Source organism: Dermacentor variabilis, chromosome 8 (assembly GCF_050947875.1).
Source record: "Dermacentor variabilis isolate Ectoservices chromosome 8, ASM5094787v1, whole genome shotgun sequence".
Lineage (NCBI taxonomy): Eukaryota > Metazoa > Arthropoda > Arachnida > Ixodida > Ixodidae > Dermacentor > Dermacentor variabilis.
Genome location: NC_134575.1, coordinates 78068786 through 78140874, shown reverse-complemented (window position 1 = coordinate 78140874; position 72089 = coordinate 78068786). Strand labels below are relative to the sequence as shown.

The window sequence follows — 72089 nt, the reverse complement described above, 5'->3', positions numbered from 1 at the left end:
TACGGCTTGAGACGGCACACACGCACGATGTCGGTGGACGAAAATGAAAATGACGACTGACCATTAACGGAGAGTCTTAGTATGTGAACTCTGGCGTAGCTGGCGCGGTACCTGTTAGGGCCTGGTGTAGGGGGAAAGTTTCGAAGATGGGTAGACGTTCAGCACAATGCGTTGGCGGGCTAGTTGGTGCGAATCCATGAATACTTTGTTAAGCGCAAAAAGACAGACAAATGATGTCAGTTGAGAGTAGCGCCTTGTCCTGTCGTCTTTCTTGTGTCTGTCTTTTTGCGCTTAACAAAGTATTCATGGGTAGACGTGGTGGCGAGGCGTCCAAAAAGAATCAAGGAGCCTGGCTTCAAGTGAGGGTTTCTGTGATTGCTATCGTAACGTGCCTTTTCAGTCATCTACGAGGAAGAGAGACGGTGCTGCGCAATGTGACGAGCTTGAGTTTGAGTTTGTGTACGAGCAATGGCGTCGCGGGAATGTTCTGCAGAAGCGTGCGTAGATGATGGAAGTAGTGTCTCAAAATACAACGGGGATAGCGGCCAAATAACATTCTGCAGGTGGTAGGCAGTGGTTAGTTTGTAACGTGTGGAACGCGAGCGAAGAATATCATCGAAAACTTGTGAGCGCGATCTGTCAGCAGCTGCCGTGGAGAGCCGTTGTCGGGGATTACGTCATGAAGCAGCAAATATTCAACCTCAGGGGCGCAACTAATCGGCAGTACCCGTGTGATGGCCCACAGTATCGCGTAGCCAGTGATGCACTTGTTCCCAGAAATGCTCGCCGGAAATTGTCCAACGAGGACATGGCCGGTGCTGTAGAACGAACTAGCTGGAATGCGTATAGGCTGAAGTGGGCCGGCAGGCTGCAAGGGCGAACGCTTGCGGCATTGGAAGGACTCGCAACTAGCAACGTATCGGTGCACAGAACGGTAAAGGCCTGGGCAGAAGAACCATCGCCGCGTGCGGGCGTATTTACGGGATACTGCGATGTGGCAAGCTTTTGCGGCATCGTGGAGCTGGTGTAGAATAGCACTGAGGGGCGTAGCTCCTATGAGCAGAAGCTCGGGACCGTCGGAGTTGGCACTGCGACCGTAGAGAACATTGTCGCGGAGCACGAACAGCTGAGGGACAGGTCGAAGTGATTAGAGCGTGGACGATCGACGATGGAGCACAAGTTTGCATCGATGAGCTGTTGACTGCGTATATCACCCAAGCCGGAGATGGTAATGACGCAGAGGCCGGAATAGTTGGCAGTGAAGTCTGGAGGGTCCGCGGGATGACGTGATAGGCAATCGGCGTCTTGGTGCCTGGCGCCGGACTTGAATAGGACATCAGTGCTGTATTCTTGAAGCTTTTAGGACCTAGTGACCAAGTCGTCCTGTCGGGCTTGTTTCTCGGAATTTTGAGAATCACAGCCCACAAGCAAATGTCATGAAACAGAACACCGATAGCGCATGCCTTTAATATTTGAGAATATTTAAATATTAAAAGTGCGAAACATTAACCGAAACGCGAAAACGATGCAATTGTTTAATGCGGCTGGTGGACAACCTCCAGCATCGACCAACCCAAGAGGCCGCGTTTCTACCAATAAGCTCGCCGTCGGGCATAGCGTCTGCCGCCACCGTTTGCCATTAAACAATTCGGTAACATAAGGTGCAGTTACTGGCAAGAGCGAGAAGCAGTCAGGGGTCTTTGAATGCTGTCGCGTTCCACTCTTCAGATGAAGCTTTAGCTCGGGCCCATTTCTGGCGCGGCCTATTCAAGTAAACGTGAAACGCAAGAAAGTTTTACTCAGATAACCCCTCGATCGATATTAATAAAATTTGTTGGATGGGAAGGAGAAAGTTAAGCTCTAGTGCCTTTCGGAAGCAGCATTTCGATTTAGGGCCTGAATTTTGTTAAAAAGATTTTTAAGAATTCGGGACCTTGAGAAATATAGAAGGACAAAGTTTACAAATTAATAACTCTGCATCAAGAACAGATATCGCGGTTCTGTAAACGGCATGCATTAGATCATTGAAAGCGGACAAATTATGTATGTCATTTTGTATCTTACGTAAATTTGTCACGTTGTGTTAAAGGGCACTGCAATAGCTATATTCCCATATTACTACATTTTTTTAGAATCATGTGTAACATATAAATTTTTCCGATTTAGATGTACTATGAGATGCAATTCAGGGAATTGTGATATCATTTATCATTGCGAAGGTAGAGGTGTAAGCTTGATAGTTCTCGTTCTCTGAAAATTTGCGATTTTTTTTCTAATTTTGAATAAGCAGCTGATATTAATCAAACATTTGAAACCGTAAGTCACTAGATTTTAAGTTTTCCTTTTATATCCAAGAAATATCATCAAATTTGGCCCCGTGATTGCCGAGAAAAACGAATTATCCATTCACATGTATTTAGATAGGAGCACCCGAGCTAAAGCTTCCTTAAAGGCAGCTTAAAGACAAAGTAAGCGCATTTCCAGTTTTTTTGATGTTGCTGCTCGTGGAATATCTTAACGTTTTAGATTTCGAGTTTTTCCGCCACCTACCCAGATAATTTTGACAGGCGTGTTTTCGAAGCTAAGCTGTTGTATATGAGAAGCTTGTTGTATATGAGAGCGTCGTGAAGTAGTAGCTCATAGTGCTTTCGCGATATCAACCGTGTTGTACGCGAAAGGAGGACGAATTCCTACGTCCTATAAAAACATTGCCCAACATACATACTACGGTGTTATTCAGCGTAGCCGCCACCGAGTTGGCCTTTTTCTTGGGAAAAAACACCATCCATTAAGGTACTATTTCTTTCTGTGTTCAGATAATTGCACCATCTTAACCTCGCTCCTATATAACGTGGTAGTTCAAGAAGGTGTCACAAAATTGAAGAAAATATACTTAGTGGTTTTTTATATGAAATCCTGATTCAGTGAGATCTTCCACTGGCAGAGGAACAACTAGTGATTCCGAATGCCTCCTCCTAAAATATGGTCGTCTTGCGTAAAATTTGAAACAACTTTCTGGAGATGAACACATTGCGCGGAAAAACAGTTGCTACAGGTCAGCATTTCTTGCGCTTCTGCATTTCTTGCACATTAAATGATGCAGTGGAAATCGTAGCGTTTGGCATCCCAAGGCAACGTGCGGCGAAGAGAGGAAAAAATGTGTTTTCACATATGGTAAAGCCATAATCTTATTATGAAATACCCCCGTTGTGCGGGCTACGGAAAAAAAATAATTCGGACCACCTGGTTTTCTCTACGTGCACCTAAAGCACGAAAGAAGAGCGCTTTTAAATTCTTTAAATACATTACGTTAGCTAAATACGTCTTGCCACTCTGAAGTAGACCGAAGGAATTAACTGATGTGAATGCCCGACCTAAACGTTTGCCTCGCTAGCAGGTGATCCTAAAGCACCACCTGGATAATTGGAAGTTAATGGTGATGACTCTTGGAAGCCTCCGCCAGGAGGATGAGTGGCAGCGCTGAAAAGGCCAAGCGTGGCTTCCATGACGACGTGGAGCAGTTCTTCAGAGACCTCGCTCTACAGGTGAGTAGCTGCTACAGACGCTGCATAGATTTTCCTAACACCTACCTGATGCGTGACACATTCTCTAAGCGCATTAACCTGTATAAAGTTAGTGCTTTTGCGACGGGTGGTCCTTACATACAACGCATAATACTGAATGTTTGAAACCAGCCCCGCCTCCGTGGTGCTGATTGGGCGGCACGCCCAGCGTGCTACAAATCTCGGGGGGGCCATGTTTGGAATTTGCGTCATATCCTCCAACCACATGAATGTGTCGTTTGCATAAGCGCTCTTTAATGGCCCATATTATAAAGGAAAGAGGAAATTAAAGTCCCGCAGTTCCATTATTTCTTCAATCGCATACGCCACTAAAATAAAACCAATTAAGCTTTTGGGAAATGTTGCTGCTGGTGACCTTTAACAATGGCGCCAGGAATCTAGTTACAACAACGTGATGCCAGGCCGCAACGTCGTTCTTGCCCATGTAGTGTTTATAATACAACGCCCGTCTTCGGAGCTAAATAAAAAGGATCAGAAGGTCAGAGCCTCTTCGGCTGTAACCATCATAAATGATAAAAGTTTGGCGATTATCTATAAAATGTGAAAATGTGTATACCTTAATAAAAGGCCCCATGTTTTAGCGTACTTGTAAGCATGGTGCTACCAAATCGGGTTCGTTCTCGGTTAAATGCTACATATGCGGGAGTAAATTGCATATATGAACTATCATGCACCAAGATTTAAGTAATGATATTGCCACGTAATTTAGGTAATTAGGTAGTTTACGTAAGTGGCAAGGCAACTTAGTTTGCCTTCGCTTGGAGATACTCAAATTATTTTTTGCGTTCTACCTAATTACATAATAAGTCTTAATCAATTAGTAGTCAGCTTCTTAAACACTATAATTAGATGAAAAGTGCCAAAGAGAAAGTTGTAGAGCAACTTGAAATACTCCCGATACAGCTTTCTGTTGATCATTACGTGGTGCTAAACAATGTTTTTTCCGAGCATGAAAGAAGCCCTCGAATACACGCAAAATTGCCGCGCTCCAGGACGCTCGACGTTTATATATATATATATATATATATATATATATATATATATATATATATATATATATATATATATATATATATATATATATATATATATGTATATATATATATATATATATATATATATATATATATATATATATATATATATATATAATCTCTTAATAAAACGGCATTTTATGCATTCAAGCGCAAGTGTAACTGGACACCGCCAATGCATTTCTCCGCAAAGTTCTGGAATTATCTCAAAACGGGTGTAATCTTGAGTATTCATTCCAAGTGGATCCGCTACTTGGCTAGAATTTGCAAATCGTAGGGTGGGCCATGAGGTAATTAGTTTAAACGTTAGTTACCGAATCTTTGTTAATTTGTCGATTATTCATTTTAATTTAAGTGCAAGTAGATTCCGCCGTTTCGAGTAGACTGCCTCGTGAAATACAGTTGTACTATCTGCCACAGGCAACCCTTAACAATTTTTGAAAGTATTCGGTGAACTACCCTGTGTATATGAACGAAGTGCAGGTGCACATTGATAAGCAGAAACAAACATTTAATTTTTAGGGTTCCGTAGTGGTCCGGCCTTCATTGAGAGTGTGATTGCAAGCACCCAGAGCTCAGTTTATTCAGTTTCCATGTAAGAGTGAACTATAAGAAAGAAGCAAAAAAGAAAACTGAGGGCGTCATGCAACCCCCAACACGCGCATGTTCACTCAGAAAAAAAAAAAAAAAACGCAGGTAGTTTATGAGCACAAACAAGCGTACATTCAGTAGCGTCCACAAGGAAGGGACTTGAGGAATATAAGATGGAAAGACGCATCCACAGGAATCCAGTGGAGAGCGGTCACATTTTGGCATAGAGCATGCGAGAGGTCGCAGCTGCCAGAAGAGTGCTCCTCTTGTTCTTTGTTTGAATTTAACTGCAACTTTTGTGACACCACGAAGATCGTCAATACAACCCCACTTGTTCCTAGCATACCCGCACTGTGACGTTCACTAACCTCTGCATTCCTTTGCATAGGTGTATTACTGGATGTGACGGTGAGAGCGGTGCCGAAGTGCAGTGAAGGAAAACGCCGATATCGGTGAGGCCGGTATTATTGGAATATCAAATTAATCTGAGAAGAATGAGAGTTAATGCACGTTTAATGAATACCGTTCTGACAAGCAATAAGTATGTGCATATTCTGTATGCGGCACGTATCTCTGTGTGTGCACGCTGCTACATACCATTATATGCTAAGCAATGCTGCCATAGCTTACAAGATATCAAGCCAATAATGATTCCATAAGTCAGTTGCTTTGATTACGCTGAAACGTGTTATGGGACTACCCATCCTGCTTTACAATGCTGTAGTTCCACATTTTGTACGTAGTAGCAGAGTTGTCAGGAAATAAACGACCTACAGCCAGGCTACTAAAGCCATATGGCAAGGTGGCTATGGGGGAATGAAGACAATAAACTTGATATCCAGGCAAAGAGTACGAGAAATTATGTCATATTGTGCGATACAGAGCTCTGTGTAACGAAAAGAAAAAGCGACCAGCCCACGTTACCAGCAGCGAGCTTGCACCAAAGCGATAACACAGCGAGTGGCAATGACTCGGCCGACTTCTGTACGCGGCCCCTGCCTTAATAACGTTGTGGTTGCAACGTCGTGCATAACCGATGGAAAGGAGAACAGACTAGACCTATCTTGTGCGCAGAAGTTGAGAATGACACGACGAACAAAAGAGCGAGATGCGATATGCGCGACCTTGAGGGACCGGTAAAGAGTTGAGGAAATTATAGACCTAATGAGCGTAACTCGTATATTATAGCTGCCATTGAGCGGGAAAAATTCAGTTGCGCACCACATGTAATGTGTCGCGCACATAACGAGTATCAAAGAATGAATGCCGGAAGAGAAACAAGTGTAGTGGGGTACTGCAGAGAACTACGTGTTGGGATAAGATATTGTGAGCTGCTACAAGGCAGGGAAAGCGGGAAATTGCTAGGAGAGGCCGACGTCCTGTAGTGGACATAAATATGTTGACTATAGTAAATAATTTATATCCTTTGACTATAGTAAATAATTTATATCGGCACAGATATTTGGGCTTGCTGGTGTGAAAATTTTTTGGCCTTGACATTTCCCCGTCTCTCGCGTCGAGGCTCATGTGGGCTTGCAGTTGCAAGCCGATCTTATTTTAACTCTTCCTCAATTTAGCTTTCACTTACTCGTATGTGTTAAAACCATACTCGCGGAAAGTGTGCTGTGGGTATTCTTTTTTGTTTGGTTGAAATGGCAACTGCTGTAGTTTGCGCGCATTAAAAAAAAATAAAGCCAATAAAAGCCAATAAAACTGATCCCTCACGCTCTCCGTTACAATTTTACTAGCTTTATAAGTACATTTATTGGTATCAGTTCCGTTTATTACTTTCGCCGTGCTTTTCAAAGAAAAAGCTGAGAATGCGGCAAAATGTCTCGTCGGCACCACGTAGCGTGGTAGCGTGGCGAGGTGCAAAAACACAAAGCAAAGGCAGCGTTCCTTCTACTTCCACGGCTACCATGAGTGTTCTTCGTTATCTTGATCTTCCTGGTAGCACACCCGGGAAAAATATGAGCATCATTTGAGTTTGATGCGCATTCGCGGCAGCTATCGCAGCTCCGCATGTAGTAGGAGTGAAGAGTGAGTGAGCAGTAGCATGACAAGCCTATCAGATTTTTTCACCATTTCTCTGCTTGAGAACACTACCGACGCCAAATAAAATAACGAGGAAATGTACAGGGAGTGGGCAGACAGTAGAAGGCACGCTCTCAGCTTTCTTTTCTCGTTTTTTTCTGTAACTCGCCGACGCGGTATGTACTTGCCACGAGCTTGAGTTTTCCATTTCACGAATGTTGGCGACAGTTGCGGGTATTTCGTTCCATGCCTGCGCTTGCTCCATTAGGGCGCTTTAATTAACCTTGACAAAAATGGTTCGCTCGTTAGCTCCTTTATTGCGGCAGGAAACATTTTGAAGCTGAGTTTACGCTGCGGTGCTGTCTCCGAAATTATCTGGGTAGCCCATCTCACCCACAGCTATGCTACATATATATATATATAGATATATATATATAATGGACTGGGGAGCTGGGCGCGCTCAACACTGCTGCTTCGTGAAGCATCGGGGCATTGTAATTTCCGCAGTGTTTTGAGCTCCACACACGCTCTGAGTGTAGTTGCTTCTGTAGATATACATTGGAGACCCCGCCGGAAGTCTGTAACGGACGCGCACGACAGTGTGTACGTAGTAAGGAATGTTGTTTTTGTAGAAATGAACAGCTCAGAGCAGGAAGGATCAATAGAAGCTTGCGGAATATTGCCTCTGTCGACAGGTTTTCGCGAAACGAAGGATGTTCACTTGCACCTCCAGGGGCCGTGCCACTGGCTCATGAAGGCACTGCCACTAATACCTTGCAACAAGCCTTCATCAGTGTCCAGCGGTGCTTGGGCGCCTTGTTGGTGCCAAACAATGACGTACTGCTGCAAGGTATGCGTAGCTAACGCTGATGTCCCATAGTTTGGCCTTTATTCTAATACAACATGCATGTACGCACAGAGCAGAGACCGAAAACACAAACGGAGTGGAATGTATAGCGCGGTGTTTGCTGTACCTTGTCATTCTTCGATGCAGCAGCTCTGGCCTAATTCACTACGATATGCATTTGCAGATAAACGTAGGTTCTATAAACTTTCTCGCCTTTTTTTATTACAAGATTTTGGTCTTGCTAATATCAACTGCCTCTTTCATCTTGTTTTTATACAATGTGCCTCTGAATGGCATTTTCTCGACCTGGAAAGGTCCATGTGCATTATATGCTTCCATATCTACAACATGAATATTTCATGGTTGAAAATAACGGCGCGCAGTTACCGTAGGTGTTAGTTGCGCCTCTAGAAGTTTTCCCGTTGAGAATTCACTTTCCTTTAGTTCTTTTATTCTGCGCAATTTGTGTCGAGTTGTGTGTGAATTTGTGCAGCTTACAAGAAGCTTTAGTTGCAAATATACATGAAACCAACAGTTGCCATTGTAGTAGACTGTTTCTTCTCTCGCTGTAATGCCTTCTTTGTCGTGGGTAATAAATAAAAATGAAATTTGTCTACATTGATTAACGTGCTTTCTTTGACAACTAATACTAGTAATAACTAGTAACTAAACTATTAATGTTTCCCGGGGTCATAGTTATGGCTCTATTTCCCAGAACTCGCCGCACGCATCGTGCGTATCTCATACACTTATTCTTTTGTGCCTCTCCAATGCGGCGTAGTCCACAGTAATCCACAAATGATTGTGCCAGCATTAGCCCTTCTCTTCCTCCCAGGCAAGTGGAGAGGAGGAGGGAGCGTGCATTGGTTTCAGGTTTAACAGGAGAGGGCGTGAATGAGGAGGGTTTGGAGGGAACACACGTTTTCATGGTTCATGTGCCGCGAGCCAAGGGAGAAGTAGGAGGGCTAGGTTTGGCGCACGCTGGTGCTGCGACCCCGACAAGACGGATTTACAACGAATACGTGAAACAGGCCTGACGAGCGTAGCAACCAACTGTCGAAGTACAGCCGCCCTGATTTTTAATAATATAGCGCGAGCGTCGACTGAACTGCTGGTGAGCGCCTTATAACGGCGATAAGCGTGCAACAAGGCGAGAGTTCGCGCACGAGCCTTGTTGCCTTGTTGCACTCGCCTTGTTGCACGCTCTTGTTGCACGCTTATCGCCGTTATAAGGCGCTCACCAGCAGTTCAGTCGACGCTCGCGCTATATTATTAAAAATCAGGGCGGCTGTACGCAATTCGTATTTGCCATGTCATGCCTGAACGCTTGCCGGAAAGCAAATTTCGCGCCCGGAGGCGGTCCCGCGAGCTTTTAATGCGAAAGCCTTATATTCCCCATGAAGCCGAAGGGCGTCCTTCGGGCGTTAACAACCGATGGTACAAAAAACCCCCGTGATCCAGGGACGAAGTCACGCACCTGGCGCTGGACCTGGTGCGGGTGGCACTGCGAAATCCCACGATGAACACTCACGGCGTCGGACGCACGCCGGGTCCCACACCCAAAAAATTCACTTTCCCCAATTTGCGAATTGAGTTGACCCACGTTCCAAACCGACCTGGCCCTAACCCAAAATTGACTTGGCCCCCATAAACAATGACTTGGCCCAATTCGAAAATAGAGTTGACCCAATTAAGTTCCAAACCAGCCTGGCCAAGTCTAAAATTTGGATGACCCACCCCCAAAATTCACTTCGACCAATACAAAAATTGAGTTGACCCACGTTTTAAAGCTGACCTGGCTCACTCCTAAAACTGACTTGGCCCACCCTCAAAAGCTCAGTCTTCCACTGCCAAGATTGAGTTTGGCCAATTCGAAAACTCAGTTCGAAACCGACCTGGCCCCCTCCTGTAATTGACTTGGCTCACACCCAAAAAATGGGCCACTCATCCTCGAAATTTTTTCCCGATTCGAGCACATGACCAAGTAAAAATATCGCGCCGAAGAATCAGAATTATTTCGCGTTGACCGCACCTAAGGAGACTAAAGTGCCTCTGGCGACTTTACAAGTTACGCCTATGAACTTGCGAAACGTTTGGTGTATAACCCTCAGAGATGTGTGTCCTTGGCGTTTGCAAGGTCGTTCGCAGCCCTAGCTCGTGGTGTCGGTGACAGTTCTGTGTAAAAATCCTCCGGTAAATGCCCTGTGGCCGGTGCAAGGGCCCTGTGGAAATTGTTTACTCTGCTGTGCTTTCTGGAAGATTTGGTTTGTTAACTGAACATTCTTTTAAACAAAAGAAGTTAGCCAGTTCTTGCTCTACTATATCGTCGTCTATATGCTTACACTTGGGTACTAAATACTGACATTTGTCTACAAAAATCCACAATAGGAGATTAAGTCCACCAGTTTAAGTCCATCATTAAGTACGCAGTTTATGACTAAAGTCTTTGTGGAACAGCGAGTGAGAGGCAGCAATAATAATTTTTGTGTTTAGAGCAGGCACAAATGGTGAGGAAGCTTGGCAAGCGCGTATAGCTTTTTTCTTAAAATGATGGTTAGATCAATCAGCCATTCTCCCGCTGCAGTGTAAACAATGAGAAATGTGCACACATTGTTTAGAAAAGACAAGAGCTGTCTGTGGAAATTCCAAACAAAGCTATACCAAACGTTGGGTTGAGGACATTCCAGCTTTCTGCCTGGTGATTTTTCTATATTGCGGAAAATTTCCCGCAAATTTTTTTCTTTGTGTACGCTTATCGTGTCTGTTTTTTACGCAGAGAGATAGAAAGTGAACAATTCTTTGTGGGTATTTATAAGTGACGTTCCTAAACGCCTGCCTAACTATGGATGACCCTGACATGTCGAGTGCACCAATGACGTAGTTGGACATACAGTTGCCGAACATGTCATAATAATTTTCGTCCATTGGCGAGACAAGGCTAATTTCTATTTTGCATATTAGTATATTCCGCTTGGATGTTTACCCACTTACATAGTTTAAACATTGGTTATTTTAAGACCATAATGGCAGTAGAGTAGAGATTACGAGTCCATCTTTCTTGCTATGGAATAGAAGCGAGGACGAAGACTATATCAATCCTTAGTAATCAGCACTTTAGTTAAGCATTCGATAAATAAATGTTCTATGGCAAGAGCGTCGTAGATATGTTGTACTTGTCTGTTTTCCTAATTCGCAAGTGCGCTTCTATTCATTGCATACTTGGCAAGAATCGGATGTATGCGTTAAGATACAAAGCCGGCAATATCATTACTAATATGGATGAGACAGTTCAAGTGGCTGAGGAGTTCTATACAAATTTATACAGTACCAGTGGCATCTACGACGATAATGGAAGAGAAAATAGTCTAGAGGAATTCGAAATCCCGAAGGTAACGCCGGAAGAAGTAAAGAAAGCCTTAGGAGATATGCAAAGGGGGAAGGCAGCTGGGGAGGATCAGGTAACAGCAGATTTGTTGAAGGATGGTGGACAGATTGTTCTAGAGAAACTGGCCACCCTGTATACGCAATACCTCATGACCTCGAGCGTACCGGAATCTTGGAAGAACGCTAACATAATCCTAATCCATAAGAAAGGGGACGCCAAAGACTTGAAAAATTATAGACCGATCTGCTTACTGTCCGTTGCCCACAAAGTATTTACTAAGGTAATTGCAAATAGAATCAGGAACACCTTAGACTTCTGTCAACCAAAGGACCAGGCAGGATTCCGTAAAGGCTACTCAACAATAGATCATCATCACACTATCAATCAAGTGATAGAGAAATGTGCAGAATATAACCAACCCTTATATATAGGTTTCATTGATTACGAGAAAGGGTTTCTGTCGAAACCTCAGCAGTCATGGAGGCATTACGGAATCAGGGTGTAGATGAGCCATATGTAAAAATACTGGAAGATATCTATAGCGGCTCCACAGCCACCGTAGTCCTCCATAAAGCAAGCAACAAAATCTCAATAAAGAAAGGCGCCAGGCAGGGAGATACGATATCTCCAAGGCTATTCACAGCGTGTTTACAGGAGGTATTCAGACACCTGGATTGGGAATAATTGGGGATAAAAGTTGATGGAGAATACCTTAGTAACTTGCGATTCGCTGATGATATTGCCTTGCTTAGTAACTCAGGGGACCAATTGCAATGCATGCTCACTGACCTGGAGAGGCAAAGCAGAAGAGTTGGTCTAAAAATTAATCTGCAGAAAACTAAAGTAATGCTTAACAGTCTCGGAATAGAACAGCAATTTACAATAGGCAGCGAGGCACTGGAAGTCGTAAAGGAGTACATCTACTTAGGGCAGGTAGTGACGGCGGATCCGGATCATGAGACGGAAACAATCAGAAGAATAAGAATGGGCTGGGGTGCGTTTGGCAGGCATTCTCAGATCATGAACAGTAGGTTGCCATTATCCCTCAAGAGAAAAGTATATAACAGCTGTGTCTTACCAGTACTCACCTACGGGGCCGAAACCTGGAGGCTTACTAAAAGGGTTCTACTCAAATTGAGGACGACACAACGAGCTATGGAAAGAAGAATGATAGGTGTAACGTTAAGGGATAAGAAAAGAGCACATTGGGTGAGGGAACAAACGCGAGTTAATGACATCTTAGTTGAAATCAAGAAAAAGAAATGGGCATGGGCAGGACATGTAATGAGGAGGGAAGATAACCGATGGTCATTAAGGATTACGGACTGGATCCCAAGGGAAGGGAAGCGTAGCAGGGGGCGGCAGAAAGTTAGGTGCGCGGATGAGATTAAGAAGTTTGCAGGGACGGCATGGCCACAACTAGTACATGACCAGGATTGTTGGAGAAGTATGGGAGAGGCGTTTGCCCTGCAGTGGGCGTAAGCAGGCTGATGATGATGATGATGATACTTGCCCTGCTAATGGCGGCGCCTGTCGTGGTTCAAACGAAATATAAGTACTAGCTGCACATGCTGGTCTCCCTTGAATGGGCTCGTTTCATAACGACACCTACAACCGCACTTTACACGTCATCAGAGAAGCAAACCGAACTCGCACACGGTGTTTGAAAAAAGAAAGCGACCATGCCGCCATTGGCCTGGCCAAAATGCATCGCGGGAAAACGACCTTTACTATTACGAAAATAGTTTAATGTTGAATTTTCATCGATCGGTGCTCTAGCGGCGTCCGCTTAGTGGCAATCCTGAGGCCATTCCCTGAACTACGTTGACGAAATAGGTTTCCGATAAATTTGGAAATCACGATTCATTGAGACTTCGCGGGAAAATAATACAAAGCAAGGCACGAAGCCCCCCAAATTGGTGTAGGAATATGTAGACATACGCGCTATAGCATCGGGATGTCTCCTGCGTGGGTGTGTCCTTGGTGCTGGCAGGCTTGAATGATGCAGTTGAAATTATCAGGTTTCACGTCCGAGAGCAACACAACGCTACGAGAAACGCCGCAGTTGGCGACTCCTGAACAATTTGTACCGCCAGGTGTTCTTAACGTGCATTTACACGCAAGTACACGAGCGTTTCTTTAGCACTCTTGTAGCCGTAGAAATGCGGGCGCCCAGGCCATAACCTGAATATGCAGTCTTGTTCTCAAGAAGAAAAGGCTATATAGCCCCTGTGCCACTGCGGTCGGTGATCCTTCAATAGCAACAATTTCCCGAAAGCAAATGCTTCAGGATGATTGCCGACTAAAGCGTTTAGTGTTTATATTGCAGGCACTGATTTCTGCCAGCGGCAATCACGTGCAGTCGGAAATGTTCTTGCCTGCCTCGGCGTTATTAGGCGTTTCTTGAAGTCGTTCTTTGGTACAAAGATGCGAGATACGCCTTGGTAAATCTATGGCTGTAGCATTTTCCTGAGAAATAATTGGTCGCAGATATGGCTATTGCTGGCAGTAAGGACGGTATTCGTGCGGGTAGCAAATGGAGAAAAGCTCTTGTTTTGCAGATATTTAAAGCAAATTAGATCTTAGGCATAAGGTGTAAATTATTCCGTGTGCTCGCGCCAAGCTTTTGCTTTACGCCGACCTAGTTCAACGCCGTCATCACCGCGAGAAATTCGGAACATTGTTCACTGTTCTCACAAGCACAACTCGTCCTTCTCTCAACCAGGAGCCGCCGGCCGGAATGAAGGCAATATCCGGTGGATTGCTAATCGTGATGGCTGGATTACAGGGAACCGCCGACGGTGAGTCACTTTGATAACACTGCCTTTTTTCGACACAAAGGAGTTGTGAATCATTTTTAAACAATACTCGGCTATATATATATTTCCACCACCGTTCAAATGCCTTCCGAACCATGTTGCAAGAATGTTGTCCAAATGTCCTATATTGTGACACAAAGGGTGGGCGAAATTTACAAATATATGCGGAAAATTGAAATCCAAGATAGCAGAATAACAAACACGAACGTGCTTCTCCGAATATCATCGTCGTCCTTACGAGCGCTTTCTTCAGAATGCGGGAATGGCCTGTAGGATATTACCGCCGGCGGTTGAAGTGCCGTATAAGCACTTAGAAGGAAAGGGTTTTAGGCTGAAACGTACGGCTTGAGACGGCACGCACGCACAATGTCTGTGGACGAAAATGAACATGACGACTAACCATTAACGGAGTGTTTTAGTATGTGAACTCTGGCGTAGCTGGCGCGGTACCTGTTAGGGCCTGGAGTAGCGGGAAAGTTTCGAAGATGGGTAGACGTGGTGGCGAGGCGTCCAAAAAGAATCAAGGAGCCTGGCTTCAAGTGAGGGTTTCTGTGATTGCTATCGTAACGTGCCTTTTCAGTCGTCTACGAGGAAGAGAGACGGTGCTGCGCAATGTGACGAGCTTGAGTTTGAGTTTGTGTACGAGCAATGGCGTCGCGGGAATGTTCTGCAGAAGCGTGCGTAGTGTCTCAAAATACAACGGGGATAGCGGCCAAATAACATTCTACAGGTGGTAGGCAGTGGTTTGTTTGTAACGTGTGGAACGCGAGCGAAGAATATAATCGAAAACTTTGAGCGCGATCTGTCAGCAGCTGCCGTGGAGCGCCGTTGTCGGGGATTACGTCGTGAAGCAGCAAATATTCAACCTCAGGGGCGCAACTAATCGGCAGTACCCGTGTGATGGCCCACAGTATCGCGTAGCCAGTGATGCACTTGTTCCCAGAAATGCTCGCCGGAAATTGTCCAACGAGGACATGGCCGGTGCTGTAGAACGGACTAGCTGGAATGCGTATAGGCTGAAGTGGGCCGGCAGGCTGCAAGGGCGAACGCTTGCGGCGTTGGAAGGACTCGCAACTAGCAACGTATCGGTGCACAGAACGGTAAAGGCCTTGGCTGAAGAACCATCGCCGCACGCGGCCGTATTTACGGGATACTGCGATGTGGCAAGCTTTTGCGGCATCGTGGAGATGGTGTAGAATAGCACTGAGGGGCGTAGCTCCTATGAGCAGAAGCTCGGGACCGTCGGAGTTGGCACTGCGACCGTAGAGAACATTGTCGCGGAGCACGAACAGCCGAGGGACAGGTCGGAGCGATTAGAGCGTGGACGATCGACGATGGAGCACAAGTTTGCATCGATGAGCTGTTGACTGTGTATATCACCCAAGCCGGAGATGGTAATGACGCAGAGGCCGGAATAGTTGGCAGTGAAGTCTGGAGGGTCCGCGGGATGACGTGATAGGCAATCGGCGTCTTGGTGCATGGCGCCGGACTTGTATAGGACATCAGTGCTGTATTCTCGAAGCTTTTAGGACCTAGTGACCAAGTCGTCCTGTCGGGCTTGTTTCTCGGAATTTTGAGAATGACAGCCCACAAGCAAATGTCATGAAACAGAACACCGATAGCGCATGCATTTAATATTTGAGAATATTTGAATATTAAAAGTGCGAAACATTAACAGAAACGCGAAAACTATGCAATTGTTTGGTGCGGCTGGTGGACGACCTCCAGCATCGACCAACCCAAGAGGCCGCGTTTCTACCAATAAGCTCGCCGTCGGGCATAGTGTCTGCCGCCACCGTTTGCCAGTAAACAATTCGTCAACACAAGGTGCAGTTACTGGCAAGAGCGAGAACCAGTCAGGGGTCTTTGAATGCTGTCGCGTTCCACTCTTGAGAGGAAGCTTTAGCTCGGGCCCATTTCGGGCGCGGCCTATTCAAATAAACGTGGAACGCAAGAAAGTTTTACTCAGATAACCCCTCGATCGATATTAATAAAATTTGTTGGATGTGAAGGAGAAAGTTAAGCTCTAGTGACTTTCGGAAGCAGAATTTCGATTTAGGGCCTGAATTTTGTTAAAAAGATTTTTAAGAATTCGGGACCTTGAGAAATACAGGAGGACAAAGTTTACAAATGAATAACTCTGCATCAAGAACAGATACCGCGGTTCTGTAAACGGCATGCATTAGATCATTGAAAGCGGACAAATTATGTATGTCATTTTGTATCTTACGTAAATTTGTCACGTTGTGTTAAAGGGCACTGCAATAGCTGTATTCCCATATTACTACATTTTTTTAGAATCATGTGTAACATATAATTTTTTCCGATTTAGATGTACTATGAGATGCAATTCAGGGAATTGTGATATCATTTATCATTGCGGAGGTAGAGGTGTAAGCTTGATAGTTTTCGTTCTCTGAAAATTTGCGATTTCTTTTTTCTAATTTTGAATGAAAAGCTGATATAAATCAAACATTTGAAACCTTAAGTCACGAGATTTTAAGTTTTTCTTTTATATGCAAGAACTATCATCAAATTTGGCGCCGTGATTGCCGAGAAAAACGAATTATCCATTCACATGTATTTAGATAGGAGCACCCGAGCTAAAGCTTCCTTAAAGGCAACTTAAAGACAAAGTAAGCGCATTTTCAGTTTTTTCGATGTTGCTGCTCGTGGAATAGCTTAACGTTTTAGATTTAGTTTTTGCGCCACCTACCCAGATAATTTTGACAGGCGTGTTCTCGAAGCTAAGCTGTTGTATATGAGAGCGTCGTGAAGTAGTAGCTCATAGTGCTTTCGCGATATCAACCGTGTTGTACGTGAAAGGAGGACCAATTCCTACGTCCTGTAAAAACGTTGGCCAACATAAATACTACGGTGTTATTCAGCGTAGCCGCCACCGAGTTGGCCTTTTTCTTGGGAAAAAAACACCATCCATGTAGGTACTATTTCTTTCTGTGTTCAGATAATTAAATCATCTTCACCTCGCTCCTATATAACGTGGTAGTTCAAGAAGGTGTCACGAAATTGAAGAAAATATACTTAGTGGTTTTTTATTTGAAATCCTGATTCAGTGAGATCTTCCACTGGCAGAGGAACAACTAGGGATTCCGAATGCCTCCTCCTAAAATATGGTCGTCTTGCGTAAAATTTGAAACAACTTTCTGGAGATGAACACATTGCGCGGAAAAACAGTTGCTACAAGTCAGCATTTCTTACGCTTCTGCATTTTTTGCACATTAAATGATGCAGTGGAAATCGTAGCGTTTGGCATTCCAAGGCAACGTGCGGCGAAGAGCGGAAAAAATGTGGTTTCACATATGGTAAAGCCATAATCTTATTATGAAATACCCCCGTTGTGGGGGCTGCGGAAAAAAATAATTCGGACCACCTGGTTTTCTCTACGTGCACCTAAATCACGAAAGAGCGCTTTTAAATTCGTTAAATACATTACATTAGCTAAATACGTCTGGACACTCTGAAGGTGCCCGAAGGAATTAACTGATGTGAATGCCCGACCTAAACGTTTGCCTCGCTAGCAGGTGATCCTAAAGCACCACCTGGATAATTGGACATTAATAGAGATGGCTCTTGGAAGCCTCCGCCAGGATGATGAGTTGCAGCGCTGAAAAGGCCAAGCGTGGCTTCCATGACGACGTGGAGCAGTTCTTCAGAGACCTCGCTCTACAGGTGAGTAGCTGCTACAGACGCTGCATAGATTTTCCTAACACCTACCTGATGCGTGACACATTCTCTAAGCGCATTAACCTGTATAAAGATAGTGCTTTCGCGACGGGTGGTCCTTACATACAACGCATAATGCTGAATGTTTGAAACCACCGCGCCTCCGTGGTGCTCATTGGGCGGCAGGCGCAGCGTGCTCCAAATCTCGGGGGGGCCATGTTTGGAATTTGCGTCATATCCGCCAACCACATGAACGTGTCGTTTGCTTGAGCGCTCTTTAATGGCCCATATTCTAAAGAAAAGAGGAAATTACCAGTCGTGCAGTTGTTCCATTATTTCTTCAATCGCATACGCCACTAAAATAAAACCAATTAAGCTTTTGGGAAATGTTGCTGCTGGTGACCTTTAACAATGGTGCCAGGCATCTAGTGACAACAACGTGAGGCCAGACCGGAACGTCGTTCTTGCCCATGTAGTGTTTATATTACAACGCCCGTCTTCGGAGCTAAATAAAAGGGATCAGAACGTCAGAGCCTCTTCGGCTGTAACCATCATAAATGATAAAAGTTTGTCGATTATCTATAAAATGTGAAAATGTGTATACCTTAATAAAAGGCCTATGTTTTAGCGTACTTGTAAGCTTAGTGCTACCAAATCGGGTTCGTTCTCGGTTAAATGCTACATATGCGGGAGTAAATTGCATATATTGCCACGTAATTTAGGTAATTAGGTAATTTACGTAAATGGCAAGGCAACTTAGTTTGCCTTCGCTTGGAGATACTCAAATCATTTTTTGCGTTCTACCTAATTACATAATGAGTCTTAATCAATTAGTAGTCAGCTTCTTAAACACTATAATTAGATGAAAGGTGCCAAAGAGAAAGTTGTAGAGCAACTTGAAATACTCCCGATACAGCTTTCTGTTGATCATTACGTGGTGCTACACAATGTTTTTTCCGAGCATGAAAGAAGCCCTCGAAGACACGCAAAATTGCCGTGCTCCAGGACGCTCGACGTCTATATATATATATATATATATATATATATATATATATATATATATATATATCTATATATATATATATATATAACGATCTACAGCTAGGCTACTAAAGCCATGTGGCGAGGTGGCTATGGGGGAATGAAGACAATAAACTTGATATCCAGGCAAAGAGTACGAGAAATTATTTGTCATATTGTGCGATACAGAGCTCCGTGTAACGAAAATAAAAAGCGACCAGCCCACGTTACCAGCAGCGAGCTTGCACCAAAGCGATAACACAGCGAGTGGCAATTACTCGGCCGACTTCTGTACGCGGCCCCTGCCTTAATAACGTTGTGGTTGCAACGTCGTGCATAACCGATGGAAAGGAGAACAGACTAGACCAGTCTTGTGCGCAGAAGTTGAGAATGACACGACGAACAAAAAAGCGAGATGCGATATGCGTGACGTTGAGGGACCGGTAAACAGTTGTGGAAATTATAGACCTAATGAGCGTAACTCGTATATTATAGCTGCCATTGAGCGGAACAAATTCAGTTGCGCACCACATGTAATGTGTCGCGCACATAACGAGTATCAAAGAATGAATGCCGGAAGAGAAACAAGCGTAGTGGGGTACTGCAGAGAACTACGTGGTGGGATAAGATGTGAGCTGCTACAAGGCAGGGAAAGAGGGAAATTGCTAGGAGAGGCCGCCGTCCTTTAGTGGACATAAATATGTTGACTATAGTAAATAATTTGTATCGTTTGACTATGGTAAATAATTTATATCGGCATAGATATTTGGGCTTGCTGGTGTGAAAATTTTTTGGCCTTGACACTTCCCCGTCTCTCGCGTCGAGGCTCATGTGGGCTCGCAGTTGCAAACCGATCTTACTTTAACTCTTCCTCAATTTAGCTTTCACTTACTCGTATGTGTTAAAACCATACTCGCGGAAAGTGTGCTGTGGGCATTCTTTTTTGTTTGGTTGAAATCGCAACTGCTGTAGTTTGCGCACAATAAAAAAACAATAAAGCCAATAAAAGCCAATAAAACTGATCCCTCACGCTCTCCGTTACAATTTTACTAGCTTTATATAAGTACATTTATTAGTATCAGTTCCCGTTTATTACTTTCGCCGTGCTTTTGAAAGAAAAAGCCGGGAATGCGGCAAGATGTCTCGTCGGCACCACGTAGCGTGGTAGCTTGGCGAGGTGCAAAAACACGAAGCAAAGGCAGCGTTCTTTCTACTTCCACGGCTACCATGAGTGTTGTTCTTTATCTTGATCTTCCTGGTAGCACACCCGCGAAAAATATGAGCTTCATTTGAGTTTGACGCGCATTCGCGGCAGCTATCGCAGCTCCGCATGTAGTAGGAGTGAAGAGTGAGTGAGCAGTAGCATGACTAGCCTATCAGATTTTTTCACCATTTCTCTGCTTGGGAACACTACCGACGCCAAATAAAATAAGGAGGAAATGTACAGGGAGTGGGCAGACAGTAGAAGGCAGGCTCTCACCTTTCTTTTCTCGTTTTTTTCTGTAACTCGCCGACGCGGTGTATACTTGCCACGAGCTTGAGTTTTTCCATTTCACGAATGTTGGCGACAGTTGTGGGTATTTCGTTTCGTGCCTGCGCTGTGCTCCATTAGGGCGCTTTAACTAACCTTGACAAAAATAGTTCGCTCGTTAGCTCCTTTATTGCGGCAGGAAACATATTGAAGCTGAGTTTACGCTGCGGTGCTGTCTCCGAAATTATCCGATTTTATATATATATATATATATATATATATATATATATATATAATGGACTGGGGAGCTGGGCGCGCTCAACACTGCTGCTTCGTGAAGCATCGGGGCATTCTAATTTCCGCAGTGTTTTGAGCTCCACACACGCTCTGAGTGTAGTTGCTTCTGTAGATATACATTGGAGACCCCGCCGGAAGTCTGTAACGAACGCGCACGACAGTGTGTACGTAGTAAGGAATGTTGTTTTCGTAGAAATGAACAGCTCAGAGCAGGAAGGAGCAATAGAAGCTTGCGGTATATTGCCTCTGTCGACAGGTTTTCGCGAAACGAGGGATGTTCACTTGCACCTCCAGGGGCCGTGCCACTGGCTCATGAAGGTGCTGCCACTAATACCTTGCAACAAGCCTTCATCAGTGTCCAGCGGTGCTTGGGCGCCTTGTTGGTGCCAAACAATGACGTACTGCTGCAAGGTATGCGTAGCTAACGCTGATGTCCCATAGTTTGGCCTTTATTCTAATACAACATGCATGTACGCACAGAGCAGAGACCGAAAACACAAACGGAGTGGAATGTATAGCGCGGTGTTTGCTGTACCTTGTTATTCTTCGATGCAGCAGCTCTGGCCTAATTCACTACGATATGCATTTGCTGTTGCTTTTTTACCACTGGCTAGCTGGTTTCACTAGTATGTCCAGCATATGGGTTGGCTGGAGTTTTCTCCTACGATGAGTTGTTGCGTAAGAGACTTCTATGAACAAACACACCGGTGTTTTGCGCTATAGAGCGCACAGACGAGGACACAAAACGATGAGACACACAAGCCCCACGTGCGTTTCGATATCACTTCGACATGTTAGCGACTTGATGGGCTCCGATTTCTGCGGAGTGTTGGCACACTCGGAAGAAAAAGTGGTCGTGGTAAATGTCTGGGTACGATAAATACATGATCGTTGTCTCATTTGTTGACGCACTCCGTGCTTCTTACGGCACGAAATCCCAATGTGTGAGGATTAGAATATAAGTATTGTTCAAGAGCAAAGACAGTGTAAAAAATTACCGACGATTAGGTTACTTCCTAATGCGAAATTTGAGCGCAGCAAATAAGCTGTTTGACCTTTTCGATAGATTGAGGCAAAGAAATCGAGCAACACATGTATGCGCTATCACAGAATTTTTTTTTAATTTTTCACACGTATTCCTTTAACAAAGACTCCACTAACAGTTCTTGACAGTCATGAAGGAAGCTTTGTGGTCGGAGAAATAGACTGATATATGTTCGACTTGGTACACCAATGCTTGATTCTCAAAGACGAGATCTATACAAGTGCCTCGCGAGGTTGTCACAGCCGTGGGACGCGTTACGAGCGAGAGGAACGGGATGTTCTCCCGCATAAGTGTTAGGAAATTGCTGTTTGTCTTTATGTCAACATTAAAGTCCCCCACTACTAACATCGGTGTGGATCGATGGACGGTTAATGCGAGTTGCAGGAAGTGCACGACGTCTTTCGTGAGTGCGGTAGGGGCGAAGTAGGCAGCTACTACCAGCAAGCCGTTGGGCAACTTTGCGGCGCACAGTTCGCCAACTTCATGTGACGTGCCAAACATTTCGACTGGTATTGCAGAGAGACCTGTGCGCAAGTAGATAGCGACTCCCGCCGCTCTGTTGTGGTCTCTGCGAGCACCACAGCAGTAGAGGAGCGAGGAGCGAAGAAAGGAATTAAGTTCGAGCCGGCGCTTTGACTACCGGAGACTCTCAGGAAGAGGGGGGAGGGGGGCGGCGTGTACACCCAGCGGCAAACGATGGGGGCAGAAGCGCGCGCAGCAAGCGTACAACACGATAAAGGGAGGAGGGAAGAGATAGCAGCGACTGACTGATGCCGCTGACGCCGATAGTGAGTCAACCCCAGCTGCGGAGTTGGTTTCAGGGACAACGCCGCCGATGCCGACACAAACAATATGATACCCTCGCTTCCGCAGCGCTAAGAACCAGGTCTAGCCGTGGGAAGGTGGTCACGTATTCGTCGACGTGCCGGGGCCTACGTGAAATAACCGGCGCGTCGGCAACTGAAGAGCACCCTATCCGCCACACAAGAACAGGGGGGGGGGAACCTTTCCTCCTCTTTCTGCATGGCGGCGACGGTGTTCTATGCAGTCACGTTATGTTGACTCTCTAGCGGCGTCAGCGGCATCCAGCGGTATCAGTCGGTCGCTGCTAGCGCTGGGGGGATGAAAGGGGGGCGGAGCTGGTTACGAGGCCGACGACAACGCCGACGACGACGCGAAACCCAGGAACGGACGCCAAAGAGCTGCGCTCTAAAATGAATCGAATCAAGCGCCCGTTTCGCGAGCGCTAGTCTCGTGCGTAAGAATGTGCTAACGCGGCTAGCCAATGAAGAGTTCTTTGAACAAAAAGAGGTTCTGAAGCCAGGGTTTTCAATATTTTGCTGTCACTAACAAAGGAATCGTATTCGCTGCCTCTAACGTAGTCTTCGTTGTTTGACTGTCTGGTTTATAGTCTTCGTTATTTTATGCACAGCATGGTGTCATACACAACATGCGTTTTTAAGGAGCTCGAATTAGGATAGGTCCATTGGTCATCATCCTATGAGTTCGTACTAATAAACAAAATTTCGGTAATGTCGTTGGGTGGCATTTCAACATCGATCAGTCCAAACAGCGATCATCATGATATGGACACCATTCTCTGGGTACTGCAGATGACGGGTGATGCGTTATAGTACGAAACGTTTGGAAATAGGGAAACGTGAAAACGATGTACGGTTCGCTAACATTCCCCCACCCAAAATAATAATAATAATAATAATAATAATAATAATAATAATAATAATAATAATTGATGAATAACGTATAGAAGCACTTTCCAGCCCCCATGCGGAGTGAGCAGGGCAGCACAAGGGTTGAAATCGCAATCGGGTTAAATATACTGCCGAAAGAACTGACACATAGCCACGTAGGAGTCAATTACGACAGCGTTGTTGCGATCTGAGTGAAATAATTGTGGTAATGCAACTTAAGAAATAAATGCGACGTACAGATGAAGGGAAACGTGTAGATAACGTAGATAGGGCCAGTTGGTATCAGCTAGCTTATACTCTTCCTAAAGTGGGGGAAGTATATTAGAACAGGAGAAATTAGCAGCATCATATTAGCCGAAAAAGTCACTGTTATAAAAAAAAAACAATGTTTTCCTTGTCATCTCTGATATTCCACATGTGCTGCTCTTGCTGCTGCTTATGTGGCGATGCCTAACGGTAACTGATTGTGAATGAAGGGTGTACGAATGCCTGAATAAGAGTCTGAGCAGGCTTCATGCCAGACATACAAAATTGTAACACCCTCGCTCTCTGTGGGTCACTACGACGGAAATTTACGAATGTCAAAATTAGATATTTCGCATCTATGCTGTACGATGTGTCGTTTCGCTGCTTGAATACTACTGGCATTAACGTTGACAACCATTGTACTGGGGCCTAAGTGAATTTATTTTTGGCCACTGCCAATTCGCTCACTCTATACATGCAGTAGCTTATTTTAACCTGCGCCTATGTAATAACGGTAGAACGTCAGCTACGCATAAAACGTGAACACAGACAAACGTAACTGACAAAAGGTCACCTTCAGTAACACAATCTTAGTTAAATATGTCTTAATGCTGTTTATTACGTATCTGCTGTACATATTATGCTTTTTGGAGCCCTCTATCGCCATTTCGTTCTGTCCTTCTCTCGCTCTTTCTCTCGTTTGCAGCGCCCAGGCTTGCCGGAAGAGTTGACCCAGAAGAAGTGAGTATCGCAAGATTTGAACATTTTAAGCCCTTTGGTCAAACAGCAAGGTGACATGTCTGCTACATCGCAAGAAGCAACATGGAAAAATGTTTCATACGGGTTCCTCTGAAATAAATTTGTACGCTAATTAGTAAATCTGCACTCGTGCAGTCAATGAACGAGGTACCCACGCGTGATGCAGAACAACTATACTAGCACTCTGGTAAGCTCAGCTGATGGGCCGACTGAACCTGCTTTCCATCCACGTACACAGTTTCGATGACGACAAAGATGAGGTCGTTGCGCGTGAGTGGTGGTGTAGAACAGTCTTGATGTTACATTCACCTGAGGCAAACATTTTGCGCACATCGCCGTATGCAGCTCTTTATTGTGAAATGCTTTAGGCACATCTCTTGTACGGCCGCCTGCGTGGCCCACTGGAAGTAACGCTCTGTCGTTGCGAAGGAGAACGCAGATTGAAATTGTATGGCAACGGCGATACTGCTATGGGAATTAATTGGAAGCAGTATAAAAAGATTACGCTCACCCGGCATATATATATATATGCTTGCTCCACACATTTTATTTCCATCCGCACTCCAGGAATTCCCCGGTAAATCCACCCTCACGTAGATTTTCCCGCTTAAGCCACAGTAGTCCTATAGCGCGCATTATCACCCGATCATATGTCATGAACACTTCATTCTTCCCTGAGACAATAACCATTTGGAACAGCTTCCCAGTAAACGTCGTCTCATGCGCTGACAGCAAACCTTTCCGCGAAATATTAAGTAGCCACATTGCTTAATTACCGATCCTTACCCACCCTTAGTCGAACACGACGTTTCCCTTTTCATGGTTGTTTCTGGCTTGTCTTTATTGTTGTTTCTTCGGGTGTTCTGCTCATTTATTCTGACATTGCCGCAAGGATTAAATTCGTCCCTTATGTAATGCGACCGGGCCTTTAAGGGGAGGGCCTTGCTGCTCGACTGGGGAGGCTTCCTTCCTTTTGTCTTCATTCCTCTTACCCCTCCCCTGTGCAGTACTGGTGTGGTGACCTCACAACGAGAAACAGTTATGGCGCTGCACTTTTCCCTTCAGTTTCCTTCCTATAAGTCACTTACTTTAAGGCGAAAATAAATGTACGGAAATAGCGCGCTGAAATTGCGCGAAGTACCCTAAGAATGCTAACACCGTAAAATAAAGGTCATATGTTAACATTTGCGCCGAATGACGTATATTTATTAAACCTGCCCCGCCATTCGCTCTATCTATGCATCTTTATCGTGCTTATTGTATTGAATAGTCGCGATAGTATGCCAATCAACTATTTCATCTCGTATTTATGTATACATGTTAAAGAGGCATCAGTAAGCGTGAATAATCACGGCACGCTACAGTCGACTACGTTTGAGAAGCGCGACGTGTAATAAAGACGGGTCGTCAATGATGCGGCTGGGCCGCACTAGAAACGCCTGTTCTGCTATTCTTCCACACGCCGTAAAACCTAATACTCCTCATTTGCAGAGCAGGCTTTTAGTGCGCGAATGAACGCAGCGCGCAGAACCATTCTTTGTCGTTTTGCTATTTTTCAGGCGTGGCAATTGCTTGCGCCAGTTGCCACAGTACTGGGTGACCGTGTACGACGCTTGAATGCAGACACCGAGCACATCTGTCCGAAGAGAAAAGCATCCCTCCGCTGTGCATCGCCGGGAAGCTGGCCGTGGCCACGATGCATTCGATGGTGGAAGTAGCCAACCTGCCCAGGCAACTGGTCCTTCTCTATGCGAATTGAAGACTCAAGCGGGGGGATTGCCTGAGCGACGCCTGGGTACGAGTTCTGGCTTGGAGACAAGCGGCCGCGAGCGTGGCGTCCCGAATGCATCACAACGAAAATCATTGTTCCAGCGGCTGCTCAGGTCGCCGTATTGAGGAAACCGCGCGCTAACCGACTAATAAAATTATTTGGCACATGCATTGCATCGTTACCATAGTACGCCACCGTCGCCGGCTGCGCGTATGTTGAAACCCTGTTCTGAAACCAGCTATATCAACGAGCCTATGTGCGCAGTGCACTGAAAGCGTCTTCGCCACCACCACCACCACGGGAGATCTTTTACCATGGCATCTTTTATACGTATACGCCATTTTAAACGCATTCAGTGCTATCGTAAGAGAAGCTTCTTTGTATGCTACCCTCATTGCTTCCGCATCCACCAATGCATCTTAATTTGAAGCCTATGATTGACTTGTCTAAATCTAAATGACGCCTGGAAGGAACGTGCCCAAGACGCTCATTTAGTCTCCTTCAGCGCGTTCGTGACAGGCGTCAAGAATTGACTTCCATGTTAAGATGCATTTCTGAATACGGGGCTCAGGGTCATTGTAAAGGTATGTTTCTCCGCGAGTTGACGAGGGAGCCATCGCTGGACAGGCCAGTCGGGTGACTGCTGGACAGCGCGCACCAAATCCTGATTTATGCTTCGGGCACGCACCCCGCTGTTCGCGTTGCGTGTGAAGACGATAATGTGTCGCCTGCAGAGAGAGGCCCCTCATGGGTGGCTTAGGCCCAGCCATCATAAAGTGCTGGTTCTACAATAAAAGCTTATCCTCCCCCCTCCCCCAGAGAGGCTGGGTCTGTGTACTATACGCGGCGCCAGTTTTTACTGTATCCGATATATACCAGTCAATCATGCATGATAGCATTGAATTAGCAATTGCAAAGCACCCAGCAGCCAGAAAACGTAAAATAGGGGAAACAAGAAAATGTTGCATTTAGTGAGTGAATAAACTTTATTACGGAGACCAAGCTGTTAACGCCCGAACGGGGGTGCCCATACAGTGGCGCAGACGCGAGCTCTCCCGAAGGCCCATTCTCATCTTCATTTCCATAGATAACAGTAATGTCGTTACTGACATGCATTACGGCCCAAGCTATGCATAAGATGACTGCAGGCGGAGGATTCTGTTTTTATCTCAGCTGATGTCTTGATCAGCTGAACAGCTGATGACCATTGCCTGTAATTTCGAGTGCTACTTTACCTTAACGGCATAGACAGACCAACGGAAAAACAAGGAACGTGACCGATGGCCTGATCGGCATGTGCGACACCAACGTTGAAGGGCTATAACGAAAGTTCTTGCCACTAAGAAACAACAAAAAGATTGGGAGCCGCTTAAGCTTCGCCTTAGGAGTACAACGCGATACCCTTCAAAAATGCCCGACTGCTGCTCACGCTTCCCCGGCAGCTGCAGCTTATCCAACGGTAATGTTTGCAGGGAAACGCAGGCAACGAACGCTATGCCCGAAGGCGAGCGTTCTGGTTCTTTTTCTTTCCCCCGCACATTCGACGGCGCCGCTGCCGCAGATGCGCGGAGGCGAGCACCATCTGGTGGAGTTCAAGGAACCGACCGCTGCTCTGTGATTGGTAGAAACGCGGCACGCTTAATGCGCCGCTTCTGATTGGTAGAGAGATTTCGCTCACGCTCAACACTGCGGCCCAGTGCTCACTGCGTAACAGGATCCTTAAATCTATCGCTTTAATATGCGCCGAAACCTACGACAATGTCTTTTTCCCATGCAAGCAGATAGCCGAGCTCTCCTAAAACAAGATTCGCTTGATGAAGTGAACGGTTCGCTTGATGTCGTAAATTTGTGGCAGTAAAACTATTTAAAGGAGTGTTGGTTGCTTAATTGTGCTATACGGCACGAGAGAACCGAGCCGTTCACCAGCCCATATGTAGCTGCCGCGCAGATGGGTTCACAAACAAACCGATTCGCGATATGTCTTGTGTTTCGAGTGGCGTGAACTCCGCTGTGGAAGGTGACAGACGGTGGCACTCCTCCCTCAAAAGCACCGCAGGAGGAGAACGTGGCGGTAGATGATGAACGCTCTTCGTCGCGATGGCTCCTCCCTGCCTCTAAACCGTCCGGCGCCCAATGTGCTGAAGTGCTTTTCAAAGAGCTACAATAGTAAACGTTCCGCGGCGAACACGTCCCACAACTCGGTTGTATCGGCGGTGAAACTGAACCACAGATTACCACAAGAGGAAGAAAAAAACCAAAGAAAGCGATTCAACTTAAAGAAAGGAGAAATAGGAAGAACGTTCCTATTGATGCCGCTCGATAATACATGTTACTATATTTTTCGTGTATATGAAAGTTTTTTAGTGATAAGCTTGTTTTTCAGTGCATACAGGAAATGTAACATTTTTCTTCCCTGTCTTGAAAAATGTCTAATACGAAATTGATTTGGTAACGTTATTAAACGACGACACTGCTTTTTTGTGTTATATTTTATGTATTTGCTGTTTTTCATGTTAAAGGTGGTGTCCCGTGCAAACTATGTACGGGTAACCGAGGCCCTGTCAGGCGAAAAGCCTTTTGACTCTGTTGCCGCTTTTCCTTGAAAGGAAATCAACATCAAACTAAAAATAGAAAGCTTACAAAGTTCTATAATTAAAATGCCCCTTAATGTTCATATAATTCATACTACAATAAAAAAAAAATTCAGAGCCCTTTCACTGTGGGAAAATGGATGACGAGCGAACATATTTATTGTCCTAATCTAGCCATCGTGGCGATATAAGTACGCGCACGCATTCACATCACATCTGTCATCAAATGTGTCCGTCACCCAAGACAATGAATGGCTCATACAACGTGTATGTATTAGCTCATTCCACTTCATCACCTCGCACTTGCCTTTCCCTATATTTCCCACTTCCCCTTTCCCCCGTGCGGAGTAGCAGGCTAGAGACACGCTCTCCATGCCGACCTCTTCTCCTTTTCTTCATTAAAATCTACTCTTCCTCCTCTCCCCTTAAGCAATAACTCATAAGACCGTAAACGCGGCCTCTCCATTATGGCGACAGGAGGGAAGTAAAATTCAGCGCTGCTACGATGAGCGGCAAAGGAGCCAGTTGCGGAAGACTGCGGCGCTTGAGCCACTGCTGATGATGATAGTTTTTTGGAAAATGGGTCCTGCTGGCGAAAAAGACGACGACGACAAAAGCGCGAGCAGTGGCACTAGGGCGTTTGCACGGTTTGCGCCAAGAAGTTTTTAACAGTGCTTTTTGAAAAAGTTGTAGAAAACATTTTTTTCAAAAAGATTGTTTCTTACCCTTGTGCCTAGGGCCTCCTTGGGTCCCACGTGTGGCAACGGTTTTTCAAGGGCGCGTTACAGGTACCCGAACGCACAGGGGTGTGTGCCATTGTGCGTGGACCCATTCTGCAATATCACAAAGATCGTCTCACATGATGATTTGTTTTGTCCGCAACTCGGACACATTTTTCCCCCCATATCCTCGGCAAAAAGAGCTTGGCTGTAAAAACTATTACAGGGCAAGAGTGTTTTCGTAAGGACGAGCATTTGAAGGGAAGCTGAAAAACTTTCCGAAACCAATGAGTTTCCTGCGGCGTTCTACAGTTTTTAGTCCATTGAACACGAATAATCTAGTTTCAAATGGGCGGAAACAAACGCAAGCAGCTGTTTTTTGCAAGAAAACGCGCACCAGCGTCTCAGGGCATCAGCGCCTCCGCCATCATGAGCGCTTCTTTTTTCGTATTTGGCCAATCCAAAAACTCCTCAGAGAGAAATTCGCGCGCTTTGGCATCTACCCTCTGTGGGTACTTCTTGTACGGGAATCTTGCTTTTGTGGCGCCTCAAAATGTGGCTTTGCGTAAATACAAAGGAGGACGACGCGCTTTGCGTCGCCCGCCGCCTCAAAGTCCGTTCGAAACGGGATCATAATTGCCTATACAGAGTCTGTGATGACGATGCGTCGTTTATATGGCGTCAGTGGTCAGTGGTCGGTCCGTGTCGCTGGAACGCACGTCATATGTTTGTCACAGTGCGTGTACGGCCACAGCCACGTACGGCGCTCTGCCAGTGTCACGGTAGTCTGCGACGGGAGTGGTATTTGCCACATGGGCAAGCTCTGCGTATGCGCTGGCCGACTATGAATAACAACTTCGGTGTAATATGCAAATAAAATTTTACAATGAAACTCATTTGCGATAACAAGGTGTCATTACGCATTCGTCTGCAGCTGCTAAATCAGCATGTACCTACCCCCCCCCCCCCTTCGTGCTCCGCGCCGGGTCATTTCAATGTCCTTGGCAGGAACCCTCCATGTCAGGTCTGGTGGTTAAGCATAGGCAGAGAAAAACTACTGCAGAAGTCAAGGGGAGAGGGGGGGGGCGATTCAACGGAATAATGAAAAAAGAACCCAATCGAACACGCGATTCGAACTGCCGGTGATGTCTGTACTTCGAACCACGTGGTACTCAACGTAATACTATTTTTATTCCGATAGCAATTATATGTACACTCCAGGTGCATTTCTGCGTCGCCGTCGCCGTCAGGTTCCGCATTAAGTCCAAGGGCGACAAAATTGTCGCCGCGCGCCGTGTGGTGTTATGTGCGAGTGAAAGCGTGCGAGGGTGAGCCGGCGATCGCGGCTCAATCTCACGCTCGCAAGAAAGGAAAATGGGGAGGCAGAGCGCCCTCTCCCGTCGCAAAATCGCCCTCTTCGAGCTCCGGAATGCATGGCGCGCAGGCGCGTCCGAACGCTGGGAAACGCGTCGTGCGGCAAAGGAGCCACTCTTTCGTGCTTCTGCTCGCTAAAGCGTCGGCGTGAAGGATGCTCATCGAAAAGCGGCACATACACAATGCAGTTGTGACGCAGCCTGCTAAATCGTCGGGTTGGTGTCCTTCAAGAACCTGTGTGACGTGGGTTCATTTCCGTCCAGCGTCGGAGAAATTTAAGAGATCGTTTTCCCGTCATCGTAGGGTATCAAATTCGCAGTGGCGCTCGCTTAGCTACCCAAATAGGCGTCGAAAAACGTTCGTTGAAGAGCGCAACATACCCGGTGCATTTGTGGCACAGCCTGCTAATGCATCGAGGTGTCGTGCTTGAGGAACCGTGGTGAGGTGGGTTCGATTCCGTTCTTCATAAGAGAAATTTAGGGGGTGTTTTTCGTCGTTTTAGAGTGGCACATACCTACTTACCCAAGTTGGCGTCAAATACGTTCATTGGAGGGCGGCGCACGCGAAGTGGCACATAAACAGAGATCCAAGTTGCAATCAAAGATGTTCATTGACGGTCAGCACGGACCGAGTAGCACATACTCAGTGCTCCAAGTTGGCGTCAAAGAGCTTCTTCGAACAGCGGTGCCTATCCATCTCCGTATCTAAAGTGACCCATGTCGGGGTCAAACATGTTCGTTAAAGAGCGGCACGTATGTGTGCCTACGCACTGGAACATACTCAGTCATCCCTCTTGGTCAGCTGGTTGGTTTCGAATCCTTTTATCGCACCACAGCAGCCCGATATGCTAACCATACGACCAAGGGACTACCCATGAGCCAGGTAGTCAGGAAAACCGTTAGATAGATAGATAGACAGCCCCCTGAAAGTGTGTGAAGTCCCCTAAGAGTGCTAGCCCATTCGAGTTTTTTATACCTTAGGTCGATTTAGGGGAGCGAGAGCTGGGTAATCTTGTTGGAAACAAAATGATGGTCATTGATCATCGGACTTGTAGAGCATTGGAGAACAATACGTCGCAAGGTAGCAAAGCTTACACGTTTATCTGCAAGCTAAAAAAAAAAGAAAATCGACTTTCCACCCTGGCCCGGCGAAACTGGAGGTCCAGCGAAGCTGTTGAAAACAACCTCTGCAACTGCGAGGGGGGGGGGCGGTATGCATTGCTTTATTGCTTTAGAGTAATGGGAATAATGGTAATTTTGATAACATGCCGCCGCTGGTCGTAAGGCCGTTTCTTTTTCCCTTTGCAGCTCTTCGTTTTCACGCTGCTCCAGGTGAGTTCTAAGCATTGGTCGCCTACCCATAGCGGTGCTGCAATAACAATGAAATCAGTTGCTAGGCTGTTTCTTTTATATACGAAAAGCTAGTGACGTCATGCCCATGGCGCAAGCTGCCGTCAGCACGGCAGCTTGTGCAACAGTAATCTTTACTGGGAAACGTATGCGGAGAGCGCCACATCCTTCGCATTATTATCAGGAGTGCCCTGTCATCAATTATGCGGTTCGGATGCTTGCTTTGTGCTTGTTCTTTATTGCAACGAACAATGTTCTGCATGTTATGTGCGTGATTACAAAGAATGTACACACCTTTCGCTTCACTTTGCTGAGTGCTTAAAGCCCGCTTCACCCCCGCTGCGGGTCGACCCGGTATTGCACTAGCGCCGGTATCGGTCCACATTTTCGCTCACGGACGACGACTCTAAATGTGCCGATCAACGAGAAGCTAACAGGTTCGCTGTAAAAGTACGCTTTCTGCTGAGCGCATTGCGCCGCCATTGTTTCAGCGAGCTCGTCAACAAGGTTACTCAGCGAGACTTCTCCTTTGTTGCTTTTAAAAGGTTCCTTGCCATGATTTACTTGCGGTTATGTCGAAGTTCATGGAACTGCAAAAAAAAAAAAGAAGGTCCGTTGTAAATATTATAAGAAAACGACTACTCGAAATCCCGCTTCGCACTATTGGTCTATCTTTTGGAGCCTCCATTATTGGGTTCAGTCAGAGAAATGTTTGCTTGGAAATCCAAAATTACCTCATTGAAACCAATCGATTTCCGTGCTAGACTGGTCGTTCTCCCTCCCCACCATTGCTTTCTTTTAGTTGTTATCTATTATTATTATTATTATTATTATTATTATGCCCGGTTTTCTTGTGATTATTTTTTTCTCTCCAAACACAAGACGTTTACTTTTAAACTCCAATGTTAAAATTGTTAACTCCCTTATTATTATTTTTGCACCTGATTTAACCACCCGATTCATGGCCAATCTGTGGTTATGTGCCACGGCCACTCAGGACGACGACGACGACGACGACGACAACAACAACGACGACGACGACGACGACGACGACGACATTTTTGTCCCTCGTCTCGAATACACGCTATGCTAACCAGCCCATCGCAATGCGTCGATTCTACTACTATCAAGTTCACATATTAGAGGGCTCCAAATGAGTCGACAGTAGCCATTATCGATGAAAAGCAGCTAGAGCATATGACGATAATAATAACGAAGATGTTAAAGGCGGTGACACCTACCCTCTCAAGGTTATTCGACAAGGTACTTTATGCGATAACTTTATTAAATAGAACGATGACCACGTGGCTTCAGTTTGGTAGAAAGATTATCTGAAAACACGAAACACGCAGACACGCAGAGAATGGAATGGAATGGAATGGAATGGAATGGGAAACTTTATTGACTTTTTTAAGGTTTTAGCGGGTCGAGGCCGAAGTCTTCATTCTTGAAGCTTGGGTCCTCTTCAGCCATGGATGGGCCCCTAGTCCAGGGCTCCACTAAGCCGGGCCGCCTCGCACGCGTGCGCTATTAGAGCTCTTTGAGCCTCTAGCTCGCGGCTGGTGAGCCAGCTCTCCCATTGCTCCGCACTTGGTGTTTTGTGTTTGTGGAATGCCTGGTTTCTTGTACACTCCCATGTAATGTGGTATAATGTTGGTTTAGCTCCACACCACGGACAGGTTGCGCTATACTGCGTGGGGAACATCCCACTTAGTATGTGTAAGTTTGGGAAGGAGCCCGTTTGCAGTCTCCGCCATCCTGCGGCCCCCTTCTTTGTTAATGCTTCATGTGGTGGGGGATATTGATATCTTAGCCCCTTATAGAGGTTTAATAGCTCTGAATAGCTGTTCCCCCGGTTGATCTGTGGCCCCTCTGGGGCAGTTGACGTTCCTGCTCGGCTGGTCATCCCTCGAGCTAGGCTGTCTGCCCCTTCGTTGCCCCTGATCCCTGCGTGGCTTGGTATCCAGATAATGTTATGTGTGGGTTGTCCCTCAGCGATTGGAACTCTGCTGAGGATCTTGAGCGCCGTGTTACTAATTCTGCCTCTTATATAGCTCCGACACGCCTCTTGTGAATCTATTAGAACATTGAGGGATATTCCTGTTCTATAACCTTCTTCCGCTGCCAGTGCGACAGCAATTTCCTCTGCCTCGGTTATGTTAGCCACCTCGGCCGTGAGTCCTGTGATTAATTCTCCTTGATTATTTACTACTACCGCTGCCGCGTTGTTTTTGTGTGCTTGTGAGTATAGGGACGCATCGGTATAGACTGTATTGTCCCGATGTCCCATCTTCTTTTCGTAATACACTGCCCTAGCCTGTCTCCTACTCGCATGGAGGTTTGGGTCCATGTTGCGAGGGATAGGTTGTATGCGTAGTTTCTTTCTTAGTGGGTCTGGTATTGTGGCCCTGCTACTTTGTGGTTTTTCTACTTCTCGACCTAGCTTTGTCAGGAGCGCCCTTCCCGCTGTTGTATTGCTGAGTCTTCGTACTTTTGCCTTGAGCTGGCATTCCCTTAGTTCTTCAAAAGTGTTGCTGATTCCAAGTTGCATGAGTTTGTCGTTGGATGTGTTCCTTGGGAGGTGGAGAGCTGTTTTATACGCTTTCCGGAGGATGGTCTCCACTTTCTCTTTTTCGGTTTTGGTGATTACATGGTACGGCAGTGAGTATGTGACCCGGCTGACTATCAGGCTGTTGACCAACCTGAGTGTGTCCTCCTCTTTCATGCCATATCTCTTGTGTGCCACTCTACTAATCATTCGGCCCACCTGTCCTGCTGCTTTGTTTAGCAGGCAGATTATGTGGCTACATTTCCGGCTTCCTTGCAGCCACATGCCGAGGACTCTAATCATCTTTTGTTCCGGGATGATCTGTCCTTCTAGCCTTACTTCGAGCGGGGCATCAGTGGGGTGTCTGCCCACCCTGAGGAGTTCAGATTTTTCCGTGGAGCATCTGAGGCCTCTTTGCTTTGTGTATTCTTCGATGCAGGCGGCAGCTTCTTGTAGTGCCTCTTGTTTATCCCCTAGTGAGCCTTGAGTAGTCCAGATCATTATGTGGTCCGCGTACATTGCGTGACTGATTCCTTGGGTCTTGCTAAGTTTCCTGGTAAGGTTGACCATTGCTATGTTGAAGAGTACTGGCGAGATTACTGAGCCCTGCGGAGTGCCCTTGCATGGCGTTTGTAAGGCGTCACTCCGTAGGTCTCCCAGGCCTACTGTCGCTGTTCTGTCGGTTAGGAAGCTTCTGATATAGTCATGGACTTTCTTCCCGCAATTAGTGGTGTTAATCCCCTCCATAATGGCCGCGTGGGACACGTGGTCAAAGGTACCCTTGATGTCGATTGCCATGACCACGTTTTCCCCGTTTTTCGGCATTGTCACGAGTACATGTTCCTTTAGCTGTAGCAAGATATCTTAGGTAGACAAGTTTGCCCTGAAGCCGAACATGGTGTTGGGGTACCATCCTCCGTCTTCAAGATGCGTTTGGATTCTTCGGGTCACTATTCTTTCGTGCAGCTTTCCTAGGCATGATGTAAGCGAAATTGGTCTGAGATTTTCAATTTGGAGTTTTTTGCCGGGTTTGGGAATCATCACCACTACGGCGTGTTTCCACTCCGCTGGTACTTTGCCTATGCAGTGCTCCACAGCAGCGGAACGCGCAATCTTACCGAGACATACGGTGAATATGCAGCTGGTCTTATACCATAACCACTAATGTTATTCGTTAAAAAGCTCGCAATCTCTTATCTAATAATATTGCAGAGACATAACGAAGCAAGAAGCTGGGTTAAGTAGGAATAATTAAAAGAATAATGACTGCCTGAGGGTTCGGCTTGGATCGAAAAGGGCACAAAAAAAAAGAATTCACCAACGTGTGGCCGTGAGCAAGAGCGTATCGTATTAAGTGAATATCCTTCCTGTTAAAGGAAAATTACCAGAAGACGAGGACGCCACAAAGGCATGTGTAATGTCCCCATTGTTCTTCATTCGAAAAGAAATATTGTAGAAAATGCGTAAACAAAAAAAGTGCTGTTTGTTTCAGCACGTAATTCTCGGCCAATCTCCCAGTGTGGGTATGAGCCATAATATGAAGCCATCATCATCATGAAACGGGAGAAGGCAAAGAAGAAGAAGAAGACGAGGCGGGTGGCTGCTATCTGGCGGAGCTTTTCAATCAAACTGTGTATTCGCTTAGCTGCAAGGAACTTCGGTTTCCCCAAGTTTACAAAGATTTGGTTGAAGAAGGGGTCTTATTCAATTTTCTCTGAAGGAAGCACACGCAAGATGCAGGGCACTTCAAATGAAGGGAACCAGCACCAGTCGCCCGAGAGTCCCAGTAGATCCACGGATCAGACTCCAGGCGCAGAGGCGACAGATACTGCCAGTCAGTCGCGAGAGGAAAGCTTCCGACAGCCAGCATCACGGGTCGAGGACGTAACGCCGAACACCCGGTACAAACCGCCATGGTTCAAGGAACGACCACAGAAGCGGCCGTCCCAGACAAGTGCGGTCCTCACCAAAGGGATACTTAAGTCCAGTGCCGGCTTCCAGGGAAAGGAGCACACCTCGCAGGCACCGCTGACCACGGCTGCAGTGAATCACGGGTCTTCGCTGTCTACGTCGACATCGCCTGAAACTGCAGGCCACCCAGGCGTCCCAGGTATGAATACCTGAGAACGTGTATATAGGCTTTGTCGAAAGTAGAGCTAGCCGGCCGCTGTAGCGGTGGCGGTGTGATGCTGAGTACGAGGTTGTGAGCTTGTTTACAGGCCTCCGCGGCCGCACTTCACTGAAGGTGAAACGCAAGAATCGTTGCGTACTCAGATTTAGGTGCGCTTAGAGGAACCCTGCTGGTCAAAATTAGTCCGGAGCCTTCCAATACGCTGTCTTGTTTAGCCACACAGTTGCTTTTCAACTTTCGTCATCATCCGCCTATATTTCATCCACTGCAGGACGAAGACGTCTGCCAGCGATCTCCGGTCATTGTGCACCAGCTGATTTTATCTCATGCTTACGAGTTTTCGAATTTCACCACGGCACCTTCAAACCTGATGCACCAATCAGATAGAGCCGACTAGACAAAGTTTCTGATGAAATTCTTGTTCATTAGAGGGAAGGAATTAAAAACGCGAATGTCAATACCTTTACACGTGTGTCCCAGTGGGTGTTAGCCGCTCATGTGGCCATGTCACGTTGTGTGGTCTGACCGGTGCCTCAGAAGTGGTGCTAAAGAACAAAGCAGTGCGGGTATACCTTGTATTGTACGTTGTGGCTGTATTTCAAATATGTGGATAAGTTGCACTATAATTATCATAAACCGGAGCTCTCATGTCAATGACATATTTCGTTCTCACGGCAGATAATATATACAAGAAAAACAAATTCATGTTGCTGTGTAAGTTAAATTCCATTTTAAAAGTTGCTACGCCATTGTTGCCTTGTGCGGCTGTCCAACTTTTCACTTTGTCCTTCTGGAACATGGTTGTGGATCAAGGCATTCTCGGCGGCAGAATGACTTGATTGCCAATAAGATAAGATATCCATCAAAATTTAACTCTTGCCAAATTGGTTATGTAAGAGTAGCGCACATTCTAGAAGGGATTTGGCAAAGTTACCGGGTTAGTGATTGTATAATTTCTGTATCAACAGCGTTTGAATAGCAGCCAAGCCGGCGATGCTTCCAACTGGTGGGAAACAAATATGAAAGATGACGTAGCACGTAGCCTCCGAGATTTTCAATGTGCCGGGGGATCCGCCTAATCTCGGAGGCCATTCCCAGGAGCTGTGCTGGATCTAAGAATATTGGTTTATGCGTCATCTCCAGTTATTGGTAGCGAAGCATTTTGCATTTTCAATAACAAGAACGCATATTTTTACGGGCTTTTCTTGACGCATCTACTGGTGTTCGAAAGGTAAAATTTTGTTCCAAGGTCGCTGTGTACATAAACTATCTAACCAAGCGTTTTAGCCGAACCAAAATTTTTCTGCAGTTGGTCATTAAAGGTAAAGGAAATGTGGCATCGTAATTTCGTTTAAGAAGTTTTGTAGCTTATAAGCAGAACTGGTTCGCAGTAGATTGAATTAGATTTCGTAAACTTCTTGGCACTTATTTTAGCGGGGGCTGTAGAAAAACAGCATTTCATGTTAGAACTCAAAGGTACCGCGCAATATCTTAATTATTTCTTGCTTAAGGAGACAAAAGATTCACACGCCTCTTATTAATCTAAATATCTTTAGAAAGCACCCTACAAAACTCGTGTGCTGTTTGAGAATGAGGGGAAAATATTTCTACAATAGCTTAGTTCGCTTTAATGTAGTTTTCTTTTTTCACTGAGTAGAGTTGCCGCCATAATTTCTGCATTAACTATGCTCCTTTTGTTTGTTTTGCTTCTCAAACAGCTCTCGCATGCAAGAGTTTGATAATTTCCACGCTTTATTGCATTGCTTGAACTATTAAGACTGCGTTTATTACAAACTATTCAATGTTAGGTTGCACACCACTAACAGCGCAATTTGCTGACATTGTTGAATTAGGTGATTTAAAGAGACGCTTTTTTTGGCGACGCATGACACCATCGGGGCTATCAGAGATGAAAATCAAACACCAATTTAGACACCCTGGGGTTCTGTATGATGTCATAAAGTACATATAAAGAAGTGTTTTTCCTTTACGTCTTTATAGGAATGCGGCCGCCAGTCGGAAAATAAACGCGCGATCTTGTGTTAAAGGGGATAGCGCCATAGCCTTTGAGCCGCAACAACGGCTTATTGTGATCGTCAATGTACAAAATTCTACTTGCTGAAATTCTAGAGCCTTGAGGAGAGCCAGTTGCAGTGAGAAATAGGGAAAGGGTAAATGTTTACCATAGATTCTTTTGAGAACAGCGACGTTATGGTGCGAATATGAAATTTGTTCGTATGATAAATGGTAACAGTTTCACTGAAAACGCATCACTGAATTATTATTGTACGGATGTGAACACTTCGCAGACTCCTCGAAGAATAGCCCTGTATCTGTGGACATGCCAGCTGCAGCAAACCGACCACCTGCAAATGAGTCAACCAAGCAGAAGTCAAACATTAGCGTGATACCGGCAGACCTGCAGCCTTCTGACGTGTGGGCCACAGCCACTGACGATACGCCCACGGAGAAGGTACGATCGACTAATGCGCAAATATGCTCCTAGCGTATCTACGTGAATAGCAAGGTATGAGAGAATTGGGGGCACCATTATCTCGAGGCAGCAGTAGACCTTCCAGCAACATGCTAATGCCGGGAGTTCTTGAAAAAAAAAAAGAAACGTGAACCACAGGGTGAATTTTTGTTCGGCAGGCTTAGAGCTAGCAAGCGGATGCCGGAAAGCGTAGGTGTGCGCGCATTGCTGAAAATGATAAAAATACTCTCCACTTTTTTTTTCTCAAGACCGCCGCCCATTAGCGCTACCAGCCTCAACTCGAGAGCACCACGGTTATGGATCGCCCGTTGAAGCTCACACTGAACGCGATTGTCCTCTCGCCAAGGATGCGTCGCACGATGTGACATTGCCTCAACGCGATCACAGCAGCACTTCATAAGAAGTACACGCCACTGTGTAACTCTTCGTTCACTGCAGAACGATAGCGATGTTACAGCCTTTGTGGGGCAATGTGGTTTACCGGGCAACGTGGTCATAGGATGACGGATGAGGATTTCATAATAGTGAATGAACAAGAGAGGGAGCGAACGTGAGAAGGAGACTTGAAACCGATGTTTCTACAACAAAACTTGTGTGCGGCAGGATTCTCGCGAAAGCGAGTCTCCTTGCTGAAACGTTGACTTCTCTGGGGCTGAAACTTTCCTCGTTCGCCCACTGTTGCTAACTGCAGTTGGAGCTGCGTGTATTTTTATCGTTGGAGGAAGCGAATACGAAAGTGGCCTATGTTACGAGAACAGCTACGTTGATTAAGAAATTGGACGTTGTTCTTGAAATCGCAGGACCACCAGGAGCTGCAGGCCTCGCCAGCAGTGGCCGGTGAACCACCACTGGAAGGAACGATGGTGACAATTCTGCCAGTCAGCAAAGGCAAGAGGGTCTCTATCGACCCGAATCCCACCATCGACATACTCACGCCGCAGAGCTCGTCGCCCACTTCGTCGGTAGAGCGTGATATGATGCGAACGCTACCGATAATGCGCCAGTGCGCCGTCAGGGCTGCTTCCTCGGCGACGTCACAACCGTTCGGTAGGGTTCCCCGTTTTACTTCTTTCGTATATGAGCCCCTGGTCATTCCCTTCAAAGTGGGTGTGATATAGATTCTGTGTCGTCTTCACTTTCTCTCCAAATTTTTTTATTGCCATTGTTGCGTGGGAAAGTATTGCTTTGTTTAAAGCACGCTAAAATTGGCAATTTAGTATAATGATCAAATTTGCTGTCTTCTTGTGCGGTTGGTGTCATTTAACTGTATTAACTTTGATGATATGCGTAAAATGTATTGGTTTTCATTAACCAGCACTGACGCGATCGTTACGCTGTCAGAACATGCACGCGAGGCTAATGGTAATAGAAATTTCCAGTACATCAGTCCTTTGATTATTTGCGATGTTAATGTGATTAGCAATCTTTCTTATAGGTGGTATGTAACTGGTGATGATGTGTTTTTTTTATGTTACGATGATCGGTATGATCTTTCTTTGTCCGTTTCGGTGGGTCGGCTTTAGAGGATGGATGACCATTGCAACGGAGTGGCACGACCGCCTAATGGATGTCGAGTTGCTCACCATGACTCTGCTATACTAATGCATATGCGGAACAGCCGTGGTTTAGGAGTCAGAACACGTGACTCATGAATGAAAAGTCAACAGCTTGAACTTAAGGAAAGCGTTCTTCGTGCTAAGCGTTATGATGACTGATCGACACCATGACGGACCAACGAAGCACATTGCGCGAAATACCATTGGTCATCACTCTCAAAACGTTTGGACCCTTTGGGGATTATCTTTTCCCACAACAACAGTCGTCATCTATCTTGCTTGAGTTTCCTTTCTTGAAACACTTGCGCTCGCTACTTTGCTGTCGAGAATGTTTTGACACGCTGATGACGCTCATGTCATTGATGGCGTGGAAGTACCGAGGACGCAGCCTCAAATAAAGGAAATACGGGCAAGATAGATGACGATCATCGTTGTGGGACAACGTAAGCCCTAAAGGAACGGAATTTTTTTAAGAGTGGTGATTGTTACTATTCGAAGAGGCAAAAGAAGATCCTTATAAACCACGCCACTTCTGCCTACAGGAAATCAGCAAGAGTGAAGATGACAGTATTATTGATGGAGCAGTGTTCGGACGAATGTGAGCTCTGTAGAAAAAAAAAACTTTAGGGCTGATGTCCTACGCCGCTTCCTGCAACTAGTTTCTGCGCTTCGAGATTATAGACACGAAGCCAGACCGGGACAATACTTACACAAAGCGACCCGGGAGCACCAAGACTATTCTAGGAAGCCTCGCAAGCCAGAGTCCTTAGGCTTGTCCAGAAAGCTTGCGCCTCAACCATCTTCCATCATGTAGACAGCGGGGGAGGGCAGGATATTCTACAAGTGTCGACCTAGTGGACATTTCGTGTTGTCTGCTGCTAAAGTGCTGATTGGCAGGGAGCACCTGTGTCCTTCAGACGCGTACCCCAGTCTAGATTCCACTGTCATCTCATTTGTCGTCAGGGCTTTGTCGTCACACCGTCGTCTGTATTCCGGCCTTGTCATTGCGTCGTCGTCATTAGACCTGTGTTATCCCATCGTCGCCATGCTGTTGTCGATATGACATCGTCGTCATACAGTCATAGTCATTCTAGCATTGTCATATCATTGCCGTCATGCCGGCATCGTCATGCATCGTCATATCATTGTAATCAAATTAGCATCGTCAAGCTATGTCGGCATGCGGTCATGCCATTCCAGCTTCGTCATTTTCTTCGTCAAACCATCGTCGCCTACCATGGCATTGTTCTATCATCGACATCCTGTTGCATTCACGTGGTTAATAATAATAATATTTGGGGTTTTACGTGCCGAAACCACTTTCTGATTATGAGGCACGCCGTAGTGGAGGACTCCGGAAATTTTGACCACCTGGGGTTCTTTAACGTGCACCTAAATCTAAGCACACGGGTGTTTTCGCATTTCGCCCCCATCGAAATGCGGCCGCCGTGGCCGGGATTCGATCCCGCGACCTCGTGCTCAGCAGCCCAACACCATAGCCACAGAGCAACCGCGGCGGGTATTCACGTGGTTCGTCATCATACCTTCGTCATCTCTCCAGACCCGTCATCCAATGGTCGTCATGCGGTCGTAGTCACATCGTCGTCGTCGTTCCGTCGTCATCAATGCATTGCTATAAAGTCGTTGTCGTTAAATTGTCGTCATTTTGTCGTAGTAATTCTCATTATCGTCATGCCGTCTTCATCATGAAGTAGTCGTCATTATAGCATTCATATCATTGCTGTTCTCGCGCCTTTGTCCTTTTATCTCCCCAATTCATTTCGTCGCACCGCCGTCGTCGTACCATCGGCACAATTCTAGCAAAGGTATCAGTTGTGACGCCGTGGTCGTCAGGCCATCGTCGTCACTCCAGCTTCATCGTCTCGTAGTCGTCATGCCAGCGTCGTCTTTTCTTCGTCGTCATGCCGTCATTGTCATTCCATCGTCTTCATTTTGCGGTAGTTACTCCAGAGTTCGAAATGCCGTTGTTGTCAGGCCGTTGTCGTCATTCTATACTGTGGTCGTTGCGTGGTTGTCACACGGTTGCCTTCATGGCATTGCGGTTATTTCATAGTCATCATTCCTTCGTCGTCATGCCTGCATGTCCATGATCGAGTGCAAGGAGTTTTTGTTGAGCGAGGCGAAGCGTCCAACGCGATCCACTATTCTCTACTTGCAAGTGATTGCTAAGCAGTAACAGCGGTTTTCACAAGCATAATGAAAGCTTCACTTAAATCAATTCCCGCAGCGTATGGCATCCACTGCTATTTTTTCATCTTTACTTCTCCTTTTTTTTGCAAGTACCTTCGAGGTTTACGTTGGGCCTCTCGTTTTTACAGCTATAGCTCCTATGGGCTCACTCCCACAGTCATTCTACGGTCTGCCACTGCCGGCGCTGTTCATCACAGGAATCTCGAAGTCATTTGAAGAATTGTGCGATGAAGAAACAGATACACCACTCCGAGAAGATCATAATCTCTGCATCTAAAGCTTGATCTGAAGCAGTGACAGTTTTACGTTCCTACCACTGTGCCGATGCTGCAGCGAAGAGGAGTGCTGCGCCGACGCAGTTTTGTGTCTTGCTTCTTGAGCGCTGCTTAACAGGATTGCCTGATGTCATGCTCTGCAGCTTATTTATCAACAAACGCCGAGGTGGAAGAATTTAAAGAAGCCCGCGGTAGGAAAGAAAAAGTATGCAGGATAGGTAACAGGAGGAGTGTAAGTCTCGCCTGCCAACTTCACCGCCAGCAAGCGCCACTTACGTTTATGAAAGATGACTTCAACTCGAGCTACCATCAACAGTTTCCTTCCCGAAAGGGGATTGAAGGTACATACGTACCTGCGCAATTTAACCCTAAAGGACAAACACGAAAGAGTGGAAGATTGTTACAGAGTGTAATATTGAGCTAGCTATCGCGCCGATAGTGCTTTTTGTGCAGAACTGCAAAATTCTTAGGTCGATTCCCTGCTTTCTGTTTCAGAAGCAGATGAGCAGGCCGAGACCACGATGGAGTCTGGCAAGGGACCCATGCAGGCGGCGCGGAAATCCTTTTCGAAAGGCACGAGCTCATCAGTAGGCAAGCGCGGGACACGCGCCTTCGTGCACTCTGTGAGTATACTGCGACAATATCTTAATCAGTATTGACGTAACCCAGAGCGACGTTGGGACTTTTAGAAACGCCGGAGTGGAGGGTTTAGGCATTTGACCACTAGAGGTGTCTCAACGCGCCAAGAGGTTTGTTTTAGGAACTTCATTAATTTGCTTGATATTTCTTTTTTCTTTTCCTTGCCTACAAAGGAACAGCTGCAGAAGCATTGTAGCCTATATGCGGAAGGACCGAGCAGCCCGAAAAGATTCTCAAATGAAGGCCTAAAACGTTGTGTCGCATACTAGTGCGCAAAATGCACCTTCACAATAGCGAGCAATCATTACGAAGATACAGTTGAATCAGATATCATGTCGTCCTATCGAAATATAAAAAAAGGTCTCCGCCCAAGCACTGCCTGCAGATAGTTAACCGGCGAAGCGGGAACGTTCGGCTTCGGTGTTTATCACTGGGTTAATCCCGACGGGTTACTAAACGACGGCTTGGTAGGCTGCCGGATCCTGGGTACGCAGTTGCTGCTTGCTCTCGGCTGCACGAGCCTGTTCTTGTGCCCGCGCTGCAGCATCGGCACGGTGTAGACAAGCTCGTTCCCGGTTCTGCTCGCGGCGTTGTTGATCAAAGGCTGCCTGCTGCTCAGGAGTACGTATGACGCGTGGTCTACCCATTTCGGAGCCGAAGGGAAACTGCTGCGCGCGCGCTCGGTTGTGACGGAGAGCAACGAAGTCAATACTCGCGCAGCTAATCCAACACCTCCGTTATTGCACAAGGCCTTTTCACTCCAATCCATGACGTCATGTTACCTAGCCCGACTGTCATAAAATATAATGGGTATACTCCCGAGTAGGCATCGGTAATTTTGACGTCACCGCGTCCACCACGCCAGTCTTGTCAATGGAAATGTTGGGCCAGGTAGCGTGACGTCAGGGATGGGAGTACACATGCATTGTGCTATCTAGGTGGTGTTGGCGAATCACGCGCCTTTCTTTCCCTCCTTTTTTTCGCGCATACCCATGGGGTTGCGCTCGAGGTGTTTTCGGCGCATACGCGACCGACAGACGGTCGCACGAATCGGCTAGCCACATACAGCTTCGCTGAAAAAAAGGTGCATGTAAAATGAGAAGCGAATACCTATACACTGCTGCATAACTAACAGGAAATATCAAAAGCCACGCTTATGTCTATATTTTAGGTACACTTCCAGCATGCCCGATGCTGTTGCTGAGCGCTCGTGGCGTTCTACACGCGAGCATGCAGTCGCCGGTTCAATACCCGGCCGCGTTGCGATAGCGTTGACATGAAAAAAAAAAACTCCTCTGCTTATATACATACATACAGTAAAAAAATGGTAGGCGACCGTAATATTTGGCTTAGGTGTCGTTCAATGGTGCTCGCACCTCGGCGTGGATGTGTAGTTTAAGCGAGCGAACTTCTTTCTCCTGGCACGATAGGCGGGTGAGGAGCGGAGGAGAGCGAGGAGGAAGCGCAGCGCGCGCCAACTGGCGGGGCGCAGCCCCCTAGCGAGCGGCGCACGAAGCGCACCTGACGCGCCTTCTCAGACGCTGGCGCGAGACCATGTGACGAGCACGCGCGCGCAGCGGTCGCGAGCAAGCGAGCGAGTGAGCGAGCACGTGCGCGCCGGGAGAAAAGCGAGAGAGGAGAGAGTTACGTCACATCCGCTCTGCTAGGCAGATGCTCAGTCTATGCCAAATCTCGATTAATTAGCCGGTTAAATGTCGTGCCACCTCCTTGTGTGTGGCTTCATTAGTGACGTCATTACTTCTACTTTCTACTAGCGGGTTTCTAGAAATTTCGCCAAGGTCGTGCTCGCGTGGCGGCTATCTATCTATTGTCTACGATTCTGTGCTTTGGTGTGCGGTAATCTGATTTGTAATTCATTTGAAGTATTCCAGACACTTTATGCTCTGCTGTCATACATACAATGAAACCCATGAATTCTGTGCTGTACTGCATTTTTCTATATTTTTCTGATTTATTTTGAATTTCGTGCCCGGTCGTCTCAGAAGGTAGGAGGTGTACCGGAACTGCTGCGCAAGAAACAAGAGTGTCACTCGATACTCGTGCCAAAAAAGAAAAGAACAACGAAAGTGGTGGAGATTAACGCGGTGCTTACACAATGGCTACAGTGTACTAGAAGGGTGTAGTGCGTTCAGGGGAGGGCCCGTGGCTGGGGCTCCTTTTGTAGACGTCACCAGGTGGCGCCACTTCAGCATGGGCTTTATAGAAGCGAGGCGCTCTGAAACGAGGGCTCGTTGCGCCGGTTGCATTTGCATATGTTTATGGCTTAATTTTTTTTATTCAAGGTCCTGACATGATGCGACGTGGAGTATTGCGTGAGGCGGTCTAACAAAGGCTAAACATATTGAAAAAGAGAGCGAGCCAGCTCGTTACATAAAATTTAGCAGTATGGAATGAAGTGTTATGCAAGAGTCAGCCGTAGAAGTCAGAATTGCTGCTTATACATCGTTAGGCTGTAAAAAATGAACTGTGGAGATGCACATGCGATTCTTACAATTACGTGTCCCAAATGAAAAAAGAAAATTCATCAATGGAAACCTACTCCTTCGTATGCAGAGATCACTCAAACAATACATGGACATTCTGTAAGAGACTGGCTACTTAAGTTCTAAAACTCCCAGGATAAATACTCAATTTGAGGTTGCAAAATTAATTAACAATAAATTGATTATTTCCCCAATTAAGCAATCATTCAGGTAATATGAGTAATCCGAACCAACAGCACACTGAGTTTAGTGAGCAGTTACTTGATTAATTATGCAATTATTGAAATAATTACATGATCAATTAAATATTACATTGAACTGTTAAATAATTATTTATTTCCTAATTTGATGTTGATTGAGTAATTAATAACTATTAAGAATTTTACTTACCCGAGTCATATTTCACAGTTTGAGAATTAAAAGTAATCAAATACTATAAGTTGCATTCAAATCTTTATATTGCGGCGACAACCGCTGTGTATAATAAACACCTCGGAAAAAAGCAACCCTTTATTTTAAACGAACGCGCCGTTTAAAGTACATAAATTACAAATGAATCACTAAGACAAAGTTGGACGCACACGCTAGCGGCGAACCACCAACACAACTTACAACGCGAGGAACGAGCGACGGGAGTTCCTATGGGACGGAAAATTGGCGGCAGCGCTGCTGTCGCGTGGGCTGGCACCCAAGTGCCCACCCAACCTTTGTGCACTTTCGGTCTGACGGTAATGCATGGCGGGTGCCGCCCCTGAACGCACTACACCCTTCTAGTACACTGCACTACGGCGTGCCTCATTTCACGGGCTTCGTGATGGCAAACCTATTATTTGATTACCAACACCTAGCTCGCAACCACATAGTGGCACTGATATTCATGTTTAAGCTTCATTAACTCGTATACAACACGCACGAAAGTACTCAAGGTAATTCGAAACAAAGCACGCAGAACTGTGGATAGCAGAAACGAGTGCACGAAGAAGAAGCACTTCAAGGAAAAATCAAGTAGAAACGCCAAACGGCTAAAGGGAAAACCGGGGGAAAGCGGGAGATGGAAAGTCAGGACGATGAGCAAAACGAGAACCAGGTGAACGAGAACGGCCTCGCCGCCAACACACCTTCGCTCATTGCCGCACCCACTCTCTTTGCCCCTTCTTCCCTTTAGAATTAAGAACCCTACCTATATATACCGTGGCGAGGAAAGCATATCTCGACTTGAAAAAGACAAGTCCACTAGTCGAAACGTCGGCTCCCGTTTTCACCTTGTTCTCGTTTTGCTCGTATGGCTAAAGGGCAGTACGATCGTAACTGTAACGCTCGTCGCGTTTCGTTCGCGACGCAGGAGCCGGTTCAACTCGAACTGCTGACCGACCAACACCCGCTGATGTCGACGACGCTGGTGGTGAGGAGGAAGCCCCGCCACCGACAGCTCGTGGTGTTTGCCGTCGGGCTCATCGTGGCGTCCGTGGTGGCCGCGGCCTTCTCGTTGCTGATCGTCCGCCGCGTTCGCGAACACGTCGTGGCCCGGGTCTCCGTGTGCTCCACGGAGGACTGTGTCAACCACGCGCGTCGCCTGAGGCACAGGATGAACACCTCGGTGAACCCTTGCCACGGTGGGCATTCACGGTGCCCGCGGACGGCCGGTGCCCTTGTCTGAGCGTCGCCCGTCCCTATCTTCCTACACCCCCCCCCACCCCCCCATCGCCACTCTCTTCTTCTTCTTTTTCTTCTTTTCGTTCCCCTTCTCCCTAACCCAACGCCCAGTGCTGTAAGATCTCTGTCACTCCGGCTATATCCCATCTAAGGCCATTCATTTGTTGATCCCTTTTTATTCACTCTGTGCTTTCACTGTATCTGTCCGCCTGTAGGTGTTCATTCGGGGATAATAGCATAACATCGTGGCCATAGAGGAAAGGCACGGAGGCGCTAAACTTAAGGTGCTTAATTTCTAGTTCCGGATAAGGCCTCTTGATGGTGCCTGCAGTCACAATATATCCTTCATTACGATTCTGCTGGCGAACATTAGAAACACGGCTCCAAAGTCGACAAAATTTAACTTTTGATTAAACTAAATGTAAAGGCTTTCGAAAGCTTACAATGTAGCTGGACCTGTTTTGACGCGAAACTTTTTCTTCATTTCGATAAGTCTGGAAGGTCAATTTCTAAATCGGCATGCAACGAACACGTGTAACACTAATATCGCTTACATATCTGCCACAGTATTACCCGTTCACCTTAAACTGATGTCGTTTTTTAGAGGAAAGAAGCCATTATTTGATCACGCATCTGTCTGTCGAGCAGATGGCATTGTTGTAGCGCCACGCATGTCGCAACCGGAGCAAAATTTAGCCTCGCAAGTGGTGCTTGCTGAGGCATACGTCAGCAATGCGCTTGCCAATCCGCGCGGAAGTGGTCACCGTTCAAAGAGCTCAGCCTGCCGTAGCACGTGTAATCCATCAAGCTCCCACCGGTGCTCATCAGGAGTTTTGAGGCTTACAAGTGTGTAACTTGTTGCAGAACTTTAGTTGGTTGCTGGGCTATCGCCACCAAGTTCTACAATTAGAGTGTAGAAATCCCGTGAAGAGACTTGAGCAGCAAGACAGAGGGATGCCAATTCTCGTCGAACCTTTTTGATCACTGGGGAACGTGTCCGTCTCAATAGGGAGCACCAGCGCAGGAGATTTAGGCAATAAGTGCAGCAGCTCCTACTATCTTCGAATGCAGAGGGTTCAAGTGACTCTATTAGAGTGGTCTGCGACTGCTATGCTTTTCTTCTTCATATGGCGCGTTCTTTAAAGCATATTTGGGTTGGTATCGCAACCCCCTTTCATTTATTTTACAATCGGCGTTCCCAACCGCTATACCTTCTGGTGGTGCGGGCTTACCTCCATATTTCTTTTTAGTTTTTGTTCTCTTAGAGGGAAATAATTTAGCAATGGAGGCAGACAACGAGACCAGCCCTTGAGCGTCAACCGGCAGCATCGAGGGCACACCCAACAGTCGTAACAGGACCACAATCAGAACAGCTTGCGCGTGCGCCCGAGAACTGCAGGCGCTAGGGGTTGGCTACAGCGCTGTTCAAATACGACTTGATCGACAAAAAAGTTCGGTCACAGGTGTTATGTGTGTAGGGACCGAGCATGATTGCAAGCTTAGGCCATAGGACTCCCATTAACTGTGCCTTAAGTTTAGCATGTAAGATTAACTTTGGCCATTACTGGTGGCCCTTGCCCCGCAGAACCACGTACATATTCATCAAACATGTAAATTTTGTAATGCATGAATAAATCTCACTTCTGCATTTGGTTGCGTCCTTTGTGTACCATAATGGCTCATGCACCCTCAGAAGCATGCGCAAGACGTTTCATGTACCCCACTCTGGCTGCGTCTGTGGCTGCGTCGCCGGTACAGATTACCCGATTTTTTCTTGGCGCAGGGGCATTGGATAATGTTTCCACATTCATTTCGCAGTAGCACTCACGATATAAATGATAAACTCGAGACAGTGTTTCACCTCGTAGCCATTGCGGCGATGTTGCTTCTTGGAAAAAGAATGTGTTTAGGAACACAAAACGTTTGCGTGTTCTGTAGAAAATAAAAGTGTGAGCGTACGCCATTCCTTTTTTTTGTGCAGTAGATTTATTTCGCCGTTACATGTGTTGTCACATAACAATTGCGTACCTCTTGTAAGTTCTTTTCGCACAAGAGAATAAGCGTCACTTCCGGTAGTTGCGCAAGATTCCTTAACGATATGCGCCTGCGTTTCCTTGAAACGGCGACATTTACATTAGCGCAAGCTCTTGGGCCAGTTGGTGCATGATGAACTTCAACAAAGGAGGTACCAGCGAAACGCATAGGACGCGCACACAAGGAAAAGGAGTTAAACACGGACGGACCAGCGTCCGTCCATGTCTAATGCCTAATTTACATTAGGCACAAAGTTATCAAGTGTAGGAAAGAAACCCTGCAGGTAGTTTAAAGTGACCCGCCGTGGTTGCTTAGTAGCTATGGTGTTGGGCTGCTGAGCACGAGGTCGCGGGATCAAATCCCGGCCACGGCGGCCGAATTTCGATATAGGGGCATAATGCGACAACACCTGTTTGCTTAGATTTATGTGCACGTTAAAAAACCCCAGGGGGTCAAAATTTCCGAAGTCCCCCACTACGGCGTGCCTCATAATCAGAAAGTGGTTTTGGCACGTAAAACGCTATAATATAATTTGTTTAGTTTAAGGTGTACTCTTATATTTTAATTCTCATGATGAAAAACCACAGCTCAAATGAGTATAATACCAAATACCGTGCACGAAAGGAAGAACTTTATTCTTTGAAGCATCCCATAGAAAATCTTGGAAAATGATGCGAAAGGAAACGCATCATTTTACAAAGAAAGCAATGAGCAGCCCGTACAATCTTGCGAGCGCCAGAACAAGTTGGCGCTAGAGCGACAACTAGCAACAATTTCTTACAGGTCCAGATATGCCTCTCTTTGGGCTGCCAACAAATTTAAAACTCGACACTAAACATTTAGGAGTGACTGTTGGCTTCGGCTTATCGCCAACAGAAAGACAGGCGTGAATAATTCGTACTGAAGTGATCGGAAGAGACCAATCAAAACGTTATCGACAACATGTTTAAGCTCCTTTGCCCGTGTGATTCTTCACTCTGGCGCACAATAGGTTTAGAGGTACGTTCGATAAACCACTAAACAAGCAGCACCCCTAAATTTCATAAACACGAACCTACGAAGCTTCTAAACCGTTGCAGGCATCACTTAAAAAAATTTCGGTCAACATTTTCGACATGGTATACGCCAGATGCTCAGATGTGTTGAGCATCTGTGCAGCAGCGCCACGTGCTGATTATGAATACGTGTCTTCTGCGGCGCAGACTTCTACGCCTATGTATGCGGTGGTGGTGACTCCGACGGTGGTTCTCCGGCACGGAAGTCGGCATGGCGTACGCGCCAGCAAGCCGCAGAACTCGTGCGTGCCCTGAGTCAACCAAGCTACTCGCTCTTCTCGAAGCACGCCTCGACGGCTGCCTACAAGGCTCTGAGTGCACTGGATTCTTGCATAGCGAGGGAGGACGACCGGTCGGCAGGGCTCTTCGTCTCCTTCATGAGGGATCGGCGACTGCCGTGGCCGGAACGCCCCGGAAAGCCGCTCAATGTACGCCCTTTCGTTATCTGTAATCTTGCGCTCGGCGTCTGTCAGTCCTTTAGCGGCTAAGGCGATGAGCAAAAAGAGAGCAAGGTGAAAGCAGGAGCCAACGTTTCGACAAGTTGACTTGTCTTCACTTGTCCAAACGTTGGCTCCTGCTTTCGCCTTGTTCTCGTTTCTCTCATCGTCTTGAATTTCCATCTCCCGCCTTCCACGTGTTTTCCCTTTAGTGACTAAGTGATTCACAGTCGCGAATAACAAAGAGAGCTGCAGCGAGAGAGAGAGAGAGAGAGAGAGAGAGAGAGAGAATTCTTTATTCAACTGAGAATTCTGTGTGGGGCTCATTGGGAGCCACCAGCTTTCTCCTCACATTTGTTGGACGTATGAAACTTAAGATGGAGACCAGGTACGCAAAAGCTAGACGGCAATAGTTGAATGTAGTTTCAACTGAATAAATCAAGCAGGATAGGCAACTAGTTGTTTCCGCCCCGTTTCAGAGGTGATTCTTATGAAACCGCTGTTTTGTGCATTGAAGAACAAAAGTATAATTGGAACAGTAATGCATTTAGACGGACACTTTGAAAATTAATATCTCGGATCTGGTGCTGTCCAGAGAATTCGCTGAAAGTGGATACGCCGTGCGAACTGTGTGACTATAATTCGTAGATATAAATATGCCGCATAAAGTAACTAAGTAAAAGGTTAATTAGCGTATTAACTTTAACTATTCAACTGAACATTTTCATTTATCGTGGAAGCAATGGCCGCCTGATTGACTAATTTAGATGAAGCGTTGTAACTGTGCTATCTGCCAAATGTAATCTTTAAAAAAATTGGTGTAGTTAGCAAAAGCCCTGTATATGAAATTCAGTCTTATTAAAAACCCTTAAGAACGCTTTTTCTGACCGGCTTTCGCGGAAAGCGGAGACAATTCTAGCAAATTAATTCGTAGATAACTCTTCATTTTACGCCTGATCATAGAGCGTACATTTGATTAGAAAAAATAATCAGACCAATAGAAGATCGATGGAATGTTTGCAACGTCCATATGTGCGTTTTCAATGTTCGGGCCAAATGGCGAGATTTCTGTTTCACGTGGCGTACCTAACCAATAAACAGAATCTGCACGCTTTGAACAAAATATTGGACCAATATTTACATGTTGGATTCGCGGGGATTTTTCTTCAGCAAAGTTTCTGCACGTGCACAGAGCACCTCTTCACTGCAAGAGCAGCAGACCACTTTACTTCCAGAGAGCTTCAAATATGTGAGCCGAATATTTTCACGAGTCGCGCCGCTTCGACAAAAATCACACTGCAGGCTTGACAGCAGAAAGCAGCTGAGTCATCCTTAAGGAAGCATAGCGTCGGGCGTACTCCACAGCGAGAGAACGGACTCGGCAGCCGATGGAGCCACAGCGATCGGCATTCTGGCCGTGACGTCACTCGCGGGAGGTCGCCACTTCAGTTTTTCGCTGGTAACAGTGCGACGCAGTTAACGTTCGACTATAGAGTCCCTAATTAAGCCCGCAACGTTAATTTTATCTACTGTGCCACTAATTCTCGAGTATTGTCTTGCCTGAGAACTGCCAGACTCTGTACCATTCCAAAGCTCCTAATCAATTGGCCGCTTTTGTTAAGTTGGTACACACATGAATAGCGGGATCACAGACACGCCAAACCCGTGTAAAGTCTGCGAAGAAGTGTTTGCGTTCAGAAGAACTTGCTCCTGTAACGTGCTTCACGTGCGCGTTAAATAACCGCAGGTGGCGCAAATTAATCGAGTGTTCTCCACGACAGCGTCTATAGTGAACGCATACCTGCCTGAGCAGTCGACGGTGTGTGCTGCTGCCTTTACTTTCCCGTATCGATTATGTGCGATATAGTAAGTGGACCTCATTATCTTCACCAGAATCGAAACGACGTTTGCCCTATCGCAGCTCGCGGAAGTGCTGGACATTCTGTTCGACCTGGCGGTGAACTGGCGAGTGGCACTGTGGTTCGACGTGCGCTTCTCGCACCTCGGCGCGGAGGGCAGGCTGGTGATGACCCTGGAGGAGCCCGGGCCTGTTCCCCTGTACCGCATGGAGCAGGTTTCTGACCTGGACGAACGAGCGTATGGGGATGCCGTGCGCGCGCTTGCTCTTTTCCTCACCAAAGGTGCGCGATGATTGTAACTGTTCTGAGTAGCCGTATAAGTCACTTAGGTAATGACTCCGCAACGGGTGCTGGAACGAGAAATATTGCGGGAAACTTAAAGGATAAAAAGACAGCTGTAGGAGGGAGAATGAATGAAGGAAGAAGCTGATGATATGTTGCTTGAGATGTAGTAGGATTTAGGTTGAGCCTTGTTTGAGATTATATGTTGTTGTCAACGACGCGGAATGCGTAAAACAGACAACTGATGGTTAATTGAAATAGCAGAGCGGATGCCAAAGGGGGTAGGTAGCGCAGTAGTAGGCAGTCGTTAAGATTAGGAAACTGGGAGACATGGAGGACCGTACGTTGTATAGGGAAAATTTCTAGGAGGGCCTTTGGCCTGCAGTCGGCGTAGTTCATAGCATTCTGCTGCAGGGTCGGGCAGACAGTGATCTTATTTCGCATAAGACTTATTCCACTTGGCTGACGTTCGCGAAAATTGCATATTTCACCTTTTCTATATACGAACTCTCACTGAAACAAACGTGTTGATTCTATGTTTTTCGAGTTTACTGAAATTTTATTGAGAGGATGTGGGCAGAACGATACAGACAGCGATGCTTTTTAATAGCGGCGAAGTTTTTTAAAGACGGCTACTGTATAAATATTGCTGTCGGTGTAACTACGCAATGTACGCTTGCCTAATGGATCACAGAAAATAGCTAGATGTGTGCGTTAATTCTCCTAGCACCGATTTCACAAAGTGGGAAATTCCTGGAATAGACTTCTTTTTGCGGTGCGCCTTGCTGAGGGAACCATTATTGTGAAGCAGCAGTTCTTAAAATGGCTGTCATTTGTTTGAAGTGAGAGCGCAGACCTTGACTTCTTCTTTTACACAGTTCGAATTGTTTGCTAGAAAAATTACGAAAGCAGCGTAAACGGCAGAAAAGTGGTAGGCAAACGAACCAGCCGCTACGTTGTCCAGCTTGTCAGCGCCTGTACTGTATTGCACACTCCTAATGTTTTTGGACTCGCCGAGAGCGACCGGTTCCAAGATCGCTAAATAATACGGCACAAAGAAGAATTGAAATGACATGCAGGGTTACGAAATCACTACCTGGCTAGTTCCGGTTCATATGTTCACCCTGAGATGAAAAAGCATGGTTCCAAGCGACGAAAGTTCGGCGCCTCCTAAGCACAAAACATAGCCGAGTCTGACTTTAGTGAAATTCGATGCTTCGCTTACCGAGATAGGTGTACGCGCTGGTGCAATAAAAGACATTCGGCTGTTTATGTGCCGTGCATAGGTTGTCACGACTGTGAACGCCATCAGCTTGCTATAGTCGGAAGCAGTTGCACATAACAGTTGCCATAATGGCACATCTTTGTGGACACGCGCCCACGAGAATGGCGCGAACTTCTGTGCACTGTAGATAAATGCGCGCCGTCACACGTTATCGTATACGTGATGACTGTTTACCTGAAGCAGAAGTACACCGAAAATGACAATTGTATCGCGCTTTGTTATTTAGTTTAATGAAATGTTTAGATACAAACCATCGATAACGATTGTCAAGCGCAGCACTGACCTATTTCGAAATCTCTTGCAGTTCCGTTGGGATGCTGCTTCAGCGCCAAACTTACAGCGCGAAAGTTATCACATTTCTTGCCTACTACTACACAAGCCATCACCCCATCCGTTTAATTTATTTACACTGCCCTCAGCCCATTTCTTCTCAATCTCGTACGGATGGGATCGTTGCCGAAAAGTTAGCACTATATAACAAAGGGCCGACCTCTCAAAGCTTTTCTTTCGGAAGCGCTTTGCTCCTATAGGTCGGTCGCGTTCGCTATTATGTACAGCGTCAGGATTGACCCCAATTTTTTCCTAGGCGCAAGTCTAGCGTAAGCGGTTCTTCTGAATGCGGGCGTAGTTTTTTCTCTTTTACTGATATAAAGAAACAGCTAATAAATAGTTACGTCCTGTATTCCTTCATTATAAATATATTGCACGTTTTTTTGTATTACTTAGGCAATATCAAGCTAGAGGAAGGATCCATCCGGGAACTTTATTTGGACGAGTCGGGAATACGGGACGTAGTGTTGTCCAGCGATGAAGAGCCCGACGCGTGGGTGCTGCCCAATGACACGGACCATACGTTCAACGTCTCGGCCGAGGAGTGGGACGCCCTCGTGAACAAGTACCTGGGCGCCAGTGGCTTCTCGACGTCCCACCACGTCGACGTCCTGGCGATCCACCGGGAAAATTTTGATGCGCTGGCGCGGCTTTTGAGCGAACTTCCCACGGACAGACTCCTGGCTGCGGCGGGATGGACGCTGGCCTACTCCTACGCGTGGGCCACTAATCCGTCTCTGGACGCCTTTACACTTAGTAAAACTACGACAGCGAGTCCCACTTATAGAGTCCAAGTCACGTTGTGCTTCTTGGCTGTACACGAGTCTCACGGCATTACCATGGTAAGCCATGGATCGAGCATCACTTGGCGATAGTGCCACCTTGTTGTATTGTTTGTGCAATTTGTGAAGAGAGAGGAGGAAGCAGTTATTCAAATGATATTGCGCAATAAAGAACGACACTTGGTGTGTCGTCTTCTCTTACGTCCGTGTCGTTTTTTTGTTGCGCGATATCGTTTGAGTAATGGATTACCAACTTGCCCGGAATGCTGCTCTCATTAAGCAGTTTATGTTTAATGTCTCCGTTGTTCAAAGCAGACATCTTTGTGTGAAAAGGCTTATCGCAATGCGTTCCAAATTCACGTTTGTATTGTTACCAGGAATGATGACGGAGTGTACATTATGTCTAAATTATGGTTAATCTAGCGGCCATGTATAAAAATAAACCGCATTACAAGGCCATTTGGCCGCGGTCTGCTGTGGAACAATATACGTTTATCAAGCGCTTGATGTTTGGATCATGAGAAGTGGTCTCGCGGTTGTCACTTCCAAAATTCCTGGTGTGGTGCTCCGTAGAAAAAAGATGCCAACGCTTACTTGGAAGCTATCGTTGAGACGGAATGGAATGCTCAGAGAAGGAAGAGCTATTACGGCGTATTGTATCTACTATAACTAGAGCATACTTTGACATGCAGGTGGCGCCCATGTTCATGGACGTGTATTCCGCCGAACAGCAAGAGCGGGTGGTGGCCGTTGTCAACAGGACCGCCGAAGCCCTGACCAGTGCCGTGCGCATCTCCACTGTCCTCGCCAGCGAAACAAAGAAGAAAGTAGCCGTCAAAATAGCGGCGCACGTCTACCGTAACTTCTGGCCGCCGGAGCCCTTCGTCCACTCCGAGGTAAAACTGGCCTATCAGTGTTGTCCGAGTCGAGGAACGTCAACTGTAAGAGTGACGTCACTGAGGTAAAATTTTGGAGTAACTTGGAATTCGGAGGCGCCCGCTACGTGCAGCCTCGTGTAAAAATAAAGGACAACTGCTGTTGTGCATCCCGTGCGGTTATTGGCTAATTAAGGTGTCTGAATTTTTCCGAAGGAAATTGTGCGATTGTGTGACTTTATTTTTTTCTTTTTGTCGTGCGTCGTGACTTTCTCGCCCCCTCCCTTTTCTTTTGTAAATGCTCATTAGCGCTAGTTAGCATATTTTCTAAGTCTTCAAAATTTTTTTTTAAAGTTTAGGAACCTGGCCTCGATTTACTATTCTACGAATGTTGCTCCAAGTTTTACGAAAAATGCCATTAGCAAGAACGTTTTGCTAGTACGTCTTAGAACACTCCTTGCGAAATATTCTAATGATGTAAGGAGAAAAGCGGGTGTACATGCTTCGTGCAAGTTAATGAGACAAGTTCCTGACGCGTGTAAGATCGCCAGCATCGACGTTGCTATGATGCTAAAAACAATGTACTACTTCTCAACGTTTCCTGTTGCATGTTTGTTGCTGCTCTCATGCTGCGTCGGAATATAATCCCTCATAACAAAGAACGTGTGTAACACTCAAAAGCTTAGGTTCAGTGCAAACATGAAAAAAAGTGATATGCGTGCATACAAAATTCACAGTACACGGGCGTTTTTCGCATTTTGCTTCCATAGGAATGCGGGCACCGTAGCCTGGACATAAAAAAGTAAGTTAGCCTCCATTCCACCCTGTGAAAGCAGATGTACAGCGCAGCTGATTCGGACGTTACACAAGCACCACTACCACAATCGACGTAGGTATACGTCACGCACGCATGCACTTTTGCCGAAGTGCAGCGTACATCTTCACTCTTGTAGGCCCTTCGCCAAACGCAAGTGACTTATTGAACTAACCGAATGTTTAAAAGTAAACTGTGTCAGAAAACGCGTAATACACTACTTGTGCACACGCTGCAGACATGATAGCTGCGGATTGTAATTGTAACATGGGAGAAAACATAATTCTGTTAGGAGGGAACTCAAAGGCAAAGCTCTTTTCCATCTGCCGTTCCATGTCTGTCTGAGGGGCGGCGGCCTCTAAGTCGCGCTACCGTTTTTTTCGACAGTGTTTGTCATAATGTCGACTACGCTCGCAGCACCAGCTGGGCGACAGACGTAACGCGCGCAGCCAACAGCACCTGGATATCTATGTGGCATTGGCTCACGCCCAGGCATTAAGACAGAGTGTGTGAACACGTTCGACGCGCGTGCGCGCACACGTGTGCCAAAGGGCAGCATGCGTCCTTATTCTTGTAGGCCTAGCGCAAGCGCGTTTTCTGGACTAATTGAATTTCTCGAAGTATAATGCGTCATAAAATTCGTAGAACATGACTTGCACACAACCTGCAGACAGTGGCCCTATAACGTAAAACTATTCCAATGTTTTTCTTTTATTCCAATCTCCTGACGTCAAATTTGAGTAACCGCCGACGCAAGCATCGGGCGGTGACCCGCCGGCTTGTCTGAACAGACCAATCAAACGCTCTCCTCGTTCATAGGAGGTCACTTATGTTTGCTTGAAGAAGGAATAACGTTGCCCACACTGAGCGGCTTGTCTTATCTAATTGGCTGAAAAGAAGCGAGCAGCACGCTCAAGTGGAGAGGTATTCGATGGGGCCGAGCCACTGCACTAAATATTGATAACCGGCTGAGGAGGGTGGTGCCGGCGCCTGTGATTGGTCCGCTTTTCCGTACTTAGCTTGAGGTGGCTGCTCGAAAATCGCGGCGACAGGCAAAGGAAAGTTAATAATGCCGCTAAACGAATCTTCAGCAAAAAAGAGTTGGCAAAGCGATGTCGTAAACGTGCTGAAAGTGCTCGAAAGCTTTACACTACCACGCAAGAAGTTTTAATGTGTTCAAATAAACCCAAGCTCTCCGGCAGTTGCGAGAAGCCAGTGCCTGAGCGATCGGCGGCAGCCATCTTTTATTCCTTTCGGAGTGAGGCAGCCTGCGGTTATTGGGAGGAAAGTTCTGTTTTGCTCGGCATATTAATGCATCTGTAACGCGTACACGTCACTTTGACGAGGTGAGTTTTCGCGGTTTTGTGACGTCGCGTGACAGGCAGGTGAAGTGGGTGCAGCCCGAAAACTTTTGTACAATAGCTGAGGGCTAGTGTCGAAGAGGCGTCGAATCAGAAATAACTATTTTTCTTTTGTTCGACCCAGTCATGCATAATTAGTGCGGACACGTCATAGGTGGGGAGCTATCGCGGTTTCCGTGACGTTGCGCGACCGACAGTCGAAGTGGGGGTGGTCCAAAAATGTTTTTGACCAATCGCGCAGGGCTGATTGCAGAATTGCAATAGAAAAGTTTGGAATAGCTTTACGTTATAGCGCCCCAGGAAAGCGTTGGATCGTAATTAGAATATACGAGAAAACGTAATTTTGTTACGCGGGAATTCAAACGCAAAGCCATATTGATGTTTCTTGGGTGAGCACAGACCGAAAAATCCCAACCAACTGGAGACTAACAGCCTCGCTGTAAAGCACTTGTATTGTCAGCACTATGCAATAATTATATCGTACTGAAATCGCTTCTGCAATCCTTCCGTAACGTATGCGTGACGGCTGATAACACACGCACTTGCTTTCACGTTGTACCTTTTCATTTTAACGCGATAACATTAAGGAACCCGTGTCGCACAAAATCCGCCATAGGCGTCCGCGGCCGTGGAAAACATCCGCAACCACGCATCCCCAACCACGCAGGCCCTCCGCGCAGGATGCCAGCGTTTCCCGTTAAACATTACGGTAACATGAGCTGCAGTTGCTGGGAGTCGTGAAAAGCAGTCAGGGATGTTCGGATGCTATCGCGTTTCACATCTAAAGGGGAAGTGTAAGCGTCCTCTCAATTTTCTTGTTCACATGTTTTGTGGATTTATTTTGATACCGTCGTAAATATTTATTCCCACTCGTAGAAAATAGGCCGGAATGTTAGTTCAGTTCAGCATTGTGTCACATTCATCTCGTATCCTTGTTGTCTTGTTGTGGTATCGAATTCATCATATTCATGATGTTTTACCTCGTCTGATTTTACAGGTGCTTGACTTGCTGTACGACAAGTTTCCAATCGCGAGCGGCTCGTTCTTTCTGGCGTGGTTACAGTCTCGGAAAGCTCTGAGGGCGTCTATAACAAACCCTTACTACGCAAGTCTCATGCTGGCCAGGTACGTCGGCCATTGCCTTATAGCTGCGCCAGATGCGAACAACCTATTGCTAAAAAGAAATAGGAAGCGAGAAAACAACGAAAGTATTACATATTAAATGTTTCCAAACATCACTGGTTATTTTTAAAATTACAAATTATGTTGAAATATTTGCGCAACGCCAGATGCCTTAGAAACGTCTATATCTTTTTTTTACGTTTTTACGTGTAAAATGGTACAAAATTATTCGTTGTATGTGTCATACACATGACATTAGGGCAACCGCACTAGAATACTTTCTATAATTGTACGGCTCTCGCAAAGTGGTTACCCGGCCACAGGTGTGTTTAATATGTCGTTTTCATGTCACTGCGAATGAATTAATTTTTCCTCGCTATTATATCGCAGCCATTTCGCACTTTGATTCGCTGAAAGAAAATGAAAGCTAACATAAAGTAGTATACTAGAATCACGCGTGACGCGGCAGTCTCTAGACGCAGAACGTTATAACACTCAGTTGAAAGGCGGCTATTATAGTTCCTTTTCGCTCTTTAATGTGGCGTTATTCATTGACGCAAGACAGTGGTTACTATTAGCTGCAATAAAACAACCCAATAAGTTTACCTCCTGAAATATTGACGACTTTGTCGCATCACTGTCGTGCGCGTAAGCGAGCAAGAGCGATCAATTGTCTTAAAGGGCAACGCCGCCAAATTTTTTTGAGAATAGTATTTAGATTCCTGAGACCTGCTGTCATGCTTCCGATAGTAGAATCGTTCCGGAAGTTCGGAAATAATTTTAAGCAAAGAAGCGCAAGAACCAAACCGAAACCTGACCAAATATTGAGTTATGATTCTGGCGAATAGCCACGAATCGCCGTTCGCATTCGACCCGTTACCACGAGAGCCAGTGCCCATGCCTTACATACCGTGCGGCGACATGTGTGCCTGTTCTTTCGTGTTGGGTAGCTTTGTGCACTATCTATTGGCAAATGTGCTGCATAAAGTGTTAAAGACTTCAGAACAAAACCATCCAGATACCGGTGGCGCTCATCGCGGGTGCTCTACCTGTATGCGCTGAATGTGATGCTGGTCGGCCTGGCCACCGTGTTCCCACCGTCGTATTTGCACCACGGATCGCACGCCATGACGTACGCGGGCTTGGGCTTCCAGCTCGCGCGGCAGATGGTGCGTGCCGTGGACAACCGCGGACGATTGCTTACCTTCGACGGTCGACCTGAGGCTCCCCCGAAGGACAACCAGACAGTGAGTGCGCTTCACCTCAGCGCAGGACGCGTTTGCACCTCAGCGTGTGGACTTCAAGAAAAAGGAGACGACTAGCATGCTTACTTGCGGAACTAACTGCTTGTCCAAACATTAAACTTTGTTATTTAGAGTTATTGACCTCTTTATTGATCAGCAGCAACCTTCGGTTTCCAGATGACATTATCATCGGCGGCAATGACAGTGGGGACGAGTTGCAACAAATGATTGAGGAGCTTAACGGAGAAAGTGCAAGAGTGGGGTCTGAGATTAATGTGCAGAACACAAAGATAATGATCAATAGCCTGGCAAAGGAACAATAGATCAGGATCGCCAGACAGCCTCTAGGCCCTGTGAAGGAGTACGTTTATCTAAGTATGTTACTGAAAGGGCATGCTGTTCACGAGAAGGAAATTTAGAGAACAATAAAAATGGCTTGGAGTGCATGCGGCAGACATTGCCAGATTCCGACTGCAACCTTACCACTATCATTAAAAAAAGGGTACAATCAGTGCATTCTCCCGACGCTAGCATATGGGGCAGAAACACTGACGTTGACAAAAAAGCTCGAGAACAAGTAGAGGACCGCGATAAGAGCCCTGGAACGAAAAAGGCTAGGCGTAACGCTAAGAGGCAAAAGAGAGCTGTTTGGATCAGGGAACAAACGGGTATAGCCAATATTCTAATTCACATTAAGAGAAAAAAATGGAGCTGGGCAGGGCATGTAATACATAGGTTAGATGGCAGGTGGGCCATTCGAGTTACAGAATGGGTGCCAAGAGAAGGGAAGTGTCGTCGGGGACTGCAGAAAACTTGTTGGGGTGATGAAATCAGGAATTTCACAGGCGCTAGTTAGAATCGGTTGGCACAGGACATGGGTAATTGGAGATTGCAGGGAGAGGACTTCGCCCTGCAGTGGACGTAACATAAGCTGGTGATGACGATGATGATGACCCTCTACATGCCCCCTTTTCAGGACCATTGATCTGTAACAGTGCAAAACCCACAATATTTGGTTGCCTAACAAAAACTAAATAAGCACATCTTGGTAAGAGAATGAAAGCAGGAACCGTACATGTGAAATAACACCTCTCAAATCCAGTATGTAAAGTCTTTCAACTAATCGTACGATACGAGTATACCGTCCCTGCGGTGACACAGACGGCACAGGTATAGCTCATGGGCCGCCCACTGCACTCTAAAAGAAAATTACGCCATTGGGTCGTACCTTGCCACACAACAATAAACGTCATCTGTCTTGTCCGCATTTCCTTTCTTTACTGCTGCAAGCGCGGTACTTCCCAGTAACGAACGGCATGCGCGTTACCAACATGACATAGCATTCCCGACAGGAAAGTAGCGGGCGCGGAGTTTTCAAGGAAGGAAACGCAAGGAAGGCCAATGACGATTATTGTTTTGAGGCAGATACACCCCAAAGGGTGTACCTTTCTTTAAGAGTGCGCCATCAATGTCGTGCGACGACTGCAAGAATTTTGGAGCTGGACTGTCATTGGTATTAGCACTGCTACGAGAAGGTCCAGGGGACGTCTGTTGGCTGATACATATGACGAGGTGTTGACAATGTCTCACCGCGACTCCAACGGTTGCCTGCACGACATATGAACGTGGCATCTAGGCTGGACGGCGAACAGTGGCCTTTGTCCTGGTTAGTTGGACGCGTACTTCTTCCTCTTTTTCGAGGGGGCAATGATTGGGAGCAGCATGGTGCCTGCTGAAATACTGCACCTTAGGATGCCTGTGCTCCTTGTCCCTGTTCTCGAAGTAAAAAAAATAAAAAAAAACGTGCGGCCAGTCTGGAGCTAAGCTTGCCGTGGGAACTGGAATTCAGGTTCGAAGTGAGTGACTCATGAGAAGTTAAGTTGAACTGTAGCCAGACACACCAATGGTGTTTCGGTATCTCAGGAAAGCTAGGAATGCGTCTTTGTATATCGGCAGAAAGACCTCGATTGTGTGGACGATTTGCTCTGCTGCACCACGAGACTGGGTAAAGCGATAATTCCTCGTCGTATGCGTAACCCCGCAGCTCTTTGCAAAGTCCCGAAAGTCTTTGCAGCTATAAACTGAGGCCTGCTGTCACTGAGCACAATGTTGAGAAAGCCGTTTCTGTCAAAGATGCTCTTCAGTGCCAATATTGTGGCCTCGTCAAACGTGGACCATAGGATGACGACCAATGGGCAACGAGAGTATTAGACCACCATTAGCAGCATTTCCTGGTCGACCAAATAAAATTGATTCTTGGCACCCGACTCCCAGGAAACTGCAACAGTTCTGCCGGCATCATCGGTTCAGATCGTTGGGCCGCCATAGTAGCACGCACACCACAATTTGACACTACAGTTTCCACTTGGCTGTTAAGACCTGGCTTCCATACAGGCTCTTTGTCTGGTGCCAAACAGTTACTAGCGCGTTACTGACCGCGTTGAACAGGTTCACCATTTCTTGGCGCAATAGAGCAGGCCCCAGAAGTTTTCCCCAATGAGTAGGAGACCATCACAGATGGAAAAATTGCCTGGGTGCTCCTAATAGCAGGTCAAGTTCAATGGAAACCGGCCAAGTGTAGGGCAGCCTTTGCAGCTATAGTTTTTTATGTCTAGCATTCCTCATCCAATTTCTGATGAGTTCTGAAGTCTTCAAGCCAAACTGATAAAGTTCAAGGAAGAGCCTTCCGAACTAGCGACTCAACGCTATCCAGAGAGGCTGGGAAGGAGCAATGCTCAGGATCACTTAACAGAGTGTCAGCTCTGGTGAGGAAATTGCCCGGGACATGCTTTACCATGAACTGGTATCACAAAACTTTAGCGCGAAGCCGTTGTACTCTAAGAGGCATGAGGTCCCGAGCCGCCAATCCTATCAAGGTGACAAGCGGCTGGCTGTCAGTTTCAACAGCAAAGCTGAGGCCGCGCAAGAACTCATAGAACTTATGGACTGCTCATGAGACGGCAAGCGCCTACTTTTCGATTTGGCAGTACCGTTGTTCAGCAGAAATCAAGGCTCGTGATCCGTAGAATACCACTCGTATTTACCCCATTGGTTTATCCTACCGATGGACTGAGCCCAGTTCGCAGGAGCTGGCATCGGAACACACCAATTTTGGAAACTCTGGAAACCATTTTCTTCAGGGAGCCGAAGGCCTTTGCTTGAACAGTATCTCATGTGAAGACAGTATCTGTCCACTAGCAATCTGAGAGGCGCCATGGGAGTGCACAAATTTGGCGAAAAGCGGCCAATGTGGCTGAGAAACAACAAGAAGTGCCTTACAGCTGCCAAGTCTGCTGGAGGTAGCAGGCTTGTGATGGCAGTGTCTTTGCTTGAGCCAGGTGCGATCTCACTGTCGCTGATGATGCCCAGTTACTTGGCCGATGAGACGCCGAAGAAACACTTCCAGGGGTTCATGGTAACTCCGGCCACCTGACTTCTATGAAGTATGGCTTGAAAACAGCTGCCGTGTACGAAGCGATTCCTGTCAAAACAGGAATGTCATCCACCCTCGCTACAAAACCTGTACAACTTTCCAGAATTTGTAACCAGGGGGGTTTAACACCTCGTGCACTGATGTGACTCCAAAGCGCAAGTGTAATAGCGGCCTAACGTGCTAATGATTGTGGTGTATTTTTTGAGAGCATTCGGAGAGGCGTACTTGATGAAACCGGGCCCTAGCATCTAGCTTGGAGATCCAGCAGTCCGAATACTTGGCCAACGGTAAGCATGTACTAGTACTCGCGGAGCATTACCTGGTTGAGCTCGGTCAGGTCCACACATATGCGGTATCCTCCTGCCGCTTTTGGAATGACTACGAAGCCTGCAAATAATGGTGTGGCCTTGTGAACTCACGGAGGACAGTTTCCTTCTCTTGTTTGCCCACTTTGTCTTTCACTATCCCTCATAGCGGTACAGGCATCCGCCTTGCAACCATTAGATAAAAGGGCACAGCTCCAGACTTAATGCTGATATGGTACTTTTCTGGCATCGTACCTAGTCCTCGCAACAGCGGCATTGCAGCAGGACGTAGTGGTCGCAGCGTCAAGGCGATGCGGACGCCTGCTACAGTCAATGAAGTGAAGTACACCGAGTACGACAATCGTGGCGTAGCCTAGAAGGGGTGTGTCAGAAATGCCGACGATGTACAGTTTTCGGTTGTAGAGTGGCCTCACCAAGACGGAATAGCGACGGACGTATCGAGAAAGCCCAGTTTACTGCAGTCCCGGACCGGTAAGCTATCCACCGGTGCCTTGGCTGAGAAAGGCGAGATATCCCGAAAACAAGCGAGGCACGAGGGAAGCATCCGCATCTGGGTCTATTTTGAATTGAACGCAGTAACAGTTCAGAGGTAACACGACCTGCCGGCCTTGTTCTTGCGAGAACTGGAGGGAGAGTAGCTGTATGTGACTTCTTCGTGCCGGAGCAGCATAAGGATGGGAAATGTCCTCAGCATTTCCTCAAAAGTGGCTTTTCGCTCTTTGAAGCAGGACAGATGGAGTACCAATGCTGTTCGTTACTTCACCAACCGCACGAATCTTTTGTCCGCCTCGAGGCTAGTCACGAGGATTGTCGCGGTACTGGTTCTCTCTGCTTCTGGAAGCTTCCCAAAGCTGCAACCCGGCCGTCGTCGTCGTTTTCCTCCGCGACATGGCGTCGACACTGAGGAAGCCTGTTTCTGTTCTGCAGTTCTCTTCTCGTTTTCGGTATTTTCGTGCTCTCCAGCTTTAGTGAGCCCGTCCTGGAAAGTCTTTTTGGGTTTCGACAAAACTGGTACGGCAAGCGAGTGTTGAGCAGGCCGATGACGAAACGGTCACGTAGGAGGCCTTCTTCGACTGCTGTTGACGAGTATTTGCACTTCCTCATCATGTGCTGGAGAGTGTGGAAGACGTCCACCGTTTTGCTGCGCATCTTCTGTGAGCGCCCATACGTCTATGTATGTGCCCGTCTAGTGTAACTGATTGCAAGCGCAACCACCGGCGCCTCCTTTACTCCTACACGACGCCAGGCTCAAGCGAGGCCTGGGCTCGCCCACTCTCTCTGTCTCTCTCTCGCTCTTGTTCCCGACACCGGCGCGGATGAGCGCATTTTATTTGAAGGATGTATTGAACATGATATATTCAAAAATTTGAACGCCTTGACTTGCCATGCCATGCCAACGGCCCAAGCCTTCACGTCCAGCCCTCATGCTGCGTACGTCGGCGGCTACGTTCGTATGCTTCGTTGACCGGACGCATGAAGTGGTCCGTGCGCACCTCTTTGAAAGCTTCGAAAGAACGGTAGGCCTCGGCATCTCTCATGAGCGAAGCAAGAATAGAGAGTTATAGCTCAGCGAGTCAGTGAGCCTGCGGGCCCGCTGGCTCACTGGCCTTATAGCGCTTATGATCCGTACTTGAGTACGCATGCAGTACTAGATTGTGTGGACCTTGGTCTTTCAGGAAGCGGTGGTCAGACCCAACGCGAACGCATCCATACTCCTTGAATTGGAGTGGCCACGTTGGCCACTGAATAGGGGCGTCCACCATGAAGGCCGGTAGAGCGCGGAATACTGCTGGCGATTGCCGACGGATTTGCGGGCAGTTCGGCGTTCGACGTTCTGATGGCAGGAAGGGATGTCGTTTGGAGCGTGGTCGAGCAACCCCAAGCTCGCCAGCAAGTAGTGACTTGATAAATCAACTGTACAGCTCCGAAGGAGGACACATGAAAAGAACAAATAGGACAACACTCGCCCTGTCTGTTTTCATCTGCACTCATTCTTCAGTGCTTTGCAGTTATTTCATTATGCCTTACAAACTCGCCCAAGCTTCTATGCTTTCGAATGAGCAACTGAACCACGTTGTTGATGCGGCTCGAAGAACCCCGACTTTCTTTTCAGCTTGGAATATACACATTTGGAGGGCGTCACCATCTAGTCACTTGGGGCGTTCTGCTGCGCCCACTACTAGCCTCATCGGAGTGTAGCCGCCACGAACTGGATATGAATCCGCAACCTTATTCTCAGGGGGATAGCGCCTTAATGACTTAAGAACCGCGTCGGGTACAGAATACCGTGATGTTACCTTGTAAACGCACATAACAAAGTGCACACAGAAGAATACACGCAGAAGAGAGAGAGGAAAAACACTGAAGCAACTAAACTGAGCGGAAACGGCGGGAAGTTACAGTTCCAAGATGTGAAAGTAGCCAGACGCTTAGTGGTGAAATAATGCCAGAAAAAAATTATAAATCAGTTACTAAGAAATAAAATGTGACAGTTAAAAAATTCCTCTTCGCCCACCAACTGAAATCCGTGACCAAGGAACCAGAACATCTACAGGTTCGAGCGTGGTGATGGAGTAATGTTCAAGCAACTGAGTGTGAACACGAATGAATGTTCATCTCGACGGGGTCGATGTAGCCACAAGCGTTATCTTTCGTTTATAAAACTGATCCGTTGACGTGTTCAAACAGACCTGGCCATGGGGCCTTTCATATTTAGTAGCGTCACAAACACGCACCGTGACACCTTACAGAGGACGAAAGGTTCAGTAGTGATAAAGGCGAAAAAGACCAGCAGAGTGATTCAGGGTTCTCACAAGTATTCTGTCTTTCTTGATTGCAGAGCCAGAAGTGCCGATTGGCCATGGCGAAAACCTCGACTGAGCGGCGAGTGGTTCGCGATTTGTTCGCCCTGGACCTTTCCTTGGCAGCAATGAAGGACGCCGTTGCCGCCGATTCGACGCCGCTCCAGCTGAAGTCGCTGGAGCACCTGGGCCCCGAGGAGACGTTCTACGTCAGCTACTGCGACCACTTCTGCGACGAGCAGCCGCAAGAGCGAGCGCAGTCGATGTGCAACCTGGCTGTGAACGGCTCGGGCTTTAGTCAGGCCTTTGGCTGCGACGCACGCACAGACGGAACTCACGAGTGCCTTTTTTTCTGAGTTTCCTTACGTTGGCTTTACACGGGCATATAGTTGATGTAAGCCCTCATCAGAGCAAGGAGGGCTGCTGACTGGTAGCTCCCTTTTGTGGGAGCAAATGTTTGTCCCATAGATGCCCCATAGACAAATGTTTGTCCTTAGCTTTCTTGTATACGCAAAGGGGGCACGAGAAATCGAAGACATCGATTTCAGAAAGGGGCATTACTCCCCCGCAAGGAGGTATCAAGGCCCCTGTTTGTTTGTTGCGTATGTTATGTTATCTTTCCTGAAGATTTCGAGCTGCGATCTAATATCGGCAACCTTCTGTGAATACAGGATAATCCGTCGCAAAATATCGCCGATTGACGTAGAACATCGCCCTACAGCGCGGACTTTGATAACACCAGTAAATTCATCGATCACTTCACCACAAACAATTGTTTAAACACACCTTAACTATGTGTTAAGCACATACATTGCATACGCATTCAACCATACGCTAGTGGAGTAGACGACAAGGACATTGAGATTTCATTTTTTTGATCTGTTACTTATACACGCAAATCATTGTTCAGGAGATAAGTGAGCTGCTTAGGTTGCTGAACAAGCTGCTTAGGATAAACAATACTAATGTGTACGTACACTCGTACCCGCCGTGGTTGCTCAGTGGCTGTGGTGCTGGGCTGCTGAACACGAGGTCGCGGGATCGAATCCCGACCACGGCGGCTGCATTTCGATGGGGGCGAAATGCGAAAACATCCGTGTACTTAGATTTAGGTGCACGTTAAAGAACCCCAGGTGGTCAAAATTTCCGGAGTCCTCCACTACGGCGTGCCTCACAATCAGAAAGTGGTTCTGGCACGTAAAACCCAATAAATTAATTTTTACACTCGTCGGTCAAAACGCAGTGTCCATTGTAGCATTATACTCATTTGCATAAAATTAGAAGCCATCGAGTACAAATAAGGACTGTTCTCGTCATTCCCGCAGAGGTATTTTCATGCGATTGATTTGAAAAGGCTCTTAATTACCAGCTCGTCGCTATATTTTGTCGCAACTGAAGCGCTTGCTGTAGCTGCATTGGGCTTGTTTAGTGCTTAAGGCCAACAGTGGAAAAATATATTACTCATGTAGCTATCAGGACTGATAGCTGGGCGAGTCGTCCGACCTTCATCCGTCGTCTCCGGATCTATCCGTGTGCTTATGTCAATTGCGGCCTGTGGGCAAGATGGTAGATATTTCCTGGGGAAGTTCGAAAGCCGGCGATTTGGACCATACTACAGGCCAATCTCTCCTGGTAGCTTTTCCGAGTTCCGTAGCCTTAAAGAATAGCCGTCACAATTTATATGTTATTCCAGTAATCTTCAAAGGTCGCATACGGCGAGTTTTGGAAATCACAAATTGCTACTCTATGAAGCCGATCTTTCAAACTAGCAAAAATGTGCAGACTATAAACATTGTCTTGTGCGAATTCCGTTCTCTTAACTTTGCTTGTTGCTGGCCAGTCTACAGCTTCATTACTCACTGCCCATTACAAGCACGCGAATAAATAGCAGTAATTCCTTGTGTGCGGGCATTTTTTCAGTCTGATGGTGTACTGAAAATATACCTATCGATAACAAAAAAAAAACAAAGAATATGACAATTTCACCTGCAAGACGCAGCATTCACCGCGATAGCAAATTATTTGTTATACTCAATAATGTTAGTAGTGTTATCAGCTGTATAAACTGCTCTAAGCATTCGCTTGCTAACAGAATTTTACTGCACGTTGTCGCGCGCGCAGAGGCAAACATGAGTGCATATTACTCGATTACCGTGGGCACGCGCTGCCAGAATTCTGGGGTGATGAGCGGCAGCAGCGAGCGAAATTCCCCTTCTCGCTGCTTCTCGCTTCACGTCAACTAGGCGAGAGAGAACGCAGCGCACTCTAAGCCATCAGCTATGTGAACTAGGCGAGAGAGAGAGCACATCACATGCTAAGCCGTCAGTTTCTCAGGTCGGCTAGCCTTCGAAGCCATCCCATGTTACCTCCACGTTAAGAAGCACACGGTTGCGCTCAGCCGAGCAGCCACGGCCGGTGTAGAAGCGAAATCGTGCGTTACTCTGCCCACCCCCTTTCCCTTCTAGTGCGAGCACATCTCACCGCTCATCCCTTACCTCCATGCACGCACGAAAAGTCGGCGCGTACACTCCACGTTTTGTGTCTTTGCGCATGCGAGAATATGCCACCGCAACACTCCACCATCGTTCTCGCGTCACTCTCGCACGCTTTCCTCGCAGCTACAGCATATGCCGCGTGGCCGCGATCTTGTCGCGCTTGGTATATATACGGAACATCACTGCGATGCCGACAGCGACGGCTAAAATTCGGCTGCAGTGTCCGTATAATTGCTATCGCAATGAAACGCAATACTGGTATAAACCTTATGCTGGAACTCGCACCCACCATGCGAGGTGGTAGCAGTACCTCGTCTTAGTGAAAAACCATCTTAGTCAGACTTGTTGAAACTTAATTGATGGGCGGTTCGTGGCGGCGGCAAAGCCTATCGCGAAATCATAGCTCCATATCTACCGGCAATGCACTTAACAAAGAGCTCACGCAAATCAGAGAACTCTGATGAATGTACATGGTCAGCCAGCTGAGATGTTGACACAACAATTGCAAATTACGTGCACCTGACGCCTGAAGATCCAAGGCGCAAATGTGACAGGTGATTGAACGCTAGGCTTGTACGTAAGGCATTACATGTAATTGAGTTTCAGAAATTACATTCTGGTAATTTTCTAATTGATAGATTACTTTTTACTCGGTAATGTTTGCTGTACATCAATTACTTCTTGTTAATTACATGTAACCAGGCAATTTCTTGATGAAGCAAGCCTCAACAGGTGCCGCAGCTCTGAGAACTTTGGCGGGAACTATGCAGTACAACATCCGCTGTCGTGACGTGCAGGGGCCTCTTGGTGGCTCATGTTAAGACAGGTATAGCCGGGCGCTGAGTATTTATTTCATAGAACACTCCACCAGAGGTTGGATCCTCGGTTGGTGACTCGATCCCAATGATAATACAGGAATTTGTTGTGATGAAAAAAGCAACAATGAGGCGCTGAGCTTCACAGAGGACCTAGACGCTAGCATCGTGCTATTGAACAACCATGATTTTGGGCTCAATGTGTTCGTACGGTAAAACAACGCTCTTCCGCTCAGCGCACGTATCGAGTGAGTTTTCAGTGTCGTTGCAGGTTTGTTGAATATAAAACGAAGAGGACTGATGAAAACTCTGAAAAACAATTGTTAATGAATATAAGGTGTGAGTAGCTGAATAGGACGCACTGGCGAGCTAGTTATACTTACTGGATTTTGCGTT

General features: G+C 46.6%; 2 protein-coding genes across 2 annotated transcripts in view; both read left to right on the top strand.

The window, feature by feature from the left end:
• The window catches only part of LOC142590346 (uncharacterized), a 173888-nt gene extending 147419 nt beyond the window's left edge, over nt 1-26469 (top strand). The window contains exons 17-21 of the mRNA XM_075702401.1: nt 7939-8093; nt 14201-14276; nt 21023-21177; nt 24476-24510; nt 26152-26469. Coding sequence (XP_075558516.1) covers nt 7939-8093; nt 14201-14276; nt 21023-21177; nt 24476-24510; nt 26152-26424 — 694 coding nt within the window. The 3' untranslated portion in view covers nt 26425-26469. The remainder of the gene's footprint in view (nt 1-7938; nt 8094-14200; nt 14277-21022; nt 21178-24475; nt 24511-26151) is intronic.
• Nucleotides 26470-39317: 12848 nt separating this feature from the next.
• On the top strand, nt 39318-69581 carry LOC142590344 (uncharacterized). The gene is made up of 11 exons (XM_075702400.1): nt 39318-39484; nt 40306-40552; nt 44043-44170; nt 48033-48303; nt 51580-51860; nt 53791-54010; nt 56022-56467; nt 57100-57303; nt 60455-60582; nt 61598-61826; nt 68422-69581. Exons 1-11 carry the CDS (start codon nt 39353-39355, stop codon nt 68737-68739), a joined length of 2604 nt encoding a protein of 867 aa, XP_075558515.1. The 5' UTR covers nt 39318-39352; the 3' UTR covers nt 68740-69581.
• Nucleotides 69582-72089: the final 2508 nt, after the last annotated feature.

What these genes read in the sequence shown, in the direction of transcription:
- LOC142590344 (XM_075702400.1), top strand. Translation starts at nt 39,353, where the DNA reads ATGCCAGCTGCAGCAAACCGACCACCTGCAAATGAGTCAACCAAGCAG. An exon ending in ACGATACGCCCACGGAGAAG is followed by an intron (nt 39,485 to 40,305) that starts GTACGATCGACT and finishes TTGAAATCGCAG; the next exon opens with GACCACCAGGAGCTGCAGGC. An exon ending in CCCCGAAGGACAACCAGACA is followed by an intron (nt 61,827 to 68,421) that starts GTGAGTGCGCTT and finishes TCTTGATTGCAG; the next exon opens with AGCCAGAAGTGCCGATTGGC.